Genomic DNA, 72,089 nt, shown 5'->3' with positions numbered 1-72,089 from the left:
CTTGATCTCTAGCCTTCCCCAAGTTGCTTTCCACTCAAATCTTCTTTCCACAAAATCCAAATCCAATGAGAGAGAGTTGAGTGTCTCCTAGATTATCATTTGAAGCATAAGAGCAAGGAATTCATCATCAACACACCATTTGTTACTTCTTGGAGAGTGGTGTCTCCTAGATTGGCTAGGTGTCACTTGGGAGCCTCCGACAAGATTGTGGAGTTGAACCAAGGAGTTTGTAAGGGCAAGGAGATCGCCTACTTCGTGAAGATCTACCGCTAGTGAGGCAAGTCCTTCGTGGGCGATGGCCATGGTGGGATAGACAAGGTTGCTTCTTCGTGGACCCTTCGTGGGTGGTTGCTTCTTCGTGGACCCTTCGTGGGTGGACCCCTCCGTGGACTCGCGCAACCATTACCCTTCGTGGGTGGAGCCCTCCGTGGACTCGCGCAACCGTTACCCTTCGTGGGTTGAAGTATCCATCAATGTGGATGTAGGATAGCACCACCTATCCGAACCACGGGAAAAACATCCATGTCTCCAATTGCATTTTAATTGTCCAAACCCTTCCCTTTACATTCTTGCATGTTGCATGCTTTACTTTCCGCTGCCAATATACTCTTTGCATGCTTGCTTGAATTGTGTGATGATTGCTTGACTTGTCCTACAATAGCTAAAATCTGCCAAGAACTAAAATTGGGAAAAGGTTAAGTTTTTATTTGGTCAAGTAGTCTAATCACCCCCCCTCTAGACATACTTTCGATCCTACAAGTGGTATGAGAGCTTTGGTCTCCATTTGCTTTGATCTCCATAGCTTTTGGTGGTCATAGCCTTGGTTTCACAACCTAGGAGAGTATGGCGTCTAGCGAGGGAAATTATCACCGTAGAGGTCCTTACTTTGATGGTACTAATTTTGCTAGTTGGAAGCATAAAATTAAAATGCATATTCTTGGACATAACCCCGTCGTTTGGGCTATTGTGTGTGTTGCTTTGCAAGGTGACTTCTTTGATGGGAAAGAACCAAACCGTGAAGCTACCGCGGATGAGTTGAAGATGTTGCAATACAATGCTCAAGCTTGTGATATTCTCTTCAACGGATTGTGCCCCGAAGAATTCAACAAAATCAGCCATCTTGAGAATGCAAAGGAAATTTGGGACACTTTGATTGATATGCACGAAGGTACCGACTCCGTCAAGGAATCCAAGTTGGATGTGCTTCAAAGTCAACTTGACAAGTTCAAAATGAAGGATGGTGAAGGTGTCGCTGAAATGTACTCTAGGCTTGCTCTCATCACAAATGAGATTGCCGGCTTAGGAAGTGAAGAGATGACCGATAGATTCATCATCAAGAAGATTCTAAGAGCCTTGGATGGAAAATATGATACCGTGTGCACATTGATCCAAATGATGCCCAATTACAAAGATCTCAAGCCAACGGAGGTGATTGGAAGAATTGTTGCTCATGAGATGTCACTTAAGGATAAAGAGGAACTTCACAACAAATCAAGTGGTGCCTACAAAGCCTCATGTGAAGCCCCTACATCATCAAGTGAGAAACAAAACTTCAATGAAGAATTGAGCTTAATGGTGAAGAACTTCAACAAGTTCTACAAGAGTAGAAGCAAAGATAGAAGCTTCAAGTCAAGGTCCTACAATGACAAAAGATCTTCTAGTCGAGAGTGAAACTGCTACAGTTGTGGAAGACCCAGACACTATTCCAATGAGTGTACGGCTCCCTACAAGAGAAGAGGAGATTCTCCAAAAAGAAGAAGCAAAGAATCACCACCAAGAGAGAGAAGGAGTAGAGATGATCGTTATGAACGAAGATACTCACGGAGAAGCAAGGATTCGGAAAGGAAGGAAAAATCATCAAGGAGCTACACAAAACGAAGACATCAAGCTCATGTTGGTGAATGGGTATCCGGCTACGACTCCGACAGCCACTCCGAGAGAAGTTATCACTCCGACTCCGAAGATACTCAATATGAAGGTGTTGCCGGTCTAGCACTTATGTCAACCAACTCCTACGACATATTTGACTCACCAAATGAAGGAATTGGAAGATGCTTCATGGCCAAAGGTCCTAAGGTAACACACCCCGAGTATGTTGATTTCAATAGTGATGAAGATGACTTGTTAGGTGATGATTTGCTTGTTGACAACTCTAGTGATGAATACTATGATGAAACGTCAATTAATCATGCTAATCAAGACAAAACGAATGACAATGATAAGGAGAAGATTGAGGCTCTAACTAAAGAACTAAACACTCTTAAGTTAGCTCATGAAACTATCTTCGAAGATCATCGAGAACTTTTAAGAGCTCATGAGAAATTATGCTTTGAAAAGCTCAATCTTGAGCAAGAGCATGAGTTCTTAAAAGCAATCAATGATGATCTCCGCAAGAAAATTTCTTCTTACATTGCCAAGCATTTACTCTTATCCACTTACATGCCTCAAGTCAAGTCTAGTAACAAGAACAAGAAGGATTCTTCCTCTAGCAGTAACAATGATCATGCTAAATCCAATATTATTGCTTCTAGTAGTTCTCTTGATTCCACTAATGATTCTCTTAGCCAAGTTACACTTGAGCAAGAAAATAGCTTATTGAAGGGAATTATAGAGAAAGGAGTGTACAAAAGCCTTGCCGAGAGTAAGCAATTCGAGGAAATTGTGCGCAAGCAAGGAATGCACCGGAAGAATCAAGGTGTTGGTTTTGAACAAAAGTTCAATGCCAATGGAGTTGAGTGGGAAGAAGATCAATACCCCAAGACAAAGTTTGTTCCTCAACAAGAGAAGTATGATACTTCTTTCAAGGGGACACAAGCTCAAGATGATCTTCCACCACAAGACTACAAGCAAAAAGGCAAGGACAAGCTTCAAGAGGAAATTGATGCATTTTAAGAAGCTCCTAAGACCTTAGTCAAGTGGATTCCCAAGACTACTTCAAGTTCCACTTCATCAAGTACGACTACAACTCCAAGGATTCCCATCAAGATGGTGTGGATCCAAAAGAAGAAGAACTAGAGAGTTCTTGAGGGTGACTCCGCCAACATACTTCACTCTTATCATTTTGGCAAGAACAAGTGCAATCAACTTCCACATCTTGCACTAGTTCAAGGAGTCACAAACCCTCTTGTTGGTAAGACAAGGGACAAGGTAACCTAAAAGTTTTCATGGACATCATCTTGTGTGTGCATCACTCTATGTCTATGGATATCCTTGTTTGTTCCTTGTGGGACTAACACATGTAGGTATTGAAAGTGCGATTCACTCAAATGGATAGCTCCAAGTGATCTACATCAACATTGAGCATCCACATCTTCAACATCTACATGATGTCATCATTGACAAAACCCGAGGTTAGTTCATCCCTCTAAGGGGGATATCACATCTAGGGGGAGCTTTACTCTAAGACTTGAGCTAAAGCAACTCTAAAGATGTGAACACAACAATGCTTTATGTAAAAGTGGTAATCCCACTTGAGCTTAAACGATGAGTATGAGCTATGATCAAGTGTTCTCACTTGACTCCTAAGTCAATATACTCATATATAGATGACCTTGTCACCGAAAATTGCTTGATAGATGCTAGAATTGGTTGTGCATGCCTTGTCACATATTTCATTTGCCATCTTATTGTGTGAGCATGCTGGTTGCATATTTTACTCATTCAAGGACATCCACTTATTGTTTTGATTGTTTGGTTTTATTTCCTTTTGCCAAGTGGATGGACAAGAATGCCTAAGAACCTCCTCTAGCTATCTATGCTTTTCTCGTCTCAAACTCTATTCATGCTACATCACAAAATTTGATCAAGTCAGATTCGAACCACTCTGTGTGAGGAGCGCTCGGAGTCCCCTATTCGTCATAGACTTAAACTTCCAAAACCTCTTTATGATTCTCGGTCTGACCGATAACCTACTTTCGGTCCTACCGAGATCATTAAGTTGATCAAGGTTTTCGATCTCGGTGCAACCGATTTGAACCATTCGGTCACATCGAGTTGCAACAACTGTATACAGTTTTGCATCTCGGTGCCACCGAGTTGTTCCACTCGGTCACACCGACAGGGTCGGGCTATATATAGTCACGGGCAAAAATTTGGAAATTTTTCCAAACCCCTTCGCCCGCGCGATAGCCTGCTCTGCCAACTTGGTCTCTGGATCGTCTCTTCGCCGCCAGCTGCCTCCAGTCGCTGGTCTCCGTCGCCGTCAATGGAAATTCAACCCCGTCGTTGCTGCCGTAGCGAGTCTCCGCCGAACTAGGGTATGGACTCGATCACAGTGCTATTCCCCGTCCGATTCCTAGCACATTGTGTTCTTAATGATTCTTGCCACGATTGAAACACTCCTATCCAGTCAATGCGTTCGTAGATTAGTTTTGATTCAAAAAATTTAGGGTTAGGTTTCCACTGAAACCATCTCGGACCCACAGAGTTGAAAAACTCGGTCCCACCGATTTGGCTCATGCCATTGCACAAGTGAGACTCGGTCTGACCGAGAATTACTTATCGGTGTGACCGATTTTGGAACTTTGTGAAACCCTAGCAGTCTCGGTGCCACCGAACTGTGACTCGGTCTGACCAAGTTCACTAGTTTAGGTTCCAAAACAGCTTCGGTATCACCGAGTTTAAAAATCGGTAGATCCGAGATGATTTCAGTGGGAAACTAAAACTAAGATTTTGAATCATTCTTTTGCAAAAATCTCTGCATTTTGTTATGCTCATCCACTCTACCTCATCTATAAACTATTCATAGGGTCAGCAGTCAGCTTGTTCATCATGTCAGACCTAAGTGATAGCTAGAACATGTCAGAACAACCAGTGCAGATGAGTGAGGGCACTAGTCCCTCAAGTTCTTCAGATGAAGGCAGCAGGAGCACCCCTAGCAATCTGCCAAAAGCTGCCACAAGACAAAGGAAGAAGAGAACCTCAGAATCAGAGGATGAGGACTATGTGGCAGAAGAGGAAGCAACTTCAAAGAGAGTAGTGCTCGAGAAGGAACATGGCTCAGCTCAAGGCACAAAGCCAGGATTGAAAATCAAAAGGCCAGCGGGTAGGCAGCCTATGCCAAAGGCCAGAGCCTCAACTCAGATTCCTGAAAAGCCTACAACCATAGAGCAAGTTGCTGCTGAAGGAAAGAAAAGGAAGGAAAGGGTCAAGAAGACCATAGCCAGAGTGCTTGGAAAGGCTTCCATCATGGAAGAAGAGGAAGAAGAAGAGGTTGCTGCACCAGCACCTAAGGCACCCAAGCTAATGGGTGATGCTATCAAATCAGGGGCTACTGCATCTAAGCCCAAGGAAGCACCCAAGGCTGCATCAAAGGTCAAGACAGCTCCAAAGAGAAATACGAGGAGCATACCTGCAACTGAAAAGAACAAGGCCCCAGTGCCTGAAGCTGCTGAAGAAGATGATGAAGAGCATGTTCTGAGAAAGCTCAAGCCCAAGATCCCAGACCACAACGATGCTCATCCTGTGGCTGAGGATATGAAACTCAGGAGAGATTCAGGGCTGAGGAAGTGGAGAGAAGCAGATCCGTATGCTTCAAGGAGAAGAACTGCTGTTGATTACAGGTTTCACACTAAGGAACAGCAGGACTTCTATGAGACAGTTTTGTTGGACAAGAAGCCCATAGTTTGTGACATGAGATGGGTTGATTGGGAGTACATCAAGGATAATGAAGAGCACTATCCTGGAGTGCAAGACAGCTTCAATGCTTGTGGAGTAGCAGACTTTGTTGGGCAGAAGCTCACAAAGTGGAACGAGGAACTTATTATGCAATTCTACTCCACGGCACACTTCTATCTAGATGGTAGGATAACTTGGATGTCTGAAGGTACGAGGTACCAATCTACAGTTGCTGAATGGGCTCAGCTGATCAATGCCCCAGAAGAGCAGGAAGATGACTTGATGTATATGCCAAGAAGAAGATGGACCACAACTCTATGTCCAACATGTACAAGGAAATTCCAAATGAAGCACTTGATACTTTCAAGTTTGGCTTAGTGCATTATCTTCTGTCAGGGCTGCCAACTATCAACTGGATCCTTAGGCACACCTTGTTGCCCAAGTCAGGTGATCACAAGATGATCAGAGGCCATGCGATCAATTTGCTTCATATATTTGATGTGCCACAGAAGTTCAAAGTGATGAGCCTCATGGTAGAGACCATTAAGAGGACATCAGCTGATCAGAAGAGGAGTTGTGGATATGCCCCACAAATTCAGGAGTTAATCAACTCCAAGATGGGCACAGGCATATACTTATTGGACAAGGAACACCTGCCCATCCGTCCAGATTTTGAAGATAATCAAGTTGTCATGAATAAGAATGAACCATCATCTGCACAAGCACAAGCAAAGAATGAGAAGGCAAGGAAGGAGAAAGCTGCCTAGATGCCAACTCAAGAGGAGGCATCTGAGTATTTCTTGAAAACCAAACAAGAGCATCTTGGTTACTTGATTGCATCCACACTGAGGATTGAGCAAGGACTTGCCACCCTAACCCAGAACCAGGCAAGCTTAGAGAGGATCATGGAACAAAAGTTCTATGACTTGGATGTCAAAGTGACAGAGATTCAGACTGCAGTGGAGCAGCTCCAGGATGACATGCAGGAGAGGAGAGGCAAGACTACAACTGATGCCTTTGCCAAAGTGCCACGAGGTCCGAGGTCGTCTGCAGTGCCAGTTGCTGACCCTAGAGCCACCACGTCTGCACCAGCTACAGCCTCAGTTCCACCAGCTCCAGCGTCCACTTCAGCCTCGACTCCGACCACGTCTACAGAAGGCTTCGTCCTTGGAGTGCTCCGGACTCCACCACCACCTGAAGATCAAGCCTGAGTGTCGACTTAGCACTATGCATTTTCGAGGAACTTTTTGGTAACTTGTTGCCAAAGGGGGAGAAAATGTATAGATCATAAGCTTCGAGAGAGAGTGTTGCTTTTATTCTCTCTTGTTTTGTTTGGTGGTTTTTCGAACTTTGTTTGCTTTTGTGTGAGATACTATGTCATTGCTCGTGAGACATTGATGATCATGTGTTTGATCATAAGCTACACTTAATGTTTGCTTAATATTATCATCTTATCTATCTTATGTGATCATTCACTATTCTTGGTGATGAGTGCATGTATTACATTCTTATCATTTTAAGCACTCCACCAAGATGTATGTGACATGGAAGAGTAACCCATGACTCTAACTCTTTGTGCATTTGCAGTCCAACGCAAATTTTAAATATGCACAAATTTAGGGGGAGCTCTTACTTGTTACATACTTCTCAAAGCGACGATATATTTCATGCTTATTATCATTTGTCGAAGCTTTGATCTATATGTTGTCATCAATTACCAAAAAGGGGGAGATTTAAAGTGCAACTATCCCTAGGTGGTTTTGGTAATTCATAACAACATATAGCTCATTGAGCTAATGCTATTCCAAGATGACTATTTCAGGAAAGCTCAATGATTGGCATGGCATGGATGTGAAAGTGGAACCCTCAAAATGCTAAGGACAAAGGATTGGCTCAAGCTCAAAAGCTCAAGACTCTTCATTTTATATTTTAGTGATCCAAGATCACATTGAGTCTTTAGGAAAAGCCAATACTATCAAGGAGGGATGAGGTGTTGCTTAATGAGCCTCTTGTTTCATGTGCTTAGTGATATGCTCCAAAACCCTCAACTACTTTCCCATATCCACATATGACCTAAACCCTAAGCCAAACTCGGTCCTACCTATTCTTTCTATCCGGCGCCACCGAGTTTCACTTGTCATAAGCCACTGCCAAACCCTAGCAATTCGGTTCTACTGATAGGGATCTCACTCTCACCGAGATGGGATTGCAAACTCTCTATTTCCCTTCCGTAACTTTTCGGTCTCACCGAAAGAGCGAATCGGTCCCACCGAGATTGCAATGTAAACTCTATGTTTCCCTTTTGTAACTTTTCGGTCTCACCGAAAGAGCAAATCGGTCCCACCGAGTTTGCCTGACCAACTCTCTGGTTAGCTTATTACCAAGCTCGGTCTCACCGAGTTTGTGTAATCGGTCTCACCAAGATTACGTTATGCCCAAACCCTAACCATATCGGTCCTACCGAGTTGCATGTCAGTCCCACCGAAAATCTCTAACGGTCACTAGGTTTACCTTTTCGGTCCGACCGAGTTTGTTGATTCGGTCCCACCGAGATTGGAAAACTGTGTGTCACAGTTGGATTTTGTGTGGAGGCTATATATACCCCTCCACCTCCTCTTCATTCATGGCGAGATCCATCAGAACACATACACAATTCCAACTCATATGTTCTGAGAGAGAACCACCTACTCATGTGTTGAGACCAAATTCCATTCCTACCATATGAACCTTGATCTCTAGCCTTCCCCAAGTTGCTTTCCACTCAAATCTTCTTTCCACAAAATCCAAATCCTATGAGAGAGAGTTGAGTGTTGGGGAGACTATCATTTGAAGCACAAGAGCAAGGAGTTCATCATCAACACACCATTTGTTACTTCTTGGAGAGTGGTGTCTCCTAGATTGGCTAGGTGTCACTTGGGAGCCTCCGACAAGATTGTGGAGTTGAACCAAGGAGTTTGTAAGGGCAAGGAGATCGCCTACTTCGTGAAGATCTACCGCTAGTGAGGCAAGTCCTTCGTGGGCGATGGCCATGGTGGGATAGACAAGGTTGCTTCTTCGTGGACCCTTCGTGGGTGGTTGCTCCTTCGTGGACCCTTCGTGGGTGGAGCCCTCCGTGGACTCGCGCAACCATTACCCTTCGTGGGTGGAGCCCTCCGTGGACTCGCGCAACCGTTACCCTTCGTGGGTTGAAGTCTCCATCAACGTCGATGTAGAATAGCACCACCTATCCGAACCACGGGAAAAACATCCGTCTCTCCAATTGCGTTTGAATTCTCCAAACCCTTCCCTTTACATTCTTGCAAGTTGCATGCTTTACTTTCTGCTGCCAATATACTCTTTGCATGCTTGCTTGAATTGTGTGATGATTGCTTGACTTGTCCTACAATAGCTAAAATCTGCCAAGAACTAAAATTGGGAAAAGGTTAAGTTTTTATTTGGTCAAGTAGTCTAATCACCCCCCCTCTAGACATACTTTCGATCCTACACTTCACCCTCTGAACCACCCGGCGGTCATCTCCAACACTCAAACTAGCCGATGTCCCTCTAGCTAGCATCTCGATCTCTGTATCTATCTGTAGCTTCTCCGTCAACATTTCTTAATTTCTGGCACGCACTCTTGCTTCATATCACACACACTATATATATGTCTCTCCGTACATGAATCTATAGGTTGATCTCTTTTTCACAATCGTTGTGTCTCGCTCCCTCTACTCGCCATAGATGAATGCTCCAGCCCACGCCACTATCTCTTAAAGAAAAAAACATTCTCAATAATTGGGCCTTCTTCCCTGCACTCTCACATGTATGCATATTGTCATACTGATCCGTCTATCCCATGTCATTGATCTTATGACTTATGTCTTCTTTCTTTTATCTCGATCATGAGCGCACGCACACACACACACATCCCACATATACACATATACCTCTCACACATGCATGTTCAAGGTCTCCTATGTCTCCATACATAGTTAATTACCCTTAGCCCAAACGCCACATCGAATTGTTATCTTCTTGTGTGCACATAACTTCCGCTAGGATGGGTAAAACACATACTCACACTTAAAACAAATCTCCTTCCCCTCCCATCTCTCACTCTTCCCCTATGTCCCCGGAACCAATAAGACCATTCCTTCAATTAATTCCTGCCTACATGCACCATCGATATATACTAGTCTTCCTTGGTGTCTCTTGAACAAACATGTTCTCTCGATGTCGACTCCTCTCACGCGCACACGCCTTCTCTTCCCTCTCTGTGGGCCTTTTCTCTCTCGCACCCCCACGTTGGTGGCCTCTTCCATACACATCACCTCTCTATGATGAAGCCACACACACTTAAATTACATTCTCCACCGAGGACTCGGCGTCACACACAAACACACACACACCCACCCACCCACCCACACACACACAAACATACTAAGACTCCATCCCACACACACATGCTCTAGGCGGAGCATTTGTTCCTACCACCCTTCGTCCAACCTTACCCGTATGATAAACAATCACATTAATTTACTTGTATAACATGGAAAAATTCCACTTTACTTTAGTAGTTAGCAAACTTATCATCTCTACTCTTGTAAAAAAACCGAGTTGGTGATGATGGTGTGCCTGCCATCTTCTCATATAGACCTTCTGATCTATATCTGACGGATAGAAATCAAACTATGAAAATTTTACAAAAGATACTCGCACCTCTCTCCACATTTACAGATAAGGCCTTGCCTCATTCATCCTTATCTCCCGCAACTTCATTGCTGAGCAATTAAAAAAGGAAGTCTCTGGAACAATCTAGCATGGTGTCCGCTGCCGCCTACCGGCTCCGTCCATCCCCATGCCTCTGCCCAGTCCGACCACCAGTCACCACCATGCTCCACCCCTCCTCACCTTATCTCTCGTATTTGATTTTTTCGATGAAATTCTCGAGATACCATTTTTCTAATAAAATTCTTGAGACATCATTAGTTTTTACACATGGGATTAATCCTGCATGGGTCAATCACAAAAGGTGTTTTCTAAAAAATGCATCTTCATGTTCCGTGCAATGCACGGGCATCTTGCTAGTAATTATATAATGCAAATCACAAGTAGGAAGTGACATTTTTTTACACAACCACGTTAACATGGCCACATAAATCACTAGCTAAAGTGTAATACCATTATACTTATATCCCAATGCAAAAGGTTGAGTACATGTCCGAAGAGTACAGTCGCACACACGCACTCTGTCTCCCAAAATCTCACACACACACCAGTTACGTGATGCCCCCTTAAGCAGACACATATGTTAGAATTTGTGCACCCGTGGGTACATGTGATGGTGCACATTTATCTAAGCCAAATGACAAACCCAAACAGTAGCTGCATTCATTCCCCTCCCGCCACCTCTTCACTGGTCGCCGTCGCCCGGTAGCCACGGCACAGCGGAAGGTAACGACATACGCCGTACTTCCGCCGAAGCGGCGCTTTAATCTGGAAATTTTAGTGGTCATGCATGCATCTTTTTGTGCTAGCACTCCTACATAATGGTTGACCGGTCGCTTTCCGTGGACGTTCATGGGCGGTGGAGGTGGAAGGAGAAGGGAAGCGGGCTCTGGAGTAACGTTTTTACCAAATTTCTTAGGAAATTGAGTGCAATAATTGCGTAGATTTGCAAACTAATAGTACTACACCTGAAACGGTTCAAAACCAATACCGCCACCATGCCCGGTCTGACCACCCTGGCCGACACAACCACCCTCCCTTGCTGGCGCGCGCTTCCTGTGAGAACCGACCAGCGTCGCCCTGGAGCAACAATGCTGCATTAATGCCTGGCCAGAGTGGAGGTGATCTCTCACTGGCACCGGCTTTGAAGCAGCGCGACGGCTGCAAGAGCACCGCTTCCCGGTGCACGCGACTGCTCCGTGTTGAGGTTGACCATAGTTTGGATGAGTCTCCATCATGGGGAGCCACACTAACTGCGATGATATGGACTCTTGTTGCCCACAGTTATGGATCGTTCCATCTATGAAGAACACGTGGGACTGGAACTACGAGACGGACATGTACCCAGGAGTGGACATACGAACCTGAGTAATGTAGTGTGGTAAGTGAAGTAGAAAGGCAGAAATAGTATGAACATGTGTGGCATATAGGCATTTATCTCTTACTAACACTAAATGTTGCACGTGCAATGCACGGTGATGTTATGGAGTACGTGCCTAAGTACTCTACTACAACTATATTAATTGGAGGCACATATTAGGTTTTATATTTGTTTACGTGTATGCCCCTAGATCTTCCAACTAGATGTGTCTTTCTCTCCGGGTCGCACTTTGTATCGTTCATACCACTACTACTACTACGTGTGGTCTCCGACCCAGAAGTGGAAGAAGTGGAGACGCTCTACCACATTTTTCATGTCCCACTCCATTCGCTGACGTGTGGGACATCCATCACATGCCGTGTTTGGCACTCCTTCGTCGTAAGAGTTGAAACGTGAGGATTCATCAGAAATAAAAAAATAAATATAAATCAGAAGTGATACTATACCATGATGTTTCCTTGCTCCTCGATATCGGAAAGAATAGTTCCATTCACCGACATGTGGGATGTCTACCATCCTAGTCCACTTGCCATGCACGCAGAACTCCAAGGGAGAGTCACCCCGGTTGTCGCCTCGCAATAATAATGACTAATGAGCCGTCAAATCACAGGCCCAACCTTTCCCACTGTGAAGTTGCTCGGACGAAGGAACCATCATGACTTCGTGGAATTCCTCTTCTTAAAGAAAGCTATTGTACCGGCAGTACTACTAGCTACAATAGTTACTCCAGCAGAGGCCTCCTTTGGTTCATAGGATAGGAATTTTATAGGAATATGAAAATCATAGGAAGTGAGATGACATGCATCTCAATTCCTGTAAAGAAAGATATGTCATTTGATGCATAGGATAGGAATTTTTCCATTGAGTCTAGGCTAATGTACTGGTAATTTGCTCTAAAAACTATAGTAGTAACTCGTACTGGTACATGCTTGTAATTAATTAAATAAATGTTCGGGCGACACAGACACACACACTAACTACTAGTACTACCACTTCTCACATGCTGGCCAGACGCCGTCGTTCTCCTTCCCGGCTTTGTCAGCAACACCCCACCATGCTTGGATCTCCGATGACCTCTCCACAGCAACGTGTGCATCCTCTTCTTTCTTGCAGTGGCGGGCATCGCTTTTCTTGAGTGCTTTCTGACTTTTCCGCTCCCTCTGTGCGACTTTGGCCGCCTCTTGCTCTACAGCCCATTCGGCCTTGGCATCTTCAAATTCCGCCCACGTGGGGGTGAGGTCACGAGCAGCGATGAACTTGGCACGATGGGAAGCCATCGCTTCCCTACCATTTTGTGTGTGGTCATGGGCGGAGAGGTACTCGGTGCGGCGGGACGCCATCGCTTCCTTAACGGTTAGTGTGTGGCGCGGTGGCATGAACGACGCTTGGTGAGAGCTCTGGGGTGGAGTGGCCAGACAACCGTATAGTGCATTGATTTGTCAAGAGCTCAAGGTCAGAAGATGAAGGAAATTTGGATCCCCCTTCAATCCTGGTCATTTATTACCGAGTAAAATGCACCGGCGGACATCAAACTTGTCTTTTTTTGACCTGAAACTATAGGGTATGGACCCCACAGAAAATTTATTGCTCCCAAACAATAGTTACATATGAACACAACTAACAAGGTCCAAGAGACCCAAAAAAGAAAAGAAAAAAGAGGGAAAAAGCTCACCTCAAGGTGGCAAAAAGGAGATCCATCTAAGCAGATCCTCTTTGAAGTTAGGCTTAATCCTATGAACCAAGAGGGAAATGTCTAAAAGAAAAGAAGACCTCCATCTACGAAAAGAGGGTGTAATATTCCTGAAAACCCTATCATTCCTAACATTCCAGATGTTCCAGCATGCCAGGAAAACAACTTCAGAGAAAAAAGGCTTGGCAAAATCCCTTCTAGCATGAAAAGCAATGGCAATCATATCATCTCCAGCCATCCAGTTGATTTGAAGATAATTCCAGACCATACAACTGAAATTACATTGAAAGAATAGGTGATCTCTATCCTCCTTGGTGTGTGTTGGACATAGTACACAGAGGTTTGATTCAGATACATTCCAGTGCCTTCTCTCTAGCATATCCTGAGTGTTAAGCCGATCCATAATCAACATCCAAGCAAAGAACTTGATTCTCATAGTGCAGTAGCTAGCCCACACCCATGACAGAATTTGGTTGGGCACAATGTGATTATGTAAGGAGTAGTATTTCTTTGCAGAATATCCCTTGCCATCCTCTTTCCATACCCACGTATCATTGAGCTGGGGGTTATGGTTTGAAAGCAAAAGCAGGTTTTGCAAAGACTGCAGCTCTCCAAAAGCTCTCTCAGAGAGGGGTAAATGGAATAAGGAAGTGAGCTCAGTCGATTCAAACCTCAGTAACAGAGATAAGGGGATCAATGGAAAACGAAAAAAGCGTGGCAAACCTTTGCTCAAGAGGGATATTAGTGTCCCCCAAAGGCCAGGAATCAGACGAGAACAGGACAGTGTCACCCCTGTGAACATGCACTGCACTGACCATCCTGAACTTATCCATTAACTTGCATATATCTCTCCACCAGAAAGAGCCACAAATGATGGTAGCATGAGGAACCCTTCCATGGTAGTAAGTATTCTAGATGAGTTGAACCCAGGGAACATCAACTTTATTGTAGAATTTGCTAGCATGTTTAAGAAGCAGAGCCTCATTCTGCAGCTTCAGATTCAAAATACCCAAGCCACCTTTGTTCTTTGGTCTACAAACCAAGGCCCAAGCAGCCAGTGACTGACCAGAATCATGCCCATACTTCCTCCAAAGACACTGCCTCTGAATTCTCTCTATGTGCTTTAAAATACCAGGAGGCAAGTCCAGACTATAGAGGAAAAAATTGGCACAGAAGAGAGGGCAGAGATCAGGTACTGCAGTCTTCCTCCATGAGCAAGGAAAGAAGAGCTAACAGAAAGCTTCATTTCCATACTATCAACCAGAGGCATTAAGACCAAGATCTTGGGTTTGGTAATACCCACAGGAAGCCCAAGATAAGTAAAAGGAAGGGTGCCAACCAAACAACAAAATACAGCAGCAAGTCTAGCAATCTCCACTGAATCCACATTAATAGGAAGTATAGATGACTTATGATAGTTAACATGCAATCCAGTGGACTTAGAGAAAAGGGGCACCATCTTCTTCAAGGAGAGCAATTGAGATTCCTCAGCGGGCATAATAATGAGGGTGTCATCAGCATACTGGATAATTGGGTATTCCTTATCATGGCAGGGGATAGGAAGCTGTAATAGACCTTTATGATGCATATAATTGACTACGGATTGCAACAGATCTGCAGCAATGGCAAATAGAAGTGGAGAAAGAGGGTCACCCTTCCTAACCCCCTTTTTGCAGGCAAATTGTTTCCGAGGTACTCCACTAAGAAAAACAGAAGATGTTCCAGAAGCCAAAAACTGTTTAACCCAGGAAATCCACTTATCATTAAAACCCTTGAGCTTCAAAATTTGGAAAATGGCCTCATGTTCAATAGAATCAAAAGCTTTCTCAAAATCCAGCTTGAGAATGACAATAGGCCTCTTTGACTGGTGGCATTGGTGCAAATACTCCAAGGTCCAAGCAACACAGTCCTGAATGGTTCTGGATTTGATAAAACCATATTGGTTTTTATGCAAACATCTTATGATATCTAACTGCAGTCTGTTAGCAGCCATCTTTGAGAGAAATTTAACCCCCATACTAGACAGAGATATAGGCCTAAAATCATTAACAGACTCAGGAGATCTCTTCTTCGGAACCAGGGTTATATAAGAATAGTTGATGTTCTCCAGATTCACAGCCCCCTCATGAAAAGCAGAAGCCAACTCATAGAAATCCTTACTGATTATGGGCCAACACTTTTTAAAATAGAGTCCATTAAAGCCATCTGGCCCAGGAGACTTATCAATGGGCATGCACTTAACAGTATTATCCATCTCCTCTTTGGAGAACATCTTAGTGAGGGAATCAAGGCCCTCAACTTTGTGTAGGATTGAGGAAAGATCAAAAGACATTTCAATACCATGACTAGTACCCATCCTGTTTTTGAAATTTTGCCAGAGAGCAGCAACCATTTGTTCATGATCAGAAACAACTGTTCCATCATCCAACCGCAGAGAAGCAATGGAGTTATGCCTATATCTTTCAGAAGCCATAGCATGAAAGAATTTATTGTTCTCCTCACCCACTTTAATAGATCTTATAGTGCACCTCTTCTTCCAATACATAAATTGAAGATGCAGAAGATGCTCCAAATGCAGCTTAACCAGATTACAGAAGTTGAACTCATGCCTATAAAGTGGCCTCAATTCCTCCAAGCAATCCAAAATGAGAACCACCCTATTACATTTGGCAATTAATATTTTCATCTTGGAGACATTCATGTGCCAACTCTTGAGATCCCTCCTCAAGGATTTAAATTTGTCAGCAATCTTGGCCGAGATGTTGGTTTTGCTGGAAGCAGAGGACCATGAAGCAGACACACAGTCCATAAAACCCTGCAGCTCCGCGCAGTAATTTTCAAAACGAAAAATATTACACTTAGGGATAGAAGTGTTGATGGCCACCACACAAGGCACATGATCTGAAGCAGTCCTGGCAAGGGGCAACACCTGGGTGGAGGGGTAGCAAGTTATCCACTTTGAGGAAGTGAGAAACCAATCTAGCTGCTCTAGAAGAGGATTATCCTGCATATTCGACCAAGTGAAAGATCTTCCCTTAATAGGTAACTCAAGCAAGCCAAGGTGCCCAATAATCTCATTAAAAATGAAGATATCATTAGCATCGCCACCAGGAAGATTTCTGTTCTCAGTTGATCGAATAAAATTAAAATCTCCCAAAACAAGCCAATTTTCAGAGTCAGAGATGGAAAGGTTGTAAAGCCAGTCCACAAAATCATCCCTAGCCTGGCCACGACATGGCCCATAAACATTAACCAATGTCCATTACTCATTGTTATGTTTGGAAGTAAAATGCACAACAACGCCAAACTGCTTGACCTCAATTAATCTCCCTGTAAGGACAGAGGAGTTCCACAACATGACAATGCGCCCCGAAGCCCCAACAGAAGGGCTATAAGCAAACGAATCAAAACGACGAGGGAAAAATTTTCTGACAGTTCTAGAGTTAATACACTCCATTTTTGTTTCCTGCAGACAGATAACAGATGCCTGACTTTCATCCACCTTGTTACGAACAGCATGCTGACGGTCATCAGAATTTAAGCCTCGAACATTCCAACACATAACACGCCAACTTCTAGTAGACCGAATATCCATGGAACATAGCGTTTACAAGTTTAACAGCATGCCCACATAGCAGGCCACACATAAAGCATTTCAGACTTGTAGCAAAGCCAAAAAAAGTAGTTTATAGAGACAGCGAATGCATACAAGTCCCAGAGACAAAGTATTTAGATAAAACCTATGATAACTAGTCCGGTTATGGGTCGACCACACCCAGCTTGCACAACCCGAACTAATCATGGGAGGAATTGTCTTTGGCAGAAGAAGGATCCGCCATAAGCGCATCCATAGTGAGCTTTTTAGCAGAGATACCTAGGTCCGCACCAATTTGCTGAATATGACGAAGAGGTGTTGGCGGTGGCACCGAGGGTGCGCAACGGCAGGATCATCATCCGCCAGAGGCTTGGAACGGGGCTTCTTCTTCTTAGGTTCAGACATAGGCAAGGCTTGAAGCACTGGCTTGAAGCCATCCCTTCTTGCAGAGCTACGGGTGCAACGGCGCAATTCAGAATCCATAACTGGAGTACGATCACGCTTGGATGCTTTCTTCGTCTTCAGAGAAGGAGCAGAGAAAGAAAATTGCTGGTCAGAAACAGGCGCAAACTGCAGGCCTGGGTCATGTGCCAACTCCATCAGGCTGTCTGGAAATAGAGCACGAGCAAGTCCCCTGGGAGGTGGGAGAGCAGACAAAGGGGCAACCATGCTGGCCGAATCACCAGTGATAATATCAGAAACCCAATGAACCTGCTCAACAGCCAGATACCATGATCTCTTGGAAAGGACCAGCGGCCCAAAAGAATACTGAAGAACTGGCTTTCGGACCTGAAGAGTAGAGCAGCGCCCCAAAAGAGTATTGAAAGTACATCTCCAGGCCATCTCAGGAGGCAGAGGTGGGCCATAAACTACATGCACTCGTCCAACAGCAAGATCTTGTTGTGGCAACACAGGTGGCTGGTATGGCACTATAGCCAATGCATCAGGATCAACAGGTTGCACATCTATCTGAAGGACATTTTCATCCACTTCCACAGCAGGCTGAATACCAATCTGAACATCATCATCAACAAAACCTGGCTCCACTGGTGCAACATCAAGCTGGGCATCCAAAGCAACATTTCTAACATCAACAAGAGGCAACTGATTTGCCTCAACAATCACAGCTGGAGGATCTTGCACAATCGCCACATCATGTAAAGGAGGATCAGCCAGAACTTGACTGTCCGACTGGCTAACAGAGCCCGAGAAATCCTTCTGGTTAATGACCATAGACCCCTGATCAGGGACGGGCTCAACTTGCACTGGATCACCCTGGGCATCCTGCTCATTGGCGTGCCAACCCCAGCCACCACCCTAATTGTCATCCATGGGAGGCGGGGGAGGCGACACGTCATTCCGCCCAAGAGCAGGGTAAGGCAGAAGAGCAAAGAGATTATCTTCATGGATTAAGTGGCCGGGCAGGGGGTGAGGATTGCCGTCAATCGGCATGGGATCTTCATCTTGCGGCATTTGCTCAGCAAAATTGGCTCCTAGAATATAACACGGCGCTGTCCAAGAAACTTTAGCACCACCCCAGGTAGCATAGTCAGAAAAAACCATGTCCCTAGGAACCAGGATATCCTCAGGGAAGGAGGCAAACACAATAGATCTGACAAGATACGGATCATCACTAATCCAATGGTGGAATTTTCCAAAAGTATTAATAGCAGCCCTCAGGTTCTTAGTATTATGTAGATCCAGGGGGATACCTAAGAACATCAAACAACCTTCACGGAAACCTTGAACCCCACGAAAACCCTCACCATGGTCATGCTTCATAAAGCGAACAAATCTATCCTGACCAAGATCTTGAGGAGGTGGTTGAATCAATGCAAAACGCTCACCAGCATCTCTGACCTCAATCAGACCCACTCCAGAAGTCCAAGGTTAGGCAGAACGGACATGAAAACCCATGTGGTTGATAAGCTCAACCACCTGCTCACGTACCTGACCCATCTGATGCAAAGGTGGAGCCGGCATAACCTCAGCGATCATGAAGCTCTCATGCGATCGAACAATGGGCGTTGGAGGCGAGACGAAAGTACGGGGAAGCCGATGAACACCTCCGTCAATGATGTGATGGCCCACCGGCACATATCGCTGCGGATCCAGGGCGAAGTTAGCCATGGGCAGTGGCAAGGAAGGAAGCGGGGGTGTCAGAGGAGGCGGACTAGTTGGGGTGTGGGGAGCGCAAGACGGCGGGCTGGTTAATGGTGATGTGATAGGGAAGGCCTGCAGGGGTGGCGGCAGCGCGTGCTTCCCGATGCAAGAAGGAGAGACCGGTCTATCCGGGATAGCGGGACGCTTCCGTTTCCAACATAAACCTTTTTCAATCACAATATACTCGCAGTCTTTTCGTGAATGAGCAGGATCCCCACAGGCCAAACATCCAACGGTGGAGGGACAGGTGACAGACAGGTGGCCCCCCAAGGAGCAACGAGAACACGTAAGCACTTGGTCCACCATGTCATTGACCATGGTCTCGAAAGCATCCTGAGCCTCTTGCGTGGAAGTGATCACCAACGTTGTGGGGCTAACAGGCCCAACTGGAGAAGTAAGAGAACTGGGCTCCACAGTAGTTGGGCTGCCGCTCAACGGAGAAAAACTTGGCCTAGGTAGACAGGTGGGCGAAGGACCAGTGACAACCGAGTCCGACGAGCCCAACATGGCAGAGGAGCCCATCATGGCAGCATTTGAAACAATAGCAACCCCGCCCAAAGAACGCACCGGAGATGGAGCTGAGGGTTCCGGGGAAAGCGATTGAGTAGAAACGACCGTGCCAAAGGTGATCGACGGCGAGGCAACCGTCCACTGAAGCTCCACCGGCGGCGCGGGGTGAATGAAAACACGTTCCTTGGGGGGAAGATCATAACCATACAAAGAAGCTAACTCAAGACAATTCTGAGTAGCCGGATAACGATATCCCTTGCACACATCATAATTCTGGAACGTGGCGAAAGAAAGCCTTTTATGAGTAGGATTAGCAGATCTGATTGCAGACTTGACAGGGGGCTTATGCATAGCCAACATACCAAGAGTAGCATGCCGCTTAGAAGGACTAACAAGGATCCACTCTGCATCACACTCCTTTTTCCAGATCAAAAACTCACGCCACCAATTTGGCCCACCATTGCCCCAGAGATGAAAATAACATTTGAACTGAGGACAAGCGTAAGAGTGTGAATCAACAATATGAAAACCAATCTCCTTGCAAGATACCACAAACGAGAAAACCTTATCCTTGATATATGTCACCATGAGATCAATTGCTGAACCCCCTAAAGCTACCTCTGGTGTCGCAGCCACAGAATCTTCATCAAGCTGGAAATCATGCCGACTGAAAGAAACCACCAGGACAAAAGGACGAGATCCCTCCAAAGGATGGATCGAAAGACCAGAAGATCTAAAAACCTCATCGGCAAAAGCCACACCACGAGAAAAATCCAGATCCAGAGTTGCACCACCATCAGAACCCATAGAGAATGGGGTCCAAAGAGAGAGGAGAGAAAAGAACCCATAGAGAATGGGGTCTTGATAGCTCACTTTGATCATTGTATACGAGATATGGTGATTATATGGTCACTGGCTCAGTGTATAGCTATGTATTTGTCTGGTTGACTAGTCTAACAGTCCGCATGCGCCTCATCAGCTTGTGTTCTTAATCATTCTACCTATGCGGGCCTAACTGTCACTTGAGAAACCAAAATTATGCGTATGTGAGGAATCAAACCACGGACTCGTCGCTGCAGCGCGCAGTCGTGAGCCAAATGAAAATGAAATACTTTGCTTAAATGCACAAACCGATTTTTATATTATACGTGATGTACAGATTAGCACACACCGTCCATAGAGGCAAGTAGCATGTACGCGTGTAGACACTCATGCTCACGCTGTCAAACCATGCTAATGCATGCACGTCGCCCTCTCAATCAAATTCCTGCTCATGGCGCAATGCAAACGGCGAGCCAGTCACCTGCGCGCCCCGGCGGTGCCTGACATTACTGTTTAGACGTTTGTTGGAGGCCTCAGCGAACATCGAGCATGTATTCACCTGGCTCAACACCAATGGTAAAAATCATGACTCGGCGCCTTGCTCATGTATATCATCCATCACAATGACAATCTATAAAGCAGCCTAGCTAGAGAGGGTACTATGGTACCTATATATCTATCGTGAGCGACCGATCATAGTGCCTCTGCACACGAGTGTGTGTCTTATCGATTCGTCCATTATTAGTAAGTTATGCATGGTTGTGTGGTGTCTAATGGTGGTCGTCGAAGACTAGCTGGCTACAAGAGCGGTTGCATGGACGTCTGGTTGTCAATACGTGCCGCATACGCTTCAAAGGCTCATGATCGAGGAGTTCACATTTTACCACCACGCCAGTGTCTCACCACCCTGTCCTAACGAAACCCCTTCCATCGCTAGCGCGTGCTTCCCACCTGAAATGGTCACCGTCTCTCCAGAGCGTCAATGCCGCATTCACCAGACTTAACTGTTGGTGCAGTTGTTAATCTGACATGCGGGCCAGATGCCCGTTGGGCCCACATGTCACTGACCCAACGCACCTGTAGTTAAGTCACTGAAGCAGCGTCCGCATTCACGCCTCATGCGACTCTCACTGGCGTCGGCATTGCAACAGCGCAACGGCCGAGAGAGCGCCACCCGTGCAGCATCCCGGTGCAAGTGACTACTCCGCGTTAACGACAGCACGGCCATCCTTCCGTCCGCCGCCCACATTAATGACATGCGGCTACCACCGAACCTAATCCGGTGCTAGCCGTCCATCCATCTGCCGTGGCTCATTGCCATTCACCCGCTATATTAACTTGGGCCCAACTCCCAGTCATAGCCAAAGACCCACACTCATTCTCCTCCGGTCCCTTCCTTCTGTCGGCACAACTCCAAGCATGGCCTCCTAGCGCTTCAAAGCTCTCTTGGACATACTGTGACAGGAGCAGCTGAAGGACATCGGCGGCTCCACTCCGGGCGCTCTCCAAAGCTCTCTTGGATGTACTATCGCTGGATCAGACGAAGGAGATCGCCGGCTCCCCCCTGGCCACCCTCCACCGCCACGACCATGAAGCCAGCGCTTGTGCGCGGGCGCAGTCGGCAGCGAGGATGAGCAGTACACGGTAGGTCACCGCCGTTCTAGTCGCAGCTAGGCCACCGCTCCTCCACTCAGTCGATGCCAAGCTTGGTGGGATAAAGATTGGCGGACGATTAGCCGCTTGACGACGACGTGGAGGCGTAAATCTTCAGAACCTTGTGCTCTGGAGGAGGAGGTTATTGAGGCGGATGAGGAGGAGGCAAAGGCAATGGCCGGCTTTCTCGGGGTTTATGGACGGACATGGTGGTCGGGCGCCGACGATCATTTAGATTAGGTTTACAGTAGGTTTTAGTATGGTTTTTGAGAAATATGTAATGAATTTCATCCAGTTTATAGGAAATGTTTTCAAAATGTAATGAATTTCATCCGGTTAATTTGAAATTTGCTTTGTTTGCATGAATTTTGTTCGGTTAGTTCATATAGTTGTCGAAAGGTATGCGGGTAGCATTGTATGCCGTCCTCTGGCATAAGTGTCCTCGGACAGATGCTGGTGTAAATTTTTGTGCCAGCGCTGGAGATGCCCTAACTATCATGCTATAATCACTAACAATGCTCCATTATTTTGCAGGAACAGTTATCCCTTAATCAAAATCAGACCCGCCATGTTTCACACTCCTCCCACGTAAGAGTGTAGACTCTTTCTTACATAAAAATTGGGCAAGTGGATGGCACTGTAGCACGTCATATCACTCAAACTAGCCCACCTAACGCACGGGAAAGCCCCTCCCTCGTCATTTTGTTCTGGATTTCTATCGATCTATCGCACGAAAATGTTACGCTTTGCAAGTTCAAAAGGAAAAGGTGGCACACTTATGACTCGTACGCGCCGCGTTCGCGTTGCACCCCTGACAGTCCAGCTCGCATGCTGCTCACCAGAGGGGACACGCGTTGTCTTGCATTTTCACTGACATGTGGGACTGCAATTGAATAAACCGTTGATAGACGAACTCTAATCGCTCAGTGGGCGTCGGCTGAGAAGAGAGAGACGGTGGAGGGAGAAGAGATCGCCCGACTGCCGCGCATGGACCCCAAGAAATATATGGTGATAATGTGAGGTGGGCCATGCGGGAGACCGGACCGCTTCCAAGCCCGCTTCTCACCGCCCTGCCCCACCAAAGAACCACTCCCCCCTCCCGCTCGCGCTTCGCTCTCAGACGCCAGCTGCCGGCATTCATAGCATGTATTACTAGTAAAATACTGGGCCATAAGCCCGCTTATGTGGAGGAGAGCGAGGCATTGACAAAGTCAAGGAGTGGGCTCTGCAAGAGCCCTTCTCTACACGTGCTCATAGGTATAAAAAAACTAATTCTAAAAAAAGAGGCATAAAAACAATTGTGTCTAAAAAAAGAAAGGTAAAAAACATTTGAGAGGAAATAGATAGAGAGAAACTGAGAAAAAGTTGTAACCTTGTATCCAACCTTATAGTCAACACTATGGTAGTATTACATGAGGAAGGAGGGAGTGGTGCACATGCCAAGTTCACTGGGCTGCCGTGTTTCACACTCCTCCGTCGTAACAGTGGAGACAATAGCTTTCATCAAAAATAAACAATGAATACTCATTGCTGGTCCGCCTGCCATGCACAAAATTATCCTGGTCCACCCCGGTTGTAGCACAGGCCCAACCTTTCCCACTATAAGTTGGTCGGATGAAGGAACCAACATAACTTCGTTGAATTCCGCTTCTTCAAGAAAACTTACTGTAGCCGCAATACTGCTACCACACGCGAAGATTGGATGACACTATACGACGTCATATCACTGAAACCCACTAGGCCAAACCCACTATAACACTTCTTTGTACTTTTGCTATGATTTTCCTATCCTATGAACCAAATGAGGCATGAAATGTATCTGTGTCGACTATTTTCTGATCCATCGCTAAGCCTACAATTTTAGGAGCTTGGGCTATTGGCCGATCGACGACGGATCATACCTATAAGCGTACCACGAGCTCATCAACCCCAACGTTTCTCTTTGGTGAGTGTTTTGCAAGTACTATAGCTCGCATAGTAGCTAGCCTACTAACATCAAGAATCATCAAACAGGCCCTGCTGATATGATAAACAGTTCAAACTTACATCTAAGCATGCCATATATTACCTCGAAAGCTGGTGAGGATACATCTGTTTCCATAACTCGGAGAGGGTTTGCATGATTCACTATCAAACAAAAGTAGGAAGTACTGCGCACACAAGATAGTGCACTAGCCCTAAGATGGTTTGATAACACGCATCGTTCTAGTAATTAAACACAATGCAAACTACCCTGAAGGATTAGCGCGACCAACTATTTCTTGTCATCGATCTCTCGGGCAATGACCACAGCATGGACAGCGGCATGGGAATCGATCTCTGGGGCAATGTCCACAGGATGGACCGTGATATTGGAATCGATCTCTGGGGCGATGTCCACAAGATGGATAGCAGCATCGAAATCGATCTCCGGGGCGATGTCCACAGGATGGACCTCGACATCGAAAATGATCTCTAGGGCGTTGTCCACATGACGGGTCGTGATGTCGGAAACATCAAGGATGTCCACCAGCACCTGCACAACCCTAACATATTAGCAAGCACATTGCAAATAGTGAAAAACCACAACTATGGTAAGCCATTATTTTTTACCTTGTCCAGCTCACCGGGGGATCCCATCCCTCCGAGGGCCATCTCCTCATCCTCGATGGGGGCCATCACCTTGCCAGGGGAATACTGCTTCTCAACAGCGACTATCTCCTCAAATTCGGCCTTCAACCTCGCATAGGAGGCCATTGGAGTTTCTGGGTTAGGCACGGTGGGGCCCTTGCTTTCTTCCAGCTTTCTTTGAGTAGTTCATGCACAAACATCGTCAACTCTTTGGCCAATGCTTGTTTCTTGGAGTTCTTTGTCTCCATGGGTTGGCCCGCCAACATGGTCAACTTGTTGGTCGGTACTTGCTTCCTAGAGATCGTTGTCTCTAGTGGGTTGTCCGCCAGCAACTCCTTGCCTTGTGCTCCAGGATCCATCAATGAACTGACAAACAAAAAGCAATCGAAAGGAAACCACGATCACAAGGAAAACGGGAAAAGAATAGGCTGTGAGAATCAGACGGTGCTTCGCAAAAAAGAAGATTCTTGGAATGAGAATATAGTAGCATCACTGATTCACCCACCTTTCCTTTGTCGGTACAGAAGAAAAATGGCAGAAGTGAGTAGCCTAGAGTGAGGTTTTCTCTACTCTCTACACTTATAAAAAACAGAGTTGGTGATGATGGTGTGCCTACCATCCTGCAATATAGGCCGTCCGATCTATATCCAACGGATAAGAAGGAAACTATGACAATTTACCCGCACTCCTCTCCACATTTGTAGATAAGGCCTTCCCTCATTCATCCTTTTCTCCCACAAGATCTTGATGTTCCGTGCACTGCACGGGCATCTTGCTAGTTCTTAAAGAATGGGAGGAAGGGCTTCAACGAGTGTTCCAGTGAAATGATGGTTGCTTCGTCCAGTCCAACTTCGAGGCCACTTCCAGGGCACTTTACCACTGCTGGTAAAGGTGTGGGTTTTTTGATATGACGGGTCATGATGGCCACACCGGGGGTGACCGGTGAGTCTCAAATGTGGCACCTCGCTGTGATTTCGTGGATGGCACGCTGGCCCAGATGCTTTGATGTCCCGCATGTAGATACAACGGCTAGTCATATACGTACTCAATATTGTGCACCACGACCAAGGCGAAGAGGAAAACGAGAGAATTACATGACTACAAGAAATATGTTAATACATGACAGTCCTTAGCCATCACAGATCAGCCAAAAACTGTCATGCGTGTCCATCCTTGACAGACTTGAGATCAATCATGTATTTCGCGTAAAAACTGTCATGCGTGTCCATCCTTGACAGACTTGAGATCAATCATGTATTTCGCGTCATAATTTGACATCATAGCTCCCATGACGGTTCTTGGCCGTCATGGAATTGCCTCCGGCCCGCCCAAGCCCAAACTAGGTCGTGACGGAATAGTTCGTCATGGACCAATGCCACGTGGCTACCTACGTGGACACTATTTTTCCTCACAGAAACCGTCATGGATCTAGGATCAATTTAAATTTGGTCACATCCATTTCATTCAGCCCAATTTTGATCAAATACGCCTTTAGCATAATGTGTTCCGTAAATCATAATGCCAATTTTGGACGAGGACAATATTTCCAAAGTACCATATGTTACACAAATCACTCAATATGCAACCATCTATAGGTATGTAGAACCTAGCAGTTTATAATATCCTCCATGAAATGATAATATACACCATATGTTGACAAAATCACTCAATTTGCAACCATCCATAGGATTAGGAACTGGTACAATCCAATTTACATCGACAAAACATATAACTACCAAGGTTGTCACTCGTGTTCTTGTCGTCAAAGCTCCTGATGGCAACTATATGGCATGGCGGATTCTGATGGACAGCAACATACCTACCATACTCACAACAACATTAGACATTTGTATATATGAATATATAGTAGGAGAAATGCCTACAGATGAGAATTACAAAGTATCTAGTATAAAACAACAATAAATTGACTGACTAATACATGTGCATAGCACACAAATAAACAGGTTTAAACCTCTGTATTCTTAGTGTAGGACTGCCACAATGTACAAGGATAGAAAAAGAAATGCCTAGGGAGAAAACTCTAAATAGAACATGTTGACACATTAATATAATAACAGAAATCATGTCTCCAAGACCTAGGGGGGAATCTAAACTGAATCAGATCTTGATAGAAGGCCACATACCACAGTGTAGCAGTTTGTCTCTACTTGGTACCCTGCAGTTTGTCTGTACTTGTTATCCTGCAGTGTACAAGATACAGAAGAAATTTAGAGAAAATTTAGGGTTAAAGATTCAGAGAGGAAGCGGTCACCAGAGAGAAGTGTGCCGAATGAAAGTCAAATGACTAACAAACACATCACAAAACTCAAGTACTATAGCAGCAGAAGTTGAGGCCATATAAACCCACTAACAAAATAATGCTCAACATTTCTAAAGAAAGGACAGTAGTATGATTTGTGTTTGTCCATATAGTAGGTTGTTGGTTTGAAAGGTCAAAGATAATGCTCAGCATTTCCTAATTGACATTTCAGATTAGACCTGGAAATTCTATACCTATATTCCGAAGGTAAAAGCTGAGTTTTTGCCAAGTTCATCTTCATATACTATTACTGTATTTACACCGCCAGTCAGCAATGAGGATTGGTTTTAAATTTCTCAGATTTGAGAAGTAACCCCTATTTACTAACATGTAGTTTCGGCGAACTACTCATTCTTGAAACAAGAGTTGGAGCTATCATGTTTACATGAACGCCTGATCCAATCAAAAAGTAAACAGGCCAGAAGGCCTACTCACAATGTTACCTGCCTGATACAATCAAACATTCAGTTCTGGGTGCAATATAGAGAAAAACAATATCGCAAAAAACTAGAAAAGCATGGAAGCATCATATATATTGTGTATCAACAATTTAAAAGCTACAAGTAAATGTGACACTAGAGTAAGGATTCCTTCTTATTACGAACAGGAAGAGCAAAGAGGTTGTAACTTACTCTGTCTCCACTAGATGATCACTTATTTCCATTTATCCTCCATCAACGAGAGCTCAAGGAATGTGACAACAAGGATCCTGTGCCTCTTCCATACTAACAACATTATTGGGACCATGAGGAACATCGTTCCCAGCATAACAATCACAACCACAGTGCTTGTTCATATAGCATGACATGCAAATAAGTATGGCATAATCTGCAGAATGCAGAGTGCATTATAAAGGTTGAGCTCCACTTGCTTTTAGAAGTTTACTAGTATGGTGCAATACACATATATGCAATGCAACTTCCAGATTTACCATGAGATTTAGGAAATAAAAAATTATTGGGATAGTAGATCCAGTAATAACTTCCAGACACAAATTTTAAACATGAGGACATACAAATGCAACACATTCTCTGGTTGCCTACCATTGCATGTACACGATTGCCAACAGCTGTAGTACCTACCTTATCCCTCTCATTTCAACAAGAGAACAACTTTTCTCAAGCCTAAAACAACATCAAATCGAGCTAATCGAGCCCAAACAGCACCAATACCCTAACTAACCATGGACCAGGATCAGGTTCATCTCAATGGCCAGGGTCACAGTGCAAGTCGGCCACCGCCGGCGTGCGGCAGAGGAGGTCGCCACCGACAACACAAACACACTCTTCACTGAACAAAAAATGTACACTTGTCCCAGCACATGAACCGAATTTTATCTATCAACCAAGCTTAAATGATCTAGTCTATGTCATAGCTAGTTTTCAAGTAATGGTTCTTTTCTTCCAAGCAACCCAGAAAACTGATTGGTAGAGTACAGAGTGGGTGGTGTTTTCTCATATAAAAATGTACAGAGCAGTAGAGAATAATCAGGAATGGTAGAAAGTAATTGGTATGCAGAGTAAATGTCAGTAATCAGCATTTTGTCAAAATAGACATGTAACTATAAAAACACCATTTGAGATTTTACATAGCATGCATCCACCGTGAACAAAACAAACAACTCTATCAAACTAGGAGGAACTAGGTGTTGCAGCAAGCAATAAATTAAGTAAAAAATGGAAACAAGCGCACACACACTAAGACGATACAAAAAGCACAACAAAGATATTTAAGGATCAACACTGCTATACACATGACACCTCCATGGCCGATGCTTGCATGATTCTGCCATGACAGCGCCAACAGCGAGGATGCACACAAAGGCGTTGTTGGGAGGGAACATCGTTCATAGGCCGTGCAACTACTGTCATGTGTGAGGCAACATCCTTCAAGGATAGGAACATCAGGACAAAGAAGGGTGCATAGTTGTTAGTGCTAGCTAATTATTTTGTACTACAGAATTAGTTTCGATTGACCTTTCGGTATTGTATCCTTTGTTCTTCACAAGGCTCTATTTTATAAACACCTTTTATGTCATCAACAACACCCTCGACTTCAGCTATCTCCTCCACCTACAAAATAATAATTAGAACTTTAGTCAAACTATTCCATGGAGAAAACAAATAAACTTCTGATTTAGTAGAAGCATCCACTATAGTTTCTCCTGCATAGGATTCCCTCCACAATTTATTCCAGATTTAAGCATCCCATCTTTTCAGTTTCATATATACTCTACATCATACTTTTATCCATCTCAATGATGTATCTGTAAACTAAATTGACACACATAAACACAGCACGACCTCAGAAACTATGTAAGCACCCCGCGTATATTTATTAGACGTACATGTTGATGAAGAAAGTATGTAAATATAAATCTCTACATTACAAAATATCAGTCGCATCAACATTTATGGAAAATATGAAACATAATACATCATCTTGCTATCTTTCCAAAACAATTATTCCCAGCCACAAAAGTTATTTCACTTCAAAGCACTATCCTGACATCCTAAATGGATAATTTTTCAATTAATGGAGAGTGAAAGGGGTTATCACCTTCACAGCGAGTGGTCTGGCGAGGTCACCTGTGGCGATGTGGATAAGGCCGAGGAGTGCAGAAGAAAACAGTGGCCACCCCCTCCTCTCCCAGCGCGAGATTGTGAAGAAGGGGGAGCGTCAGGGTAGCCGTCCTTGTCCTGGGCAGCGGGTAGGCTACAACTTCCATCTCGCCGTCCTCAACCACTTTCCTCATGACCACCGCGCCCATGACGACGAGCAGGGGGCTGCCCTTGACATAGATCTAGGAGCGCCGCTATGGCCGCCCCATCGCGGAACGGAGGAGGCTACACAGGGGGAGCCGGAGAGGGTGGGGGTGGTGACAGAGCGAGAGAGGGTGGGAGACAGAGGTGGAGCGGGAGATGGTTGGCGCGGCGGCGCTGGAGATCGGCAGCCGCGCATGGAGGGAGGCTGGACATGGACCTGAATCAGGAGGTGAGAGGGAGAGGAGTCAGCGACTCTGGGTGGAGGTGGATAGGGTTTTCGCGGTCGGGGGAGACGCGCGAGGCTGTGGCCAATAGGATCGTGGGCTGTGGAGTTAAATGGGTCGAAAAGATTTAACTCCGCGCGTCGACAACTTGAATGTTTTACCCCACGCGCACTTCTGTTTTGGACTTTGCCGCGTAGATGGCTTGAATGTTTTCTCCTTCGCGCGCTTTCCTTCAACCCATTTCGTAGTTTGGTGTCTTTGCCCTTAGCCCGGTGAATCATACTAGGCTTGATTCATGTTGGCCCCAAGTGTCAGTATGCTGCATAAGTATATTTCATCATTTAGTTTGGTTCCATCTAATTTGACTAGGATCCTTATATTTTTTTGAAGTTTTGCAAATTCAAATTACAATGTAACTCATATGACTATGCCACATTAGCAGGAGCAATTCGTGTTGTTACAGAGGGTGTATGAAGCGGGGGGGGGGGGGGGGGGGGGGGGGGGCGGAAGCTAGGCCCGGCTAGGCCCGGTTGGTCGATCAATGACGGTTTTCGTGACGGTACATCCACATCCGTCATTAAGGGGCTACCCTTTTTGGGCCCAGACACATCTTGCTGGTCGGTGACGGTTTCCATGACGGATTTACGGAACGTCACCAGGAATCCGTCACGGATTAACAGCTTTCTTGTAGTGCATATTTATTTATGGTGTAGATTCACTCATTTTGCTCGATATGTACTCATTTAGGGTGTAGTCTAGTCACTTGTTGAAATCTCTAGAAAGGCAAATAATGTACTCCTTTCCGATTTATAGGCCTATACTAGCAAGTAGTACTACAATAGTGGGCTCACATAGCAATTTTGTGTCATGTAAGAGCCTGGCTATATGGGTGCTCCAAGGCTTCGCACCACGCCCCACCCCTATACACAAGGACTGACATGCGAGCGTTCCCAACTACCACATTCGGGTTGCGCTTGGCTCTTCGCCTCTTCGAGAAGACGAACAATGATGTTACTACTACTACTTCTACAGTACCGAATCCACTCCTGCATGTCCGTCCACCGCGTGCGGGAGGGATAACTTGTTGTAGTATAAGCAAAAGCATGTCCTCGTCTGTGAGCCACCATGTGCATGGGCGAGGGAGAAGGCGTGTAGTAGTAAAATCAAGCTTCTCCTCGTTGTACGAGTTGACGTGACACATCATAGCACTGGCCCTACATGCTTGCCTCTAAACTTGGCTAAAAGACCCGTAGTGTACAATATATTTGCTACAACCTCTAAAATTTACCCCACCACAAATTAAAACATATTCCTATCTTGACCAGATCAGCATGCAAATTACAATCACCAGGATGATAGGTAGGGCCAGATGATTATTTTAATCAAAAAATGCTTCGAGATGGCCTCATAGCATGGAGCCGACCCCATTGATTTTAAGCTTAGAGGCAAGATACGCGCTATCCTAGACTACTCATGAAACTACCACACGAGTGTCCACTATGTTCAAATACGAATCAAATGATATTTTTTTAACATGCACTAACATTTTGTCAGTTAAATCTTTGGTCGAAATTTAGCACCAATTACAAAGGGGCCCAATAAATATTGTACTCTCACATTTTGTTTTGAGGATAGTCCCACATAGAAAATAAAAATAATAATGCATGTTGGGGCAGCCCACGTTTCTGATAATTTTAGCTGTGGGCTTGTTCACAAATTTTACGAGGCGGTGGTTGTTCATTTAATGGAGGGTCTTGTACCAGACTTGAACGATAAAAACGGCGACCTGACACGTATATATATATATATATATTATATATATATATATATATATATATATATAGGCCGGAGCCTCCGCGCTTCCTTGCTAGGGTTGCTCTATTCTCACTGTCATCCTCTCCAGATCTAAACAAGATAGCGGTGGTAACACTGTCTTTCTATCCTCACCGCTAGTTACAGATCTAGACGTATCCCCCTCCGCCGGTGAAGGGGGGAGGGGCAGCGTTTAGGACGTCGTCGATTGCGAGGGAGGAGACCCACTGTCGGCCGCACCGTTATCTCTGGCCGAGTGCCGACGCGGGAGGTCCTTCGATCCCTTCGTTGTTGCCCTAGTGTGGACGGATCCGGCCTCCCGCCGCCCACCCATTCCACATCCTGACGACCTTCAGGTATATCTTCCTTCGAAACCGCCCTAGCTCTACTTCCCAGTTCGCTATGTCGCTGCATGTGCATCATTTTCTACCTCTCAACCCTCTCAATCAGAGGGTCCAACGTCACCTATTTTTTTTCTATTGTTACAGGTAAAGCTACATCATGGAGTCGAATCTTGTACTTGGTTCAAACAAGAAATAAAGGGGGGGAGAAAAGGGGGTGAAAGTAGTATAGACTAGTCGTCCAACGGTCTCTTGGTCGAAAAGGGAAATATAGGGGAAACGATGTACATAGTGGTATGACCAGGACTAGATTTTCTATCCACACATAGGAGTAGGTGGCTAGAGTGAACAAAAATGGGACCAACCCAGCACTACTAGGGAAAACCTTATACACAGAATCTTAGCAGCAGCGCGGCACAGAAAGAGGCGCTACTGCTAATTAGTAGTAGCGAGGATAAGGAAACCATGCTACTGACGTAAATTTAGCAGTAGCGCGTGTTGTTGAAACCGCGCTGCTACAAAAATCCATCGACAGTACCCACCAACCTAAGTTTAACACCAGCGCGGTGTCACGATGCGCGCTACTGCTAATGAAGTAGTGGTAGCGTGCTTTTTAGTCACGTCGCTGCTGCTATTTTTTAAATTGTCCACACGGTTGGCCCGTTTAGCAGTAGTGCATGTTCGGAAAGCGCGCTGCTGCTACATCCTTAGCAGTAGCGTGCTTTGCCACCCGCGCTACTACTAAGGTGCACTATACCCCACCACCTTTCCCCACCCATCCTCCCCACCCCATCTCCTCTCCTCCATTTCCCCTACCTCCCACATCCTCCCTCTCTCACTCTTCTTCTTCCTCAAGACTTATCCCCCCATTACTCTCCCTCTTCTACCTACCTTTCTCTCTCTTCATTACTCCTAGCTAACTACAAACCTCCATTAATGCATCTCCTTTATCATTTTCCTTCCGCCTCCACTAGTTGAAGTTGTCTCCTCCCAAATTAGCTAGCTAGGTAGATGTAGCATTTACATAAGTGACCTATTTGCCTCATATTAGATATATCTTTATCAAGAAGAGCTTTGTGCACATTTGATCTCCCTAGCTACATCATCATCTCCACCGTGCATGTGCTCGATCTCGAGATAGCTTGGTGTTTAAAACTTCATGCTTTTGCAAAATACAATTTGTGTATGTGTGTGTGATATGATAATTGGGAAATATGATGGAAATTGTGTGTGTGGCATGAGTTTACACCAAATTGTGCTTTTGAGCTGCCTATGTTTCGCCAAAATGTCAATTTATTTCTGTTTTGGCGAATTCCGGGCAAACTCATGACGATGGTCAGTGGAACGATGGTGGATAGGTGGTTGCGGTCAGCGGTGCAGGACATGAAAGAAAATAACCGGATAGAGGTTTTATGTCCATGTTGAAAATGCAACGGAATAGTTTGGCTGGACCCCTATGACGATGGTCGTGTCAAAGTGCACATGCTCATGACTCATTTCATGGATGGCTATACTCAATGGATAATTGAAGATGAGGAAGATGATGTTGAGGACGCCGACGGGGCAGGCAATGACGACATAGGGCAAGACAAAGAGATGGTCCATAATGGCGGTGGAGAAGAGGCCGGACATGGCGGCGGCAAAGGGGCAGGACATGGCGGAGGAGAAGGGGCCGGACATGGCGGCGGAGAGAATGATGTGGACTCCACACAGCAGAGTTTGTCGGTACTAAGTTCAATCATGCGTGACCCTCATGTTCAAGCACTGCTTCACAAGGAGACGAGTACTGAGAGAGCTGCTTCTAGAGAGGAGGCTAAGCTGGAGCAACTGGTGGTATACTCGAACACTCCATTGTATGATGGTTGCAATCCTGAGGTGACCCGCTTGAGTTTCACGCTACAACTCCTGAAGGCGAAGGCTAAAAACAAATGGACCGACACTAGCCTCGATGAGCATCTCAAGTACCTAAAGGATGTTCTTCCCGCGGTGAATCTATGTCCTACTAGTGTTGATGAGGCCAAGAAGATCGTGTGCCCTCTTGATCTGCCGCACGTTAGATACCATGTGTGCATCAACGATTGCATAATTTATCGGAAGGAGTACACGGAAAAAAACAAGCTGTCAGGTGTGCAATGCTTCTCGATACAAGAAGGCCGGGAAGAAATGTCCCCAGAAAGTTGTATGGTACTTACCGATCACTCTCCGTCTCCAGCAGTATTTTGTAGATCCCAAGGAAGCAAAGCTAATGCGCTGGCACGTGGAGAGGAAGAAGCCCGACGATGGAGATGATCCGAAGCTGAGACATGTGAAGGATGGAAGCCAGTGCAGAGCGTTGAACAACTTCTATCGGTATTTCAGATGTGATGCAAGGAACATCGTGCTCGGCGCGTGTACCGATGGCATGAATCCGTATGTCAACAAGAACACCAACCATAGCACATGGCCCGTGTTTTTATGGATATACAACCTCCCCCCTGGTTGTGCATGAAGTCGAAGTACATTCACATAAGCATGCTTATTCAAGGGCCAAAACAACCAGGAAATAATATTAATTTGTATCTGGGTGAGGGAGTCCTTGATTAGGGGGTCTCCGGACAGCCGGACTATATCCTTTGGCCGGACTGTTGGATTATGAAGATACAAGATTCAAGACTTCATCCCGCGTCCGGATAGGACTCTACTTGGCATGGAAGGCAAGCTAGGCAGTACGGATATGGATATCCCCTCCTTTGTAACCGACCTTGTGTAACCCTAGCCCCCTCCGGTGTCTATATAAACTGGAGGGTTTTAGTCCATAGGACAACATACAATCATACCATAGGCTAGCTTCTAGGGTTTAGCCTCTCCGATCTCGTGGTAGATCAACTCTTGTAATACTCATATTGTCAAGAATAAATCAAGCAGGACGTAGGGTTTTACCTCCATCAAGAGGCCCGAACCTGGGTAAAACATCATGTCCCCTGCCTCCTGTTACCATCCGCCTTAGACACACAGTTAGAGACCCCCTACCCGAGATCTGCCGGTTTTGACACCGATACTGGGGCTACTTCAAGAGGAGTTATACACGTTATGGAAAACACTGCCCAAGACATGGGACGCCAGCAAAGGCGAGTATTTCTACATGAGAGCCGCGTTGATCACGATGGTGCACGACTATCTCGGTTACGGATATGGCGCAGGCTAGGTGTGCCATGGATATTGCGGATGCATGCGGCGCATGGATGATACGACGTCTCAGCAGCTAACGTCAAGGAAAGATGGCAGGTCTGGGAAAATCGTGTACATGGGGCATCGAAGATGGCTCGAACAGGACGACCCGTGGAGAAACTCTGGAGATCTATTCAATGGTCACGCTGAGCATCAAGGACCTCCACGTAAGCGGAGCGGTGCCGAAATCGATGAGCTATTGAAAAACTGGAAGGAGTGCCCTGCGCCGGGAAAGATGATGAAAAAGGTGCCGGAGCCGCTGCTAAAGGTATGGAAGACGAGGTCTGTGTTCTGGGACATGGAGTACTGGCACAAACTCGATACACCTCATTGCCTTGATCAAATGCATATCTATAAGAATGTCCTTGAGAGCTTGCTCGCGATACTAATGAACATGCCGGATAAGACCAAGGATGGGCCGAAGGCAAGAAAAGACTTGCAAGATTTGAAAATCAGGGAAGATCTGCACATGCCATCCCGTAAAATGTCAGACGAGACAGAGACGGAGACAGAGGCACAGGAGAAGAAGGGCAGGAAAATAAAGAAAGAGGATTATTGCCCCCCTTTTCGCTTCACCTTAAGTCAGGCTGAGATCAGTCAATTCTTTAAGTGCCTTACTGGAGTCAAAGTTATTTCCGGTTGCTGTGGCAAGATAAGCATATATCTAGACACGAACAAGAAAAGGTTCGGATGGATGAAGTCCCATGACTGTCATGTGATGATGACGCAGATACTACCTGTTGCCCTTAGAGGGATAATGGACAAGCACGTCCGTGACATACTTATTGGTCTCTGCAACTTTTTTGACGTCATCTCTCGTCAATCAGTCTGGAGCAGCTCCAAAGGCTACAAGAAGAGATTGTTGTGATACTGAATGAGCTGGAGATGTACTTCCCGCCCGCATTCTTTGACGTGAAGGTGCATCTATGTGTCCATATTGTGGATGACATAATAGACCTGGAGCCGTCATTTCTGCACAACATGATGCCGTTTGAGAGGATGAATTGGATCATCAAAGGATTCATTCGTAACATGTCCCGTCCGGATGGAAGCATCGTCCAGGGCTATCTGACACAAGAGTGCATCTCTTTCTGTGAGGCGCCTGGTGTTAGTGTTGGTTTGCCTGTTAACAAGCACGATAGGAGGCTCGAAGGAGAAGTTCACTCCAACGGTCGCAGGGAACTGCACGTGGCATACTCAGATCGATGCAGCGACTTTGACAGAGCAAACTTGGTAGTGCTACAACACCTAGACGAGGTAGATCCTTTCGTGGCACTACACAATGAAATTATCGCAAAGAAGTATCATGACCGGGGGGTATGCAGGACGAACGCCGAAGTTACTAGAGAGCACAACTCCACTTTCCTGCATTGGTTCAAAGAGCATATTATTGCTAATCCCTCAGAGGATGGCTCTAAGGACGGATTGCTCATATACGCCTTAGCGCATGGCCCCTCGCCCAACCTCGCAACCTATCAGGCATACGATATCAACGGATACACGTTCTACACGGAGGCCAAAGATATGGATAGTGATGACCAGAACTCAGGGGTGATGATGGAATTTATGACCGGCAGCGACAACGGCGCAACTAAAAGATTTTACGAAAGGGTCGATGAGATCTGGGAGCTTGACTACTCTGGACTACACAACACGACGATGTTCCGTGTCAGATGGTCTAAGAATGTCGAAAGAGAAAACCGGTATTTCACTACCATGACTATACCCGACGCCAAGAGCGCTACCGTGAACGCTATCGCAAAAAACGAGCCATGGGTACACGCTAAGCATGTGACACAATGCTTCTTCATAACCGACTCGTGCAATCCCAGCCGTGTTGTCGTTAGGAGAGGCAAAAGGAACATCATTGGAATGGATGGAGTCGCCAAAGAGGAATACTACGATCAGTACGGCAACCCAATGAGGGAAGATGACGATGATGATGAAGTATATGTCAAAATAAGAATCAATACTACATTACCTAAGAAAAATCATACTCCATGGAAAAGGCAAAGTCATAATGAGGGGCTCAATTATTCTTCAACGAACAAGAAGGGAAAGAAGCTGACTCAAAAACGAAAACATCAATGTTGAGGAACCGTATGCTATCGGTCAAATGATGTAATACATATATATATATATATATATATATATATATATATATATATATATATATATATATGTTCCTATTTTGTATACACACCTAGCCATTATTATGCATGTGTCCAATGATGTAATATATATATATATATATGTTCCTATTTTGTATACATATTTAACCGTCAAATGATGCAATATATATATATCACCTTCCCTTCATTCACTGCTCTTGGAAAAAAAGAAAAGTGAGAGAAAATAGAGGAAAAGAAAAAGGGAAACTGGGTTGATCATCCTGCAGATGAATTAGTGCAGCTTACAAACTCATATACTTCATAAGTGAAGAATATGACATCAATTCATCAGATCAATTTCATCAAATAAAAGAACTAATAAAGCAATATGAGGACATGAGAAATGAAAGTTCATTTCTTCATGGTTGGCCTGCGTCCTATCAGGCATGTTCAGGTCTCCAGCAAATTCTTCAAACGATTATGTGCGTCTAGAGACCTGACCCTGCAGAAGAGATTAGTTCTTTTTCTTCACCACCCACATCTGAAGGGGTGGCAAAGAGTTCATCATTCTATGAGCTCCATACGAGAAGGATGGCATAGAAGCCAGTCCATTTCGTTTCACATAAGAGGGGTTAGAGCAAGCATAAGAGTATATAGACAAATTCTTCGAGGACTTATGGACATAATGATTTGAAGAATAATGCACATATCCTTAATCCTTAGATCTTCCCTGTGAAACAGACGGGTTAGCACGATGATGTTCATATGATGACTTTGATCCATATGAGGAATTTGGTCCGTATGAGGACTTGAATCCATATGATGAATTTGGTCCATATGAAGAATTTGATCTAGGGTTCCTATTCTTCACAGGTGGCGTCATGATGACATTCACCTGAAGATTTTCAAGGCATCTTTTAGGAACCTAGATTTTCTTCATAGGGGAGTTGTTCCTGCAGTTAGTGCCAACATATCTAGAAAATAATTCACCATTCTGATTTTTGAATAGCTTATAGTTGGAGTCAATTGACTCATCATCAGAATGAGGATATTCACATGCAAATCCAGATAAGTTAGATGGATCAACTAGAGGTCCCTTTACAGCAACCCACGTAGTTTTCGGGTACTGCTCAGGCTTCCAATATGTAGCATCAGCATTAAGTTTCCTCTCAAAGGCGATACCCTCTTTCCTAGGGTTCCTGTTGAGGATCTGCTTTTTAAGCACATCACAAAGAGCCTGATGCCCTTTGAGGCTTTTGTACATGCCTGTCGTGTACAATTCCTTCAGCCCTGCATCGTTAGTGATACTAGTAATGTCCTCAGATGAGGAATTAGTGATAGCAGAGGCATGTGAAGAATTTGAAACATTAGCAGCATTTGAACATTCAGGTGAAGAATTAGCAGAATCACATTCAATGCACTACAAGCATGGAGGAACAAATTCTTCCTGAGAAGCGCTGATTTGTTGAGCAAGCAATGAATCACGGTCCTTCTGAAAATCCTCATAACTCACTCTTAGCTTCTCAAGATCTTGCTTTCTTTGAAGAAATTCATAAGAAAGCTTGGCATGATCGTATAAGAGAGTGTTATGATGACTTTGAAGTTTGTCAAGCTTGGACTGAAGTCTCTGAAGATTTTCAGTTAAAGTTTCATTCCGATCCATTTCTTCACCCAACAAATCATCACTTTTATTTAGCATGTTTTGAACCTTTTCTAAAGCCATTTGTTGTTTTATAGCAATCTTAGCAAGTTTAGAATAGCTAGGCTTAAGGTTTTCATCAGATTCATTCTCACTTGATTCAGAGGAGGTATATTTGAGTACCTTGGCACCCTTTGCCATGAAGCAATAGGTGGGAGCGTAGTCATCATTGCTTTCATCAGCCTTGTTGGTGAGGTCATTTTCTTCAGTGTTGAAGATAGACTTGCTGACGAATGCAGTAGCGAGAGCTAGGCTCACCACTCCGGATTTGGACTCCTCAGATGACTCCTCTTCCTCATTTTCTTCAGATTTAGCCTCGGAGTCCATTTCCTTGCCAATGAATGCCCTAGCCTTCTTGGAGCTACTCTTCTTGTGATATGAAGACTTTGAGGATTTTGATGATGAAGATTTTGTGGATTTCTTCTTTTTCTTCGCATTATCAGAACTGTAATCCTTGCATTTCTTCTTCTTTGATTCCTTTTCCCACTGAGGACAATCTTGAATGAAATGCCCAGGTTTCTTACATTTGTGACAGAGCCTCTTCTTGTAGTCACTGGACGAGGAATCATTGCTCCTTGAGGATCTTCCAAGACGACCATGTCTTGAGAACTTTTGGAACTTCTTCACGAGCAGAGCCAGATCATGGATCAGTTCTTCAGGATCACCAAGGCTGCTACCAGAGTCTTCATCTTTGGACTCAGATACTGCCTTGGCCTTTAGTGCACGTGTTCTGCCATAGCTTGAACCATAGAGATCTCTCTTTTCAGCAAGTTTGGAACTCATGAGTATTTAGCCTTTCGAGAATATCAGCGGGATCAAGTGACTTGTAATCAGCATGTTCTTGTATCATCAATGCTAGAGTGTCAAATGAAGAATCAAGCGATCTCAGCAATTTCTTCACCACCTCATGGTCGGTGATGTCAGTGGCACCAAGTGCTTGAAGCTCATTTGCGATGTTAGTGAGGCGATCGAAGGTTTGTTGAACATTTTCGTTGTCGAGTCTTTTGAAGCGGTTGAAGAGATTGCGAAGAATATCAACTCGAGAGTCACGCTAAGTTGAGACTCCTTCATTCACTTTGGACAACCTGTCCCAGATAAGCTTCGCTGTCTCCAAAGCACTCACTCTGCCATACTGTCCTTTGCTCAGATGGCCAAATATGATATTCTTCACTTGAGAGTCGAGTTGCTTGAATCTCTTCACATTAGCAGCATTCAGAGAAGGTGTGACTGAGGGAACACCATTTTCAACAACATACCAGAGATCGTTATCAATTGCTTCAAGATGCATTCGTGTCTTATTCTTCCAGTAGGGGTAGTCTGTCCCATCGAAGGTACACTAGTAGAAAAGAGGGCTTTGGTCCAGGCCGGGTCAGCCCATTAGTCCCGGTTCAGTCTAGAACCGGGACCAATGTGGGCATTGGTCCCTGTTCGTGAGCCCAGAGGGCCGGCCGGGCCACGTGGGCCATTGGTCCCGGTTCATCTGGACCTTTTGGTCCCGGTTGGTGGGACGAACCGGGACCAATGGGACTCGCTCCTGGCCCACCACCATTGGTCCCGGTTGGTGGCTTGAACCGGGACCAAAGGCTCCCCTTTAGTCCCGGCTCATGTCACCAACCGGGACTAATGAGGTGCCTATATATACCCCCTTCCGCAAGAGCAGAGCACAGTGCTATGTTTTTTCTGGCCGAGGGGGAGAGGGCTTTGTGGTGCTCTAGCTCACCTCCTATGCACATGAGGTGTTCGATGGAATGCCCGAGCCACACTACTTAAGCTTTCTCCTCTCGAAGCTCGACCTCCAAGCTCCATTTTCCTCGAGATTTGTCTAGATTTAGCGGTCCGTCACGCCCCGTCCCCGTCTTCACCACCGTCGATCACCCGCGCCGATCTCATCACCGACACCACCGTGGTGAGCCTCTTGTTCTTATCTTCTTTCTGAAAGGAAAAATATTCTTACTTGTATGTTTAGATAGATACTTGTATCATTTTCTTACATTTATTATTGCATCTTATATAGTGCGATGGTTTTGGTATCCGCCCCCGTCGGCCCTCATCCTATCTATGATTCGGATGTGGTATGTATATTATCTTTATAAATATTGGTTCAGTTATTGTTTATGAAAATTATGCCGACCAACGTGACATAGATTTTATTTATCTAGGATGTATGTGAATCGGAAATGCCAACCGACCCTATTGTCGAGAGGTTAAATTTAGTTGAAGAAGAAAACAATTTGTTGAAGAAAAAATAAAAAAATTGAGGAGGAGAAGATGATATTGGAGTTGCATGTTGCAGATGTCGTCGATGATCACAAGATCAAGATGGATGCAATGCGCTTGAAGATTAGAAAGATTAGAAAATATGCCATTCATACCGAGGCTTGGTATCATTATGCCGTTGGATCAATTGTTACCTTGGTTGCGATTATTATCGCATTTGTTTTCGCATTGAAATGTTTTACATAGTTTCAATGTATGGTTTAATTAATTAGATGCTCTGGAGAGCTATATGTTGTTAGATGAGAACTATGTATGCACTTTGGTTTTAATGTGATGATGAACTTCTATTAATTTGGACACTTAATTATATATAATGCACATAGATGAACCGGCAATGGATGTACAGTGACAGACACACCCGCGAGTACATTAAGGGCGTGCATGAGTTTCTCGATGCGGCTGAGGCAAACAAGCAGAAAGGTTTTATGTGTTGTCCATGCACTAAATGTGGGAATACGAGGTCTTACTCTAACCGGAAAATCCTTCACTCCCACCTGCTTTACAAGGGTTTCATGCCACACTATAATGTTTGGACGAGGCACGGAGAAATAGGGGTTATGATGGAAGACGGCGAAGAAGAAGAGTACGATGACAACTATGTGCCCCCTGAATACAGTGATGTTGCAATGGGGGGAGCTGGTGAAGATCAATTGGAACCAGACGATGTGCCCAATGATGCTGCCACGGGTGAAGCTGCTGAAGATCAAGAGGAACCAGACGATGTGCCCGATGATGATGATCCCCGCCGGTTCATTGTCGATGCAAGGACGCAATGCATTAGTCAAAAGGAGAAGCTGAAGTTCGATCGCATGTTAGAGGATCACAAAGAAAGGGTTATACCCCAATTGTGAAGATGGCAACACAAAGCTCGGTACCATACTGGAATTGCTGCAGTGGAAAGCAGAGAATGTTGTGGCTGACAAAGGATTTGAGAAGCTACTGAAAATATTGAAGAAGAAGCTTACAAAGGATAACGAATTGCCCGACAGTACATACGCAGCAAAGAAGGTCGTATGCCCTCTAGGATTGGAGGTGGAGAAGATACATGCATGCCCTAATGACTGCATCCTCTACCATGGTGCATACAAGGATCTGAACGCATGCCCAGTATGCGGTGCATTGCGGTATAAGTTCAGACGAGATGACCCTGGTGATGTTGACGGCGAGCCCCCCAGGAAGAGGGTTCCTGCGAAGGTGATGTGGTATGCTCCTATAATACCATGGTTGAAACGTCTGTTCAAAAACGAAGAGCATGCCAAGTTGATGCGATGGCACAGTGAGAACCGAAAGAAAGATGGGAAGTTGAGAGCACCCGCTGACGAGTCGCAGTGGAGAAAAATCGAGAGAAAGTACTGGGATGAGTTTGCAAAGGACCCAAGGAATGTATGGTTTGCTTTAAGCGCGAATGGCATTAATCCTTTCGGGGAGCAGAGCAGCAATCACACCACCTGGCCCGTGACTCTATGTATGTATAACCTTCCTCCTTGGATGTGCATGAAGCGGAAGTTCATTATGATGCCAGTTCTCATCCAAGGCCCTAAGCAACCCGACAACGACATTGATGTGTACCTAAGGCCATTAGTTGAAGAACTTTTACAGCTTTGGAATGGAAACGGTGTACGTACGTGGGATGAGCACAGACAGGAGGAATTTAACCTTAAGGCGTTGCTGTTCGTGACCATCAACGATTGGCCCGCTCTCAGTAACCTTTCAGGACAAACAAACAAAGGATACCACGTATGCACGCACTGTTTAGATGACACTGAAAGTATATACCTAGACAAATGCAGGAAGAATGTGTACCTGGGCCATCGTCGATTTCTTCTGACCAGCCATCAATGTCGAAAGAAAGGCAAGCATTTCAAAGGCGAGGCAGATCACCGGAAGAAGCCCGCCATGCGCACCGGTGATCACGTGCTTGCTATGGTCAATGATTTACACTACGTAATCTTTGGAAAGGGTCCCGGTGGACTAGCTGTTCCGAATGACGCTAAGGGACACGCACCCATGTGGAAGAAGAAATCTATATTTTAGGACCTACCCTACTGGAAAGACCTAGAGGTCCGCTCCTCAATCGACGTGATGCACGTGACAAAGAACCTTTGCGTGAACCTGCTAGGCTTCTTGGGCGTGTATGGGAAGACAAAAGATACACTTGAGGCACGGGAGGACCTGCAATGTTTGCACGAAAAAGACGGCATGCCTCCGAAGCAGTATAAAGGTCCTGCCAGCTACGCTCTTACGAAAGAAGAGAAAGAAATCTTCTTTGAATGCCTGCTCAGTATGAAGGTCACGACTGGCTTCTCGTCGAATATAAAGGGAATAATAAATATGCCAGAGAAAAAGTTTCAGAACCTAAAGTCTCATGACTGCCACATGATTATGACGCAACTGCTTCCGGTTGCATTGAGGGGGCTTCTACCAGAAAACGTCCGATTAGCCATTGTGAAGCTGTGTGCATTCCTCAATGCAATCTCTCAGAAGATGATTGATCCGGAAATCGTACCAAGGCTAAGGAGTGATGTGGCACAATGTCTTGTCAGTTTCGAGCTGGTGTTCCCACCATCCTTCTTCAATATCATGACGCACGTCCTAGTTCATCTAGTCGACGAGATTGTCATCCTGGGGCCCGTATTTCTACACAATATGTTCCCCTTTGAGAGGTTCATGGGAGTCCTAAAGAAATATGTCCGTAATCACGCTAGGCCAGAAGGAAGCGTCTCCATGGGCCATCAAACAGAAGATGTTATCGGGTTTTGTGTTGACGTCATTCCTGGCCTTAACAAGATAGGTCTCCCTAAATCGCGGTATGAGGGGAGACTGACTGGAAAAGGCACTCTTGGAAGAGACTCAATAATATGCAGGGACGGATATTCTTGGTCTCAAGCACACTACACAGTTCTACAGAACTCTACCTTGGTGACCCCGTATGTCGATGAACACAAGAACAGTCTGCGCTCCAAACACCCGGAGCAGTGCGACGACTGGATTACATGTGAACACATCAGGACTTTCAGCAGTTGGTTGGAAACTCGTCTCAGAGGTGACAACACTGTTTGTGATGAGTTGTACTTGTTGTCCAGGGGACCATCTTTGACTGTATTGACTTACAAAGGATACGAGATAAATGGGAATACATTTTACACGATCGCCCAAGATCAAAAGAGCACCAACCAAAACAGCGGTGTCCGCTTTGATGCAGCAACTTGACTACGGACCTAATTTTAAGGTCCCTTTGTTTAAGTGCAAATGGGTCAATCTGTTAGGCGGCGGGGTACATGTAGACCCATAGTACGGAATGACAACAGTGGATCTGAAAAAACTTTGGTACACTGACGAACCGTTCGTCCTAGCCAATGATGTGGCACAGGTTATCTATGTGGAAGACATGTCTACCAAACCGAGAAAAAGAAAAGATAATGAAGCGAATACATCATACAATGAGCCAAAGCGCCACATAGTTCTTTCAGGAAAAAGGGACATCCTGGGAGTGGACGGCAAGACAGACATGTCTGAAGATTATGAAAAGTTTCATGAAATTCCTCCCTTCAATGTCAAGGCTGACCCAAGCATCCTCATAAACAATGAAGATTATCCATGGTTACGGCGCAATAAGCAAATGACACAAGCGAAGAAAAAGTGAAGACTTTCTCACGCAACTATTATGATGATACCATGCCAAATTTGTAACAGATGAGTATGCTATGCCAACTTTTTCAGAGTTCATTTGAAAACTATGAATTTAGGTCGAATTTTCTCTATAGGTGCATCTATGTTCAAATTTAAACTATTCAAATTTGAAAACTAATGGCACTAACAGAAAGTTTATATTTTTTCTAAAACTAATGGCACTAACAGAAAGTTTATAATTTTGCTGACCTAAAAGCAAAAAGAATTAAAAAATAAAGCAAAAAACAAAAGAAAATAAATAATACAGAAAACAAAACAAAAAAACTGGAAAAAAAATAAAAATAGCAACAATAAGTATTTTGTTGTAAGTAGAAACAAAATAAAATAAATAAAGCAACAAAGAAAACAAAAAAACTAAAAAAGTGTTTTCAAATTTGAAAACTAATGGCACTAACAGAAAGTTTATAATTTTTCTAAAACTAAAAGCAAAAAGAATTAAAAATAAAGCAAAAAACAAAAGGAAATAAATAATGCAGAAAACAAAACAAAAAAACTGGAAAAAAATAGGGCTCACCCCTATAATATTTGTTATGACTAACTAAAATTACCAAATTGAGTATAATGATAAAACACAGTAATATTAAATAGCAGGAAAAAGATTGACTCAAAAATCAATTTTTATAGTAAAGTTATTCATAAACTAGTGATTCACACAAATTTTAAAAAAATCAAATTTAAACTATTCAAATTTTAAAACTAATGGCACTAACAGAAAGTTTATAATTTTTGTGACCTAAAATAAAAAAGAAAACACTACAAAACTATAAGTATTTTGTTCTAAGTAGAAACAAAAAAAAAGTGCCACCTACTGGGCCCCACGGCCTGAATACGACTAGAAACCCTACCATGGGCCAGGATTCAGGCCCGCGGGAGGCCCAGTAGGCCCACAGGCACAGATTGCAGTGTTAGGCCCGAAAGCCTGCTTTAGAGAGGAGCTCGAGAGGGAAGGCGCACCGCACCTTATAAACAGGTGCGCCTCCCTCTCAACTAGTGAGGTGGGACTAAATATTTGGGTTCGAGGCAGCACAGGCCTTTGGTCTCGGTTGGTGGCACCAACCGGGGATAAAGGGCGGCATTAATCCCGGTTGGTGCTACGACCCGGGACTAATGCCCCCCTTTAGTCCCGGTTGGTGCCACCAACCGGGACCAAAGGCCGCTGCTTCCCGCCCTTTGGGCTGCTGAAAAGAGGCCTTTGGTCCCGGTTGGTGGCACCAACCGGGACTAAAGGGGGGCATTAGTCCCGGTTGGTTTCACGAACCGGGACCAATGCTCTTGCTATATATACAACACTTGTCAAAAATTTCATTCAGTTCCTCGTTCTCCCCGCCACCGACGCCGCCCTCTGCCCCGACGCCCTACTCCTCGTCGTCGTCGCCCGCGCACGTCGTCGCAGCCCCCGTCGTCGCCCGCGCCCCGTGCCGCCCCGTCGTCGCCCGCGCCGCCCCGATGTCGTCGCTGCCCCCACCGTCGCCCGCGCCCCGCGCTGCCCCGAGCCCGCCATCCTCGTCGCCCCTGCCCCGTCGCCGCCAGGCGCTGCCCCGCGCGCCCCGACGTTGTCGCCGCCCCTGCCGTCGCCCGCGCCCCGCGCCGCCCCAAGCCCGCCGTCCTCGTCGCCCCTGCCCCGTCGCCGCCAGGCGCTGCCCCGCGCCACCCCGACGTCGTCGCTGCCCCCGCCGTCGCCCGCGACCCGCGCCGCCCCGAGCCCACCATCCTCGTCGCCCCTGCCCCGTCGCCGCCAGGCGCTGCCCCGACGCCGCCCGCCGCCCGCCCCCGCCAACGCCGTGGTCATCGCCGACGCCATCGCCGCCGCCGCCGTCGCCCTCGCCGGCCGCCCCCGTTGTGAGCCGCCGCCGTTGAGGCTCTATTCATAGCATTTTTTTATATATGTTTTTTCATATATGTATTAATTTTTTTGTTTATAGCTATATGATGAATGGATGTGGCTATATATGTATGTATAAAATATAATGTTCATTGCATTTTTTTGTTTATATATTTTTTTTGATATATGTATTAATTTTTTATTTAGTTTGTTAGTAGATATCAATTTTAGGTTAGTGCATTTTAATTAGGTTAGTGTAGAGGAAAAAGTAAAATAAGGAAAAGAAGAAAATAGGAAGAAGGAAGAAGGAAGAAGAAGAAAAGGAAGGAGTGGAAAAAGGAAAATAAGAAGAGGAAGACTTCTTTTTTTTCTTCGATCTTCTCCTCTATTTTGTTCATGGATATATGCTAAAGAAAACGAGGGGGTGATAAATGATGATGAGGGGTCGAGAGTGGGACGAGAGGTCGAGAGGTGTCGAGGGGAGAAAAAAAATGTTATCAGGGACGAGGGTCATCGAGGGGTCGAGAGAGGGATGAGGGGTCGAGAGAACTAAATAAGAAGAAGAAGAGGAGAGAAGAAGAGGAGAAATAAATAAGAAGAAGAAAAAGAAGAAAAAGAAGAGGAGAAGAAGAAAGGAATAGTGGAGAAGAAGAGAAAATTGAATATATTCTATTTTTTCTTCTTCTCCACTATTCCTTTCTTCTTCTCCTCTTTTTTTTCTTCTTTTTTTTTCTTCTTAATTTTTATCGGGAACGAGGGTGTCGAGGATCACCGAGGGGTCGAGGGTCGGGAACTAGGGTAGAGGGTCGAGGGTCGTTAAGGGGTCAAGGGTCGAGGGTTTCAGGGTCGAGGGTTCGAGGGTTCTATAGCGTCGAGGGTCGAGGGTTCTAGGGTCGTCTAGGGGTCGAGGGTTCCAGGGTCGTCGAGGGTTCGAGGGGTCGAGGATCGCCGAGGGGTCGAGAGAGGTTTCCTAGTGTCAAAGTATTGAAGAAATCCATCCCTTCATCATTAGCCGGAAGTAACCAGGGCATGTTGGTACGAAGTTCTGCAAAGTTGTTCTGGAATGGAGTCCCGGATAGGACAATCCGCCTTTTGGTATGAATTCAGCAAAGGCCTTCCAAATAGCGATATTCGAAAGGCTCTTGGTGAACTTTGTACCAAAAAGCGAATTATCCTATCTGGGACTCCGTTCCAGAACAACTTTGAAGAGCTTCATACCATCATGCACATGTTACTTTCGCCTAATGATGAAGACATGGTTTTGTTGAATCCTTTGACACTACGCAACCTCCTGACCCCTCGGCGATCCTCTCGAACATGAGAGGAAGAAGAGGATCGCCGAGGGGTCGAGGGTTCCAGGGTCGTCGAGGGTTCGAGGGGTCGAGGATCGCCGAGGGGTCGAGAGAGGTTTCCTAGTGTCAAAGTATTGAAGAAATCCATGCCTTCATCATTAGCCGGAAGTAACCAGGGCATGTTGGTACGAAGTTCTCCAAAGTTATTCTAGAATGGAGTCCCGGATAGGATAATCCGCCTTTTGGTACGAATTCAGCAAAGGCCTTTCAAATAGTGATATTCGGAAGGCTCTTGCTGAACTTTGTACCAAAAAGCGAATTATCCTATCTGGGACTCCGTTCCAGAACAACTTTGAAGAGCTTCGTACCATCATGCACATGTTACTTTTGCCTAATGATGAAGACATGGTTTTGTTGAATCCTTTGACACTAGGCAACCTCCCGACCCCTCGGCGATCCTCTCGAACATGAGAGGAAGAAGAGGATAAAAAAAGAAGAGGAAGAAGAAAAAAGAGAGGAGAAGAAAGAATAGAGGAGATCTTCTCCTCTATTCTTTCTTCTCCTCTTTTTTTTCTTCTTCTTCCTCTTTTTTTATCGGGAACGAGGGTCGTCGAGGGACATAGATGTAGTGTCGTCGTTGTCGATATATACCCCCTCCCGATAGGTTACTATGATTAGGTAGCTAGTTCTACGTTTGGCACTAATATATCCATCTGTCATGTTTGAATAATAATTGCCATGTTGTAAATATTTGTAGAAACTATGGACACCGCCCTAGACGAAGCAAAAGAAGCGTTGTTGAGGGACATAATCGCAGAAGGAAGTGATGCCATCTCGTTGTTTCTCAACGAAACCGATGGTCTGGAAGGAGAGGGTGAACAAACTGGCTACGGTGACCTAATGACGGTGCAAGAAGAAGAACATGAGGACGGCTCCGGTGACCCAATGTCGGTGCAAGGAGACCGTGATGATGGCTCCGATGACCAAACCGAGTCCGGCCAAGTATATATATTAGTTAAGCCTGTGCTGACAAGCTGATTGATGCATTCATTGTTTTGGTATGTACACATATTAATTAAGTCTTTGTTCTTTTTTCTAGCCCTCCAGATCGAGCACAATTTCGGTAAAGAGACGAGGCCCGAAGAAAAAGTTGAGCTCGGATGAAAAGTTTGAGATCATAGCAATCGCGCCCGACGGCCAACTGATTGAACCCATCCGAACAAAGAACGCATTTGTTGCTCAGTGCGGGGTTCTGGTTAGGGACAAGCTCCCGATAAGCATCCAGCAATGGTTTAAGCCGGCTATGGAAGACCCTGAGGTGTCTTGTGTCAATGATATGCAAAAAAATGATCTTTGGACTGAGCTGATGTCAAATTTCACCCTACCGCCAGAGGATAATCCAGAGAACCCAGTTAAAGAGAAATTAATCAAGTCTTTTGCTCTTAAGAGGATGGCAGAACTATTCAGGAGGTGGAAGAAAGAGCTGAATAAGTTTGTCGAAAATAATGAGACACCAGAATTCAAGGGCAGATATGAGAAGATCAAAGATCACTGGCCCGCATTTGTGGCCCACAAGACATCGGAAAAGAGTAAGAGGATGTCGGTGACAAACAAGCAAAATGCTGCGAAGAAGAAGCTTCACCATCGCACGGGGTAAGGTGGCTACCTCATAGCCCGGCCTAAGTGGTCCAAGACTGAGAATGATCTGGTTGATAAAGGGATCGAACCAGAGACAATTAACTAGCCAGACCGTTGCCGGACTTGGTTCTTCGGGGCTGGCGGAACCTTGGACCCTATAACAGGGAAGTGCATTTGGACGAACGATCAAATGGACATACCAGTCAGGAAGCTTAAGCAGTATATCGAAGCAGTGCAGGAAGGGACATTCTTTCTAGACAAAGAGAACGACAAGCTCACAATGGCCCTTGGGAATCCTGAGCACCCTGGATGGACACGAGGCACTCCAGGCTCCATTCCGTGGAAGGTTGGGTTTCCGGACGCAGGCGTTTACAAATCCCATGAGAGGAGGAAAAAAGTGTAGCAGACCCAAATGCAGGCGCTGCAAGCAAGGGTAGACGTGATAGACGAACGAGAAGCAAATCGCAGCAAACGTACTGCCGAAGCCTCCCCCGAAGCTACCCCACCATCTCAGCACAGAAGCAGCGTGGCTTCCACCGAGCTGCTTCAGCCAAAGCATGCCTTGACGGCTCCTGCGAGCTATCCCGTGGATGCTATCATGTAGCCTCAAAATTGCCACCTTATGACGCAATGGATGAATTTGAAGGTCAAGGCGGCTTTTGGCTTTGTTTATCCTACTAAACCCGGCGCAACTTTTCACTGCCGGCCGATTCCAGAAGGATATGTTAGGGTGATGGTGGATGAAATAACGGAGGGATTTGAGGACCTCCAGCTTGACCACCCTACCGGTGAAGGGGAGACTCGGCTGGGGTCTGCTCTGAAGACTCCATGCCTATGGCGGAAGGAGCTCATCAACCTTCCGAACTGGACGCCTCCGCCTCCTCCTCCTCCTCCGGCGAGTCAGGGCACTCCGCCTCCTCCACCGCCTCCTCCTCCGGGGAGTGACGATCAGGGCCCTCGGCCAGCTCCTTCTCCGGTGCGTGGCGGCACTCCGCCTCCTTCTCCGCCTGCGCCGACGCGCCCAAGCAGCTAGCCTCCTCCTTCTCCGCCTCGTCAGCAAGGGCGGAAGAGACCTGTCGCCGCTCCAGCTGCTCCGGCGCCTCGTAGTCCTTCTCCTCCGCCTCGTAATCAAGTAAAGGAGACAACCGCTCCGTCTGCTTGGTCGGCGTCTAGTAGTACAACTAGAGGCGGGAGGACATATAGATTCAGTCCTTCTCTGAAGACTCCAGAGAAGTTACCATACGAGAGGACCCCGGAGGAGAACGCGAAGATCGTGCGAACCAAAGTGGATGACTGGTTTCAAGGGTTGAAAGCAAAGAGACATCCACCTCCGGAGGAGAAGGTAGATCCGGTGAAAGTGAAGCGCACTCTGGCTGCCCTGGCAAAACCACCCAAGTCTCCGCTGAAAGGCAACTATGAGCGCATTATTGCAAAGACATGGGCCGAAGCGGAGCGGTCGGGAAGTACAGTCAGTGATCAAAGGCTGAAAGAACGACGAGCAGCTGGGAAACAAATTGCCCAGCTCGGCGAACAAGCGAAGCAATCGTGCCCCCCCCTCAAGGTGCCTAGCGACATCGTTGATCCGAGGATGGTGCCCGGTTATGGCAATGTTGACGATTACTTGCCGACAATGTACATTATGATCCCATGGAGGTGCAGATACACAGATACGAGTAGGGGAGGCCTCTCGTCAAAGATGAAAAATCTTTAACAACAATGATGCGAAGATTACATGATTGGTACTTGAAAATCTACAGAGAGTCTGGGGGGAGGAGTACTTTGTATGCGAGAGGTAAACCGGAGCATGACCTCGTTGGAATTGAACTGTTGCCTATTCCATTTGAGGAGTTCTATTAGTTTTTCAATCAATTGGCCCTCGATAAAACAACGATCACCTGCTACTGTCTGTAAGTACTACTACTTTCATTGCATGTATTTATAATTATCCTCACTATATTATGCAGAATGAAGATCGCCGAATTGAAGAAAAGACAAATCGGTGATATTGGGTTCGTTAACACATATCTCATAGATGCAACTGAGGTTGAACATCGCCCCGGAGATACCGAGGCCAACTTGCTACGATCATTCAAAAAAATGAAAACAAAGATATAATACTCTTTCCTTACAACTTCAAGTGAGTGTTACTGTCTTGTGCATATTCGGTTTCCCTTATATATTAGTCCAGGTTATAGTAATGTAACTGATGAGTTATGCATGCGTGTGCAGTTTCCACTATATTCTCCTAGAGATTAGGCTTGAGCAGGGAGTAGTAACCGTCTTTGACTCTAAACGAAAAGATCCCCAGGAGTATGCGGACATGACTGAAATCCTCAAGAAGTAAGTTAAATCGATCATTATCCACCATATCAGCAACTTTGTTCATTTCCTGATATCAAGTAATTGTTTTCTTTGTCCGGCAGGGTTTGGAGAAAATTCACCAGAAAAGTTCCGGGACTGCCGAAGGAGCTGGAATTTAGACACCCGAAAGTAAGTACTATAGTAGCATGTTCTGCGCATCTCCTAGTGATTCAAGCGCTAGTTTCATCAATACCATTTAGCATTCTTGCTTATCAGTTTGATTGACCTCTATTTCTTGTAAAGTGGTTGTGGCAGGAACAAGGGAATGATTTCTGTGGATACTACGTCTGCGAGTCCATCTGCCACACGACCTGTGAGCGGGGCGGGTACTCTGACGAAGAATATGAAGTACGTAAATAACAACATTCACAATTTTATTTTATTACCATCATTTGTATTGAGTTTCATTCATTCATATATATATGTATTGACCCCCTTCTTTAAATTAGATGTTTCGGAAGCGGGATGAACTCCTAGCACCAGCTCGCATGCGAGCAATTCAAGAGGAATTGGCGGCATTCTTTCTTGACCAAGTGATCGCTGAAGACAGAGAATACTATGTGGACCATGAGTCCGTATGATTATATTTGTAAGAGATAATTATTGTATATATGTAGCCGGTAGTGTCTGATAGATATATGAGAACTTGTTGTTCGACCAATCTCTCGGAGAAGGAGAGGTGGTCGATATCACTTCTCTCTGTATGCATATATGTTCATGACGATCTTCTGTTTCCTTCGTTTGCTTACTAGCTAACTAGCGTGTCTAGTCCTCTCTATACGTATGTATAGTACGTAGCATCGACCAAGCACGGACGTAAGAGAGGACACTTCTCTCTATTAATTATAGCTAGCTAACACAATATATGAAACACCTAAATTAACCCCCCAAAACCCCCAACCCCCCTTTAAAAAAAACAAAAACCCCAGGCACAGAAAAGCTGACGCGTGGATGCCTATTGGTCCCGGTTGGTGCCACCAATCGGGACCAAAGGGTCTCCTGCCTGGGCTCTGAGCACTGCCCACGTGGAGGCCCATCAGTCCCAGTTCTGGATTGAACCGGGACTAAAGGGTCGGGGCATTAGTACCGACACTTTTGTCCCGGTTCAGGAACCGGGACTAAAGGCCCTTACGAACCGGGACTATAGGCCCTTTTTCTACCAGTGGTAGGACACCCAGCAGAGACCTTGATCATACCTGCGGTCGACATAACTAAAACTCCAGGCTGTTAAACCAAAATCACACAGAACAAGGGAGTACCTTGCTCTGATACCAATTGAAAGTGCATTATATCGACTAGAGGGGGGTGAATAGGTGATTCTTAGGAAATTCTTCACTGAGGAAATTGCCAGTGAGGAAAATTCCTTAGCGAAGAACTACTAGCGGCGGAATAAGTACTCAAAAGTAAAAATAACAGAATACAAGCATAATCATCATGATGAAATGAAGACAGGCACAGAGTACAGGAAGCGTAATCACAGGATAACATAGGATGAAGACAAACAGACTGAAGAAATTGAACGGAGAAAATTGAGAAAGTCTTCAGTCAAAGTCTTCAAACACAGATATGAACAAACACACAACACAGTTATGAGGAAATGAAAGAGTTGAGGAAATAGAACCAGTAAGCGTGGTGAAGATAATGATTTGGTAGACCAGTTCCAACTGCTGTCTTAGTTGTACGTCTGGTTGGAGCGGCTGTGTATTTAAACTCGAGGACACACAGTCCCGGATACCCAGTCAAGGACACTTAGTCCAAGACACCCAGTCCTCACCGTATAAATGCCCTTCAATGATATGACCTTTAGGTGGATAGATATTTTGGGATAGCTAGCGCATAGCACAGCAACGGTATGAATTTTGAGTAGCAAAATCCTCAGGACTATCATGTTCCTCACTGTGTAGGCAATCCGCACTGGCGAATTCCTAACTCCTCAGTCAGGACAAATTCCTCAGAGACCAGAAGAACTTCTTCTCTGTCACTGAAGAAATTGACTGAACTCTATGAGATTTCCAATGGCTTCACTCGAAGGGATTGGTAGGTGTAGGGTTTTGAGTTGAGCATCACATGGAAATTTTTCCTTAGTATTTCCTCGACCCCCTTTAACAGTACGGTGTTTCCTATGACTCAAGAAAGAGAGAAACAAAACTATGAAAACGAAAGTCTTCAAGCTTCATATTCCTCGCATGAATATCAAGTCTTCATGGACACACCAATTTCTTCACTTTCAAAGTCTTCATGAAAGTCTTCAGAAATACCAAAATCTTCAGTCGAAGATATTCATTTTTAGGGGTCGACTTTTCCTGTAAATATCAAACTCCTCATAGACTTATAGACCTGTGTACACTCACAAACGCATTAGTCCCTTAACCTATAAGTCTTCAATACACCAAAATTACTAAGGGCCACTAGATGCACTTACAGTATCCCAGCCAGTGCTTTAACTCTGCTATAGAGTACTTGATAATCTTTTGATATAATCTCAGCACTGGTAAACAGGAGTGATTTCAATAATACATTTGAAGTGCACAAAAATATATACTATTGCGTGATTCCAGTGAGTGTTTTATCATCTCTTCTGGGACTACATGAATGAGATTTTTTGCTCAAGTTGGTACCGGCCTAAGGCCTTCATCCATATTAGTTTGTTGTCATCTCTATTTGTATTGTGCTACTGTCATGAGAAACTCCTTTATCTTTGCATGTTCAAGTTTTGCAACATGTGATACATGGCAATGCTTTGAGTGTTGGGCTAATTGGCACTGATTAAATAAACTAATACCTCTCTTTAAGCAAGACTACTATGTTGCTAACTTTACCCATTAAGATAATGAAGGTGCTTCTATTTGTTAGAGTATGTTTCATCAACTAGTCCCACTATTACATTAATCTCACTCTCTCAATATATGTGCCAACAGGGATGCTCGATTTTGGTGCAACTGCACAAAATCTTTGGGTGCTTCATTGCCTTGACTGCTTCCTTCCTTTCCTGTCAGTTGCTTATCTCGGCTTGCTTCCTCCTTTGTTATTAGTCACTTCACTTATCTCGGCTTCCAATCAAAGGAAATAGGAATTGATATGCTACCTCACACAGGGTGTTACTGGTCTTTATCCTGATTATTGTGCTTGTCATATGACCTTGTAACTTGGAGCCTGAACTCGCAGGCAAATCATTACATTGGGCCATTTCTGTAGAACTGCACAAAATGATCAGATGGACAAATACTTATGCTGCTGCTATGTACTCCAAAGTTCACTCAGACAAGCATCGATGTTGACAAGGAGAAGTGCCTATATTCATTCGAGTATCAACCGACATCAACCAGTTGTCAAACTCCAAGTATTAGGAAATTGAATGCCAAAAATATTGCTTGGCGCATAGCCTAGAAAAACACAGTCCAGTCTTTGGTCCCAACTTGTGCCTTTTGGTTATCGGCATGTATGGTAGCGAACTGTATGGCAGGGAGTCTACAGATTCCAGACAAGTTGGTTCACGTGTATATTCATCTGGCACATAATCAGTCTGCATGCTAGGGATTCTCCATTTCAGTCGAAATTCACAAGAAATTTGGGTGGTTCATTTTCTCAACCACCACCTTTCTTGTCTGCAATGTAGAATTTTGGCGAGGTACAGGACCAAGATGAGCCAGTACACTAGTTGGACGAAAGTAGTGGCCAAGTTTCTCAAACCTCCCTCGGCACAAGGCCACTATTTGAGGATAAACCTACAAGCAAAGTTCAGATTGTCTGTGTTGCCTCTTATGTACTCGAAAGTTTACTCGTACAAGCATTAAATTTAGCAAGAAGTACCTCTGACTGAACACCATTTACCAGTCTGTACCCTAGGTCATTAAACTTCATCCATCGATGATATTGGCTGTGATCTCAATCATTTGGATGCATAAACATACTGAACATGTGTATATCTGAATCTTTTTGTGAATTATCTATGAATATTGTCGTGTGACCTATCAATCATTTGGATGCATAGACATGTTGAACTTGTGTATATATGAATCTTTTGAGTTGTTGATACGAATATTTCCCTTTTCTGTTGTACTTGTATGTGAACTTGTTAGTATGTCTACTGTGGGATTTGTGACATGTGGGTGTCAACGGCACACCTTCTTCCCGAGAAGAATTGCACCTGCTTTGTTAGGGTAGCAACCGCGCATCAGCTCTTTTTAATCTGTTTGCTCTCCCCCCCCCCCCCGCTCAACCCCTGCCGTAATTTTTTCGGCCTCAAAACAAAAATAGTACTACGTTGATTTTGGGGCTTGATGAAAAATCGAGTGCTGGTTTATGTTGGTTGGCCCACCCAGCAAATGGGCTGCTGGTCCACCACGGACTTGGAGGCTAAAAATACAAGTAGTATGGTGCAGAAGCAAGTAAAAAAACACCATCGAGAGCATTCCACTGAAGAAGAAAAAAATCGCGTCTGATGTGCTTCTTCAGTCTCACCGTCGGCCGCCTCTTTAATCCAGTTCGCTCCATTCCCCAACCAGCAGCATGGGACGAAAGTTTATTTCCCCCTCGCGCCTACCGGGGGATTGAAGAAGCGTGGCATAGAATCCAACACCGGTGATGGCTGCTTGTCCAAATGGTTTTCAAATAATAAACTACATGTTTCAGAGGCGAAGCATTTAAATCAACAGTCACTTTTCAAACATGGATAATGGAATGTTGGAAATTTTATTCATGGTAAAAAATGGAACAAACAACAAGTTAACATCATGCTGATCAACATTCATGTATAGCACATCTTCATATGATGCAAAGTCAAAAAGATATGCTATTTTCAAAATGGCAAGACAATGTTTATTTTTGAAACCGGGAATGGCAAGACAATGTTGAGTGTGCAAAAAACTGGGTAAACTAGGGACACAAATTTGGCAAGTGTTTGATATTTTTCAACTGCACCAGTTGGAATTGAACCCAGGCAGTACAGCTTTTGGGTGAGAGGGCTGCAGCCACCGGGCTAGTGCGGTCTGTTCGAAAGAATGAAGGCGTCTTCCCCGGCTCTGGTTCTTTCCCATCTATGTGCACTCGCCGTGGCGCCGCCGTATGACGTTGTCAACATGCTTAACAAATGAGAGGAATCCGAACAGGACTGTACACTGAGAGACTGATAGTGGGGACCCACCAAGTCCAAGCCGTATGCAAGCAAGTGCCCCATTGGAAAAAAAGCTTCCTCCTAATTGTATACTGACGTTGGCGCCCACGGGTTTGTCAACCTTAGTAAATAAATGAAATAAATTTCCAACGATGACTGTCATCAGGGAGCTTTTTTCAAGGGTATCGGGGTTCTTTTTTGTTGTTGTTGCGGTAAAGGAGTACCGGGGATCTAGGTGGTATCATTTTTTTCAGAGGGCAAACAAGTATCAGCTAGGCCTAGGTTTTCTTTCTTAACATGCGCAACCCAACACATACGGAGACAGCGGTTATAAGTTATTTTTTGAGGTCCATACCGACCTATGGGCCTCCCAACGTAGGTTTTACTTTTTCTTAAAGATCGGCAGCCCAATGCATTATTTTTAATAAGACGCAGATCTCTGTTCTATTTATCTGTATATCAGAATAAGAATGTTGTGTCCAATTTATGTTTTCCCTTCTAACCACATTATATATATTTATATTATTACTATTATCGTATATTTTATAGATACTTATATATACATTAGAAAAACATCCCACATGTTATTAAATTATAAAAGTAATTGTTTAACAGAAGTTGACAGGAAAATCCTAGTTGTTTTTGACTCACAGGCAAGGAAAATCCTAGTGATTGCCTACAAAAGCTTGCGAAGATTTTAATGACCAATATAATAATAACACGCTCATTTGTGTTTTGAGCAATAACTTGCTAATTTGTTAATTTTATATATAAGAAGTGTGTCGCTCCGGTTTATTTTTTTGATATTAATTGCTCCTTCTAACCTAACATTATATATAGAACGAGCCCAACTAATTCGTGTATTTCAAGAAAGTGCAAATGGGCTGGGATTTCTTAGAAAATATTAAATGGGCCACATTGACGCAAATGGACTGTAAATTTTAGAAAACATGGGTTAAATATATGCCACATTTTCGCAGGCTGACATATGGGCCAATAGGTCGAAGCCTACGCAAGGAGTTATCAACATGGTCAACAAAAGATTATGACATCCACAGCCATTGGATTTATATCACACGACCTACATGCACCTTCAATGTCTCGTCTTCTTCCCCCAGTGTCGCCTGGACCGCCTGGTCTGGCCTCCGGCAGCTAGCGGCTCTGCTTATCACGCATCGCTGCGAAGTGCTACCCTACCGCCAGCCAGGTTATCCCTCCACCTCCCCACCCCAGCTGTTATTCTCCACCGACTGCAGCCCCACGCCGCACCAAAACCACTTATAACCCTTGTACTCCTCTCAATCTGCGACTCCATTGCCGTGTCTCCCCATCTTCGGGTCGTTCCCGTCCGGGGCCTCGCCATCGTCCACCACCTCACTGCGCTCGGCACGGCGTGGTCAACAAACGACAATCATTAGAAGAGGACAGTACTTGGAGAGCCTGACGACTGGAACCCACGAGGTCCATGGTCGCACGCAAGGAAAGTTCCTCCTTAATAAACTGGAAAAAATGTTACCTCCCCTTGACAACTAGGACCCACCGGCTGTATCTTCGCATGGAAGGACGTGCCTCCTTGTTATGCAAAAAAAATATTCCTCCCGTTGACAGCTAGGACCCGTCAGTTTTGGTTGCTGACTTGTGGGCCTACTAAACGGACTTGTACGTAAGGCTCTGTCAACTTAATCAACAAATGATTCTAGCAGCTAGCCCATTGGATGTTCTTGCTCCTATCTCCCGTGGGCGGCATCGCAGGAGTGCTGCCGCACACCCGAACCAGCCAAGTTTCCCACTCCTCTCCATCTGCGACTACACTGCCGCGTCTTCCCCATCTCCGAGTCGTTCCAGACTAGGGCCTCGCCATCGTCCATCGGCCTTGGTGCGCTCAGCATGGTGTGGTCAATGTGGTCAACAAACAAGAGCCATCGGGTGATGACTGTACGTGTGAGGCTGACAGTAGGGACCCACCATGCCCATGGACACATGCATGCAACTGCATACTTTTTACCCTGAAAAATAATGTTTTCTCTCGCTGATTGCTGGGACCCACCAGCTACATCTTCGCACGCAAGGAAGTGCGTCCTTATTACGGGTAAAAAAAGATCCCCCCTGACAGCTGGGACCAAGCAGCTATACCTTCGCATGCAAGGAAGTGCGTCCTTATCCTCCCTGACAGGTAGGACCCACCTGGTCGAAGCGTACGTATTGTTGTCTGTCTTGTCGCGAACGTGTACGTACATATTGGTCGATCGGTCGCTCTGCAACGACGAACCGTGGCCGAGTAAGTAGCAGCACATGTCACAGTAGAGCCCCCTGAGGGAGTTCTAGATTAAGGGGTCCTCGGGCGTCCGACCTGGTGGACATGGGTAGGACTGATGGGCTGTGAAGATACAAGACAGTAGACTCTCTCCCGTGTCCAGATGGGACTCCCCATGGCGTGGATGGCAAGCCTGGCGTTCGGATATGAAGATTCCTTTCTCTGTAACCAACTTTGTACAACCCTAGTCCCCTCCGGTGTCTATATAAACCGGAGGGTTTAGTCCATAGAGGCAATCACAATCATACATGCTAGACTTCTAGGGTTTTAGCCATTATGATCTCGTGGTAGATCAACTCATGCAATCCTCATACTCATCAGTATCAATCAAGCAGGACATAGGGTATTACCTCCATCAAGAGGGCCCGAACCTGGGTAAAACATCATGTCCCCTGCCTCATGTTACCATCAACCTTAGACGCACAGTTCCGGACCCCTACCCAAGATCTGCCGGTTTTGACACCGACATTGGTGCTTTCATTAAGAGTTCCACTATGACATCGAAGACAGGATTGATGGCTCGCCTTGTTATCGAGGACAGTATCACCTCCGGAGGAGCCCTGGCCTCAGGCCAAACACTCTGGTTGGGCGGCTTTACCATGGTCGCCCATCCATCCGTTAAGCCAACGATGACTTCTCGGGTCATCGAAAATCGCCTCTGTGTTGACTCCGAATACTCCAAACGGATGGATCCGACGGAGTTGTCGTCTTTAAACAAACTCCTGGATCGCATCGCCGCCTTGGGGGTCGCTACAGACTACGATCGGATTGGGCTTAAACCTGATTAGAGAGAAATCAAATCTCCGCCGATCACCCATCAGATAGAGGTAGTAGAGGAGCAAATCAACAACTCTTCCTCTATATTGAGGATGAACTATGTTCAGATTTCCGAGCTCGAAGAGCCGGATACCCATCTGCGGAACGACATGCCCTGTCCTCCGAACCTAGAATCAGACGGTGGGAAATCGGTTGACATCCCGGAGCCCGAACTATTAAGCTCGGAAGTTTCTCAAACTCTAGACATGATTCGGATTTAAATCCACCCACCCACCCATATATACACGATCTCACGTACATACGACAGTAGTCTCAGGAAACGTCCATCACTTTTGGGCCAGATTCCTCCTTGTCAAAGACAAGATTAAAGATTGTCGTGACGAAGACGCGATCTCGGTATTCTGGAATAATTACACGGACGAGGTAATCCTCAACGCCATCAACCGCCGTCGCATAGCACACTTCGCTAACTTGGCAACCATAGTACAGAAGTACTGCGTAATGGAAAGCACCTGGAAAACTCAAGCAGCTCGCTGGGAACCACCGGTTTCCACTCAACCCCTCGTCCAGGCAAAAAGGATGCACCCTCGCGGGGTGCCCGACCCAATAGTAAAGAACTCAAAGCCCATTACTGGGCATGGAACTGTTCTGGAGGGATGGCTCAATGGGCCATGCAAAATAAACATAACACTGAATACCATACCAACCAACAGCCTTAGAGCATGTTGGATACTCCGACAAGTGGCCCAAAGCAGCGAGGATATCCTCACCAAAAGTACCTCAGAACAACACCCCTCGGAAGACGAGGACCTCAGCGTACTCACGGTTGATACGTCTCCAACGTATCTACTTTTCCAAACACTTTACCCTTGTTTGGACTCTAACTTGCATGATCTAAATGGAACTAACCCGGATTGACGTTGTTTTCAGCAGAATTGCCATGGTGTTGTTTTTGTGCAGAAATAAAAGTTCTTGGAATGACTTCAAAATCAACGGAGATTATTTTTGAAATATATAAAAAATACTGGCGAAAGAATCAAGGCCAGGGGGCCCACACCTTGTCCACGAGAGTGGTGGGTGCGCCTACTCCCCTGGGCGCGTCCCCTGCCTCGTGGGCCCCTGGTGCTCCTCCGACCTCAACTCCAACTCTATATATGCGTGTTCGGGGAGAAAAAAGCAGAGAGAAGGATTCATCGTGTTTTACGATATCAAGCCGCCGCCAAGCCCTAATCTCTCTTGGGAGGGCTGATCTGGAGTCCGTTCGGGGCTCCGGAGAGGGGAATCCGTTGCCATCGACATCATCAACCTTCCTCCATCACCAATTTCATGATGCTCACCGCCGTGTGTGAGTAATTCCTTCGTAGGCTTGCTGGACGGTGATGGGGTTGGATGAGATTTATCATGTAATCGAGTTAGTTTTGTTAGGGTTTGATCCTTAGTATCCATTATGTTTTGAGATTGATGTTTCTATGACTTTTCTATGCTTAATGCTTGTCACTAGGGCCCGAGTGCCATGATTTCATATCTGAACCTATTATGTTTTCATGAATTTATGAGAGTTCTTGACCCTATCTTGCAAGTCTATAGTCACCTATTATGTGTTATGATCCGTTAACACCAATGTGACAATAATCGGGATACTTATCGGTGATGACCTTAGTTTGAGGAGTTCATGTATCCACTAAGTGTTAATGCTTTGGTCCGGTACTATATTAAAAGGAGGCCTTAATATACCTTAGTTTCCAACAGGACCCCGCTGCCACAGGAGGGTAGGACAAAAGATGTCATGCAAATTCTTTTCCATAAGCACGTATGACTATATTCGGAATACATGCCTACATTACATTTATGAACTGGAGCTAGTTCTGTGTCACCCTATGTTATAACCATTGCATGCGGAATCACATCCGACATAATTATCCATCACTGATCCATTGCCTATGATCTTTTCATATATTGTTCTTCGCTTATTTACTTTTCTGTTGCTACTGTTACAATCACTATAAAACCAAAACTGCTACCGTTACTTTTGCCACTCTTACCACTACTATCATATTACTTTGCTACTAAATACCTTGCTGCAGATATTAAGTTTCCAGGTGTCATTGAATTGACAACTCAACTGCTAATAATTGAGAATATTTTTTGGCTCCCCTTGTGTCGAACCAATAAATTTGGGTTGAATACTCTACCCTCGAAAACTGTTGCAATCCCCTATTCTTGTGGGTTATCAAGACTATTTTCTAGGGCCATTGCCGGGGAGAATAGCTCTATTCTTCGAGTCACTTGGGATTTATATCTGCTTGGGGGAGTATGCATTTCTCACCGACATTACATTCATGTTCACACACTCATTCCAATTGTCAGTGCTCATGCTTTTTCTTTGTATCATCCATGCTAGTTTATTTTCTTTTTAACCTTTCTTCTTGTGTGTTTGAAAAACCTTCAGAAAAAACAAAAAAAATTAGTTGTAGCTTTTAGCTAGTTTACTTTCCATGCCAGTAGTAGTAGTAATTAAAAAGAAAACCCCAAAACATTTCTCATTCTTCTTTTTCTTGTTGGGAGCTTTCCCGTGTAAATAGTTTTGTTTCTTTTCTTTTTCTTTGGGGGTCGATAGGAGACGACCATGATGAAAATGTTAAGTGGCTCTCATATGCATTATTGTTTTTCTAACAAAGAGCCCATATTACCATGTCTTCTCTCTTGAGTTGAATGCTTGCAGATTCCAGCTTAGTCGAATGCACGTGCACTATAATTATTATTATCCACACTATTCCGTCATGCAAGTGAAAGGCAATAATGACGATATATGATGAACTGGTTGAGATGAGAAAAGCTAGTATGAACTCGACCTCTCTTGTTTTTGTAAAAATGATTTGGTCATCGTTCCTGATTCAGCCTATTACGAATGAAACTTGTTTGCAATGACAATTAGAGATGATAGTTTCTCATGCCATGCTTAAGTAGCTAGCAGTTTATAATGGTTTACCTTGCATGTCAATATGCTATTAAAATGGTTGTGATGTGGTATGATAGGGTGATATCCTCCTTTGAACGATTCGAGTGGCTTGACTTGGCACATGTTCACGCATGTAGTTGAAACAAAATCAACATAGCCTCCACGATTTTTATGTTCATGGTGAATTATATCCTACTCATGCTTGCATTCAGTGTTGATTAATTTTAATGCAAGTTCATGACTGTTGTCGCTCTCTAGCTAATCGCTTCCCAGTCTCTTTCTAGCCATCACTTGTACTAAGAGGGAATACTGCTTGTGCATCCAACTCCATAAACCCCAAAAGTTATTCCATATGAGTCCACCATACCTTCCTATATGTGGTATCTACCTGTCGTTCCAAGTAAATTTGTAAGTGCAAAACTCTAAACCTTGAAATAAACATTCTGTTTTGTATGCTCGAATAGCTCATGTATCAACTAGGGCTGTATGTATCTTCCATGCTAGGCGGGTTATTCTCAAGAGGAGTGGACTCCGCTCCTCACTCATGAGAAATCGCTGGTCACCGTGATGCCCAGTCCCATGCTCAAATCAAATCAAAATAATTGCAAACAAAACTCCCCTAGGATTGTTGTTAGTTGGAGGCACCCGTTGTTTCGGGCAAGCCATGGATTGATGCTTGTTGGTGGTGGGGGAGTATAAACTTTACCATTCTGCTTGGGAACCGCCTATAATGTGTGTAGCATGGAAGATATCGAGATCTCTCAATTGTTATATTGATAATGAGGGTATACCGCTCAAAATATTATTCATCTCTATTTCAAATCGAGCTCTGGCACCTCTACAAATTCCTGCTTCCCTCTGTGAAGAGCCTATCCATTTACTTTTATGTTGAGTCATCATCCTCTTATTAAAAAGCACTAGTTGGAGAGCTCCGCTATCATTTGCATGTATTATTGTTAGGTTACATTGAGTATGACTGTGACTGTATCTCTTTTACTATGAATTACAATTTCAGGTCCACCCTTGATCTTTAGATGTGCTCTACATTTTTGTTTTGCGGTCTCAGAAAGGGCTAGCGAGATACCATCTTGTTATACCATATAATGACTGTTTTGAGAAAGTGTTGTCATCTGAGATTTATTATTATTGCTTGCTAGTTGATTATGCCATTGATATGAGTAAACATGAGACCTAAATGTTATTGTGAATATGGTTAGTTCATAATATTTGCTGAAAACTTGAATGATGGCTTTACATATTTACAACAACAAGAGCAAACAGGGTTTGTAAAAGTTTTTCTTTATCACTTTCAGTTTGTCAACTGAATTGCTTGAGGACAAGCAAAGGTTTATGCTTAGGTGAGTTGACACGTCTCCAACGTATCTACTTTTCCAAAAACTTTTGCTCTTGTTTTGGACACTAACTTGCATGATTTCAATGGAACTAACCCTGACGCTGTTTTCAGCAAAATTGCCATGGTGTTATTTTTGTGCAGAAATAAAAGTTCTTGGAATGTCCTGAAAATCAACGGAGATTATTTTTGGAATATATAAAAAATACTAGCGAAAGAATCAAGGACAGGGGCCCACACCCTGTCCACGAGGGTGGGGGCGCGCCTACCCCCCTGGGCGCGCCCCCTTCCTCGTGGGCCCCCTGGTGCTCCTCCGACCTCAACTCCAACTCTATATATTCGTGTTCGGGGAGAAAAAACCAGAGAGAAGGATTCATCGTGGTTTATGATGTGGAGCTGCCGCCAAGCCCTAATCTCTCTCGAGAGGGCTGATCTGGAGTCCGTTTGGGGCTGTGGAGAGGGGAATCCGTCGCCATCGTCATCATCAACCTTCCTCCATCACCAATTTCATGATGCCCACAGCCGTGTGTGAGTAATTCCATCATAGGCTTGCTAGACGGTGATGGGTTGGACGAGATTTATCATGTAATCGAGTTATTTTTGTTAGGGTTTGATCCCTAGTATCCATTATGTTTTGAGATTGATGTTGCTCTAACTTTGCTATGCTTAATGCTTGTCACTAGGGCCCGAGTGCCATGATTTTAGATCTGAACCTATTATGTTTTCATGAATATATGAGAGTTCTTGATCCTATCTTGCAAGTCTATAGTCACCTATTATGTGTTATGATCCGTTAACCCCAAACTAACAATAATCAGGATACTTACCGGTGATGACCGTAGTTTGAGGAGTTCATGTATTCACTAAGTGTTAATCCTTTGGTCCGGTACTCTATTAAAAGGAGGCCTTAATATCCCTTAATTTCCAATAGGACCCCGCTGCCAGGGAGGGTAGGCCAAAATATATCATGCAAATTCTTTTCCATAAGCACGCATGACTATATTCGAAATACATGCCTACGTTACATTGATGAACCGGAGCTAGTTCTGTGTCACCCTATGTTATAACCATTGCATGAGGAATCACATCCGACATAATTATCCATCACCGATCCATTTCCTACGAGCTTTTCATATATTGTTCTTCGCTTATTTACTTTTCCGTTGCTACTGTTACAATCACTATAAAACCAAAACTGCTACCGTTACTTTTGCCACTCTTACCACTACTATCATATTACTTTGCTACTAAATACCTTGCTGCAGATATTAAGTTTCCAGGTGTCATTGAATTGACAACTCAACTGCTAATACTTGAGAATATTCTTTGGCTCCCCTTGTGTCAAATCAATAAATTTGGGTTGAATACTCCACCCTCGAAAACTGTTGCGATCCCCTATACTTGTGGGTTATCAAGACTATTTTCTGGCGCCGTTGCCGGGGAGCAGAGCTCCATTCTTTAAGTCACTTGGGATTTATATCTGTTGGTCACTTTGAAGAACTTGAAAGATAAAAGAACCAAGATTTTTCCCTCAACTACGAGGGGAGGTAAGGAACTGCCGTCTAGCTCTGCACTTGATTCACCTTCTGTTTTGAGTAAACTTGTGACACCTACACCTGCTATTCATTCTGATATGTCGCATGTTATTGATGATGCCACTTCTGCTTTGCATGATACTTATGATGAAACTACTTCTATGCTTGATGATACTGTGCCACTAGATGAATTTCTCGATGAACAACTTGCTAGGGTTAGAGAGAATGAAATTATTGAAATTGATAATATTGATGAAAGTGACGATGAAGATTCTCCCCCTAGATATGAATTGCCTGTTGTGCCTGAGGGTTATGTTATGGATGAAGAAACTGCTAGAGACTTCTTAGCTTGCAATGATAGATCTGATCTTAAGAAATTATTAGCTAAGCTTAAAGAAAAATCTTTGAATGCTAGAATGAAATATGACCCTACTTTTGCTACTTCACCTATCTTTGTTAGTGATAAGGATTATGATTTTCTGTCGACCCTGAGTTAATTACTTTGGTTGAATCTGATCCTTTTTATGGCTATGAATCTGAAACTGTTGTGGCACATCTTACTAAATTAAATGATATAGCCACCTTGTTCACTAATGATGAGAAATCTCGTTATTACTTTATCCTTAAGTTGTTTCCGATCTCATTAAAGGGTGATGCTAAAACATGGTTTAATTCTCTTGATCCTGGTTGTGTGGGTAGTGCCCAGGATATGATTTATTACTTCTCTTCTAAATATTTCCCCGCTCATAAGAAACAAGCTGCCTTAAGGGAATATATAATTTTGTGCAAATTGAAGAATAGATTCTCCCACAAGCTTGGGGGATGCTTCTCCAATTACTTAATGCTTTGCCTAATCATCCTCTCAAGAAAAATGAAATACTTGATATCTTTTATAATGGACTAACTGATGCTTCTAGAGACCACCTGGATAGTTGTGCTGGTTGTGTTTTCAGGTAAAGAACTATTGATCAAGCTGAATTGCTATTGAATAATATGTTGAGTCATGAAAATGATTGGACACTTCCTGAACCAACTCCTAAGCCAACTCCGAAGAAAAGGGGTATTCTATTTCTCAGTCCTGAAGATATGCAAGAGGCAAAGAAATTTATGAAAGAAAAAGGTATTAAAGCTGAAGATGTTAAGAATTTACCACCTATTGAAGAAATACATGGTCTTGATAACCCAACATAGGTAGTAAAGGTAATTTCTCTCTATAGATTTGATAAAGGTGATATTCCTCGTTATAAGTCTGCTAGCCAATGCTTAGATGAGTTTGATAATTTTATTGTTAAACAAGAAAACTTCAATTCTTATCTTCGTAGACAATTGAAACGTAATGCTGATATGCTTGAACACTCGAGTGATTATATGTCTAGAGTTAAAGGTGAACTTAGACTTATTAGTAAACATGCTTCTATGGTTACCAATCAAGTAGAACGAGTACTTAAGGCTCAGAATGATTTGCTCAATGAATTAAATACCAAGAAAAATGATAATATTGTTAGAGTTATGACTAGAGGGGGTAAAATGACTCAGGAACCTTTGTATCTTGAGGGCCACCTTAAAGAATTGAGCAAGATTCTCAGAGAACTAATGTTGATGCACCTAGTTCTTCTAAGAAGAAGAAAAAGAAAATGATAGGACTTTGCATGCCCCTAGTGAACCTGTTGTTGACACACATGAGAATCCCAATGATACTTCTATTTCTAATGCTGAAACACAATCTGATAATGAACATGAACCTAGTGATAATGTCAATGATGATGTTCATGTTGATGCTCAACCTAGTAATGATAATGATGTAGAGATGGAACATGCTATTGATCTTGATAACCCACAATCGAATCAATGTTATGATAAGAGAGACTTTGCTGCTAGGAAGCACAGTAAAGGAAGAGAACCATGGGTTCAGAAACCCATGCCTTTTCCTCCTAAACCATCCAAGAAAAAGGATGATGAGGACTTTGAGCGCTTTCCTGAAATGATTAGACCTATCTTTTTGTGTATGCGTTTGACTGGTATGCTTAAAATCAACCCTTATGCTAAATACATGAAAGATATTGTTACTAATAAAAGAAAGATACCGGAAGCTGAATCTTCCACCATGCTTGCTAATTACACTTTTAAGGGTGGAATACCAAAGAAACTGGGAGATCCAGGAGTACCAACTATACCATGCTCCATTAAAAGAAACTATGTTAAAACTGCTTTGTGTGATCTTGGAGCCAGTGTTAGTGTTATGCCTCTCTCTTTATATCGTAGACTTGATTTGAATAAGTTGACACCTACTGAAATATCTTTGCAAATGGCTAATAAATCAACTGCTATACCTGTCGGTATTTGTGAGGATGTGCCTGTTGTGGTTGCAAACGTTACTATTTTAACGGACCTTGTTATTCTTGATATCCCTGAGGACGATAGTATGTCGATTATCCTTGGTAGGCCCTTTTTGAATCCTACAGGGGTTGTTATTGATTGCAACAAAGGCAATGTCACTTTTCATGTTAATGGTAATGGGCATACGGTACACTTTCTGAGGAAACAACCTCAAGTCCATAATATCAATTCTATTGGAAAAGTTTCAATGATTATTATTGGAGGTTTTGAATTTCCTCTTCCTACTATCAAGAAGAAATATGATATTCTTATTGTTGGGGATGTGCATATTCCAGTTGAGGTAACCTAGTGTTATTCGAAATTTCTCCGGTTTCATGCGATTCGAAATGAGTTTCTTAACAAGACTTGATCAACCTTGTTAGTGGATTCCTTTTGATGAGCATGAGATGGATGAAGTTAGAAATCACAAATTTCTGTACCCTCTTCTTACTTTCTGTTATTTATATTAAATAAAGCAAAAACAATATTTTATGTCTGTTTTCTGAATTATCCTTGCAATAAAAAAATAGCCCGAAAATAAAAGTTCTCCAAATGCTCTCAAAATGAAATATGATTTTTTCCAGAATAGTAAGAATTATTGGCACTGAGAACACACCAGGGGGACCCACCATGTGCCCACGAGGGTGGAGGGCGCGCCCTACCCCCTGGGCGTGCCCCCTGCCTCTTGGACCCCACGTGGGTCCCCTCCACTTATCCTTGCACCCACACACTTCATCTTGCTCCAGAAAAAACCATTCACCAGCTCAAACCCGAGTTCTTGCTCATCTTGCTGCCATTTTCGATCTCCTTGCTCAAAGCTCCATTCACAAAACTACTTTGGGGGATTGTTCCTCGGTATGTGACTTCTCCAATGGTCCAATTAGTTTTTGTTGTAGTGCTTTATTTATTGCAATTGCTGCTTAGGTGACCCTGTTCTTGAGCTTTCATGTCAAATTTATGTGGTCAAAAGTTGTTTTAATGCATGATATAGCCTCTAGGCACTTTTAGGAGTAGTTGCTATAAATTTTGTTGAGTTTGGTTCACTTTTATTTTGAGTCACTAAAAATTTCAGAAATTTTTCAAAGGAAGAAATATCTTTTGGAATATGTACCAAGGTGGTTCCTCAAGGAAGCAAGGCCCAAGGCCCGCAATACGCGAGCCGGACAATGAACTACCAAGGGAGGCTCAAGCGCAGCCTTCTAAATGGTCGTCAGAGGATTTCATGGTTCAGGCAGGCATCAAGGAAGAATTTGACGCATATGTGCGTAACGCTGATCTTGAGAGCTTCGAGGCAGATAAGTGCCGGCAATACCTCTATTTAACTGATTCGTTTGTGAGAAGGTTTAAATTTACATCCTCGCGCAATTCTTACAATGTCCTATTTGATCTTTATGATAAATCTTATACCATGAACTTAGAAGACTTTAATACTGCTTGTAAACTCCCGCAGTTGGGTAGTGCTGATGAACCTCGCAAATCTGAATTTAAAGACTTTCTTCCTAGTATCACTGTGGGGGAATCTAGAAAAATAACACAAGCTACCATAGGGAGCATTCATTTTCCTGCTATACATTATTTTGCTCTCTTCGTGGGTAGATGCATTAACAGTAAGGATGAGGCATGTCATATGTGTGTTCCTGATCTTAGTGTTCTCAAGAGTGTTGTATTAGGAGATAAACAATACAACTTGGGGGCTATTGTTGCACGTAGGTTGCATCTTAATGGCTTAACTGGAGATTTGCTTGGTGGAATTTAAGCAACTCGTGTAGCTAACTTTCTTGGTATACCCATATGTGGGGATGATATTGTGTTGCCTCCTACTTATCTAGATTATAATGCTATGGTTCGTCATCAGTTTATTGAGAGAAACGATCAGTTCCTCTGTCGGGTGGTAGGTGCGACATATGCCAACGGGTGGCTTATCATTGTGGGAGCCAATAAGACGTCGCCGGTGCCTGGAAACGGGATGAGGCGATGACATGCACGCCGGCGAATCTTACCCAGCTTCGGGGCTCTCCGTGGAGATAACACCCCTACTGCTGCTCTGCGGGGTCTCCGCATGATCACTGGATGAATAAGTAGCTACATGATGCTCCTTGAGCTGTTTGGCGAGAGGAGGAAGAAGGGCAAGGCTTGCTCTCTTCTCCTCCCTACGTGGTGTCTAAAACTAGCAGGGATCGATCCCTCTTGCATGGATGCCCCGGGGGTTTATATAGGCCTACCCCCCGGGGGTACAATGGTAATCCGGCTGGGCGCGGGGCCCAGCCGTCTGTGTCTACGCTCTCCGGCTTCTGCGCCGGCTGCTGGGGCCCGCCGGCTTGTGGGTCCCGCCGGCTGCCGGCTCCTTGGTCGACAGGCAGGCCCCACTGTCCAGGGCCTTGTCGGCGGCTGGTTACTGTTGCTTAATCTTGGTGACGAGGGCTTCGCCGAGGTGGGCATGGCTACAGTGCCGCCGCCCGGCGGGCGATCGCTGTAGCCTCACCGCGTCTTGTCTCCTTAATGGGGCGTCTTCTTCGAGGGAGGTGGCAAGCCGGCTGTGGGGAGCCGGCTCTATCTTGGGCCGACTGGGGGAGGCCTGGCCGCCTTCGGGTGTCTCTCTGCCCGAAGGGGCCCACCGCCCGTGGGCCGCGCCGGCGGTCCGTCGTGGTTGACATCAGGGTCATCGTGGCAACAGTGCCGCGCCGGACGGGTCATGGCCACCCGTACGGCGCACTGTGCCAGGCGTGCTCCGGGATTCGGGGGTGGCAGGCTTCACTGTAGCCACGCCCCGTCACATCGCCGTTATGTGGATGCAGACTTCGAGGGTACGATCTTGACCGCTTTATGGGAGCCGACTTCTTGGAGTCGGCCCTCTCGCGGCCGGCTTCTCGGAGCCGACTCTCCCGCGGCGTTTCTTCATGAGGGCTGAAGTCGGGCTGCCTTCCGATAGCTGGCCTGGAGACAGCCGACAAGGGGAAGGCGCCCTGTGTCTTGGATTCTTGAGGGCCGAATCGGCTCGTAATTTTTTCAGAAGGGCCAGGGGGAGCCGGCTAGGCTACCCATGGTTATTTACTTCGACAGTAGTCCCCGAAGCTGATCGAGCTTCGAGGCGGACAAAGGGACGAGAAGCTAGGTCAGCTTCCTATCCCGAGGGGCCGGCTTTTGCGTGTGCGCGCCATCTTCGGAAATCTTTGTTTCTTGTAGGCGGGAACATGGGTCGCCCTGCGAGCTGACCCCGCGCCATTCCGCGGGCCACGTGGCGAGGAAGTCCTGCCAACGCACGCGCGCGACAGGACGCCGCCGCAGGCCCGGGCTCGCCACTCACGGGCCTCGGTCCGTGCGTGGATCTTCTGCGGCCCACATGGACCGCTCGCCTCCC

At 44.9% G+C, this 72,089-nt stretch overlaps 1 long non-coding RNA gene across 2 annotated transcripts; it reads right to left on the bottom strand.

The window, feature by feature from the left end:
• Positions 1 to 26,345: 26,345 nt before the first annotated feature.
• On the bottom strand, positions 26,346 to 30,158 carry LOC123127181 (uncharacterized). Of its 2 annotated transcripts, XR_006462164.1 has the most exons (5): positions 29,627 to 30,158; positions 28,828 to 29,139; positions 27,700 to 27,895; positions 26,892 to 26,948; positions 26,346 to 26,566 (listed from the first exon to the last, which is right to left on the bottom strand). It is a non-coding gene; the product is annotated as an uncharacterized lncRNA (long non-coding RNA). The 2 variants fall into 2 exon arrangements; XR_006462163.1 differs by having other exon boundaries at positions 27,700 to 29,139.
• Between the last annotated feature and the right edge of the window lie 41,931 nt (positions 30,159 to 72,089).

The sequence above is a fragment of the Triticum aestivum genome, chromosome 6A (genome assembly GCF_018294505.1).
Source record: "Triticum aestivum cultivar Chinese Spring chromosome 6A, IWGSC CS RefSeq v2.1, whole genome shotgun sequence".
NCBI classification, from domain to species: Eukaryota; Viridiplantae; Streptophyta; class Magnoliopsida; order Poales; family Poaceae; genus Triticum; species Triticum aestivum.
Note: the sequence above shows the minus strand (reverse complement) of the source record. Positions and strands in the feature narration are given on the sequence as shown.